Source organism: Spermophilus citellus, assembly GCF_964194105.1.
Source record: "Spermophilus citellus genome assembly, chromosome: 5".
In the NCBI taxonomy this organism is placed as follows: Eukaryota; Metazoa; Chordata; class Mammalia; order Rodentia; family Sciuridae; genus Spermophilus; species Spermophilus citellus.
In genome coordinates, this window is record NC_138186.1 from 48,772,981 (window position 1) to 48,845,069 (window position 72,089).

The 72,089-nt window shown below is 40.2% G+C and overlaps 1 protein-coding gene and 2 pseudogenes across 3 annotated transcripts; all 3 read left to right on the top strand.

The window, feature by feature from the left end:
- The first annotated feature begins 10,308 nt into the window (after positions 1-10,308).
- Positions 10,309-10,890, top strand: LOC308649385 (butyrophilin subfamily 3 member A3-like; annotated as a pseudogene). The gene has a single exon. The product of its transcript is annotated as a butyrophilin subfamily 3 member A3-like (transcript).
- Positions 10,891-20,231: 9,341 nt separating this feature from the next.
- LOC308649386 (butyrophilin subfamily 1 member A1-like) lies at positions 20,232-33,363 on the top strand (the record flags this gene model as incomplete). The annotated part of the gene is made up of 10 exons (XM_081294973.1): positions 20,232-20,377; positions 21,176-21,258; positions 22,788-23,135; positions 25,936-26,217; positions 26,322-26,522; positions 26,796-26,816; positions 26,905-26,931; positions 28,077-28,103; positions 32,314-32,340; positions 32,696-33,363. 10 exons carry the CDS (start codon positions 20,232-20,234, stop codon positions 33,361-33,363), a joined length of 1,830 nt encoding a protein of 609 aa, XP_081151099.1.
- Positions 33,364-49,747: 16,384 nt separating this feature from the next.
- LOC308649387 (butyrophilin-like protein 1) lies at positions 49,748-63,234 on the top strand (annotated as a pseudogene). Its single transcript has 6 exons — positions 49,748-49,888; positions 50,575-50,661; positions 52,187-52,538; positions 62,334-62,614; positions 62,720-62,919; positions 63,191-63,234. The product of its transcript is annotated as a butyrophilin-like protein 1 (transcript).
- Positions 63,235-72,089: the final 8,855 nt, after the last annotated feature.

Genomic DNA, 72,089 nt, shown 5'->3' on the forward strand with positions numbered 1-72,089 from the left:
CAGGTGCAGGGGGAGGGGTGGCTCTGCCCCTCAGCAGGCCACTGGGCCTCTTCTGCTGGTGGGTCCACACAGTATAATTTTTATCCTTAGCAGCAAAACTGAATAAAGACAGATAGAATATGAATTTTTATGAGTTTTGAGGCAGATGTTTTCCTGACAGGGAAAGCAGTGGGACAGTGGCAGAAGTTGGCCTGGAAAGCAACTGGCTTGATCTGTGGTCCAGAGGATTTCCCACAACACCTTGCTGACCCTACATACTGCAAGAGGCCATTTCCTTTCTGGTCTCTGTCCTCCTGTGGGTAGTCTCATCTTTAGAATGGGGCGGAGGCCAGGGCAGGTACATTCATGATTATTGGGCTTGTTTGACCTGTGGTCTCACCACCGTGTGTTCCCTTTTACCTGGAGGAAGGCCCCCCATGTGCAGGTAAGTGACTTTGATGTTTCCTTGGCCTTCCCTCCTCCAGGGTCCTCCTCTGCACTTTTGTATTAGTGGCCTCCACCCATGATGGGATGGGTTTTCCTGCTCTCTCTTCTCTAATTTGTTTCCAACCTTCCCAGTAAACACTTTTAATTTCTCTTGAGTCTTTTTTTTCATAATCATCACACATTAATCTGCCCCCTGCCCAAACTAACCAAAGCCAAGCACAACATGAAAGCAAAATTCTCCTAAAAGGAGAGAAAAATGATTGTCATTTGCATTGGAAGACCACAGGGAATTCTCCTTGGGATTGAACCACAGAATTTAACTCACATTACTGTATTTAAATCATTCTTCATTTTTTAAAACATTTTTTAAAGTTGTAGGTGGACACAATAGCTTTATTTTATTTTTATGTGGTGCTGAATATGGAACCCATGCCTCATGCATGCTAGGTGAACACTCTAAATCTGAGCCACAACCTCAGCCCTAAAACATTCAACTAATGTACCAAATGTCTTTTTTTAAATTCTGATTTTAGCTTTTCATTTTGTGTGTGTGAGGAGTGAACACTTTTTAGGTTTATCCTCTACTGCAGGTTAGGGTTATCTGTACCCCCTGAAAACATAATGTTCAATTGCTGTTAGTTGGCGGTGCAGTAACACTGGAGAGTTCAGTTGTGAGGACAGCCTAGATGGACCACGGTTGTAACTGTGGATAGGAATTGCTTGTCTCCATAAAATTTTAGAAATCATATTTGACAGTTTATGAGTTTCATCTTCCTAATGTGGGGCCTTGGTTTTATATTCCTTTTACCTCAGATTCCTACCCTTTGGGTCAAGGTTTGGTTTTGTTGTTTCTTCCTGGTCCTCTGGATATTGGTCTTCTCTCAGCCCCCTCATACTCTGACTTGCTTTCCTAGTGGGATTGCTTCTAAGCACCTTATAAGCAAATTGGTTGCTAAGAAATGAGTTTCTGGTGTTCTAAATTTGGGGTCCAGGATGCTAAGGGGGGTATGTGAACCACATGAAAGTATATGCAAACTATTCTCAGGAACAAAATGCAAGTTAATGTTCACAACAATTTTCTCTGCTTTTAAGAGAATTTTGTTTTGCCTGTTGAGCTTGGTCTTTGATTTTTTTAATGTATGAAGATAATAAAAGGAGGAACCTGGGAAGTTTAAAATTGTTTACCTGAGAAAGGGTATGGAACAAATCAATGAAGAAAGGATGAGGTGGGAGTAGAGAGGGCATCAGAAGGAAAGTAGAGTGCCCAAGATTCACATAGACATTTTGGGTGTGCTGAAGCAGTGAGAGCTGGAAGATTACATCCAAGGTAGTTTGAGTTGAGTGTGAAGAGGATTTGCAGGTTCTTTGTGTGCATGAAATGTAACCAACTCCTTGATACATCTTTGAGAGTTTTCAGTGAATATATTGTTTGTGTGTGTGTTCATGTGTGTGTGTGTGTGTGTGTGAATTCCATTAAGCCATTTCTAAGTAATCATCTCATTGAGTTTGCCTGTGATAATGAGACCACTTCCCGCTTCCAGTAGCAGTTATGAAAGGCATATGCTAAGGCAGTTTCCAATGCAAAGAAAGATTATCTAGAGGACTCTTGAACTCTGGGTGTGAGTTTAAGACCTTTGCCATCTGAATTTGTATAATATTCCCTTTTCTTGCTCTGGATATTTCTTTTTAACATCAGGGATATAGACTGTGAGAGTCTGAGGAGAGTGAGCCATTGTATCAAGGAGGCTTTGGATTCAGATGTATGAGGAACACTCTTTGAGAATCTTAATGATTTTCCTGGGGACATGTTTATTAAAAAAGAAGGATCAAATAGTCTTTTTTTTCATCTCCACATTATCTGCTGAATTAACATCTACATGTTTTCATATATAACTTGCATACTCTTTTATTTTATAAGAATAAACACCTATGTATACTAGAATCCACACTTTCATATTAACAGGTCCATAGTGTGAAGTGAACTAATGTCTGATCTCATTTTATTCATGAAATTATAACAATGAGTTATAAATTAAAATTATCTTGGGGAATTATGGGAAGGATGCATTAAGGTGCATAGCATGGTACTTGACACACCAGAAAGTCCCAAAAGTTTTTTTTTTCTTTCACTCTTTCTCCTTTTCTCCCTATCTGCTTCCTTCTCCCTTTGATTCTCCTTTGATGATCTAAGTCAGTTATTATATATAAAATTATAATTGGATTCCAACTAATGTCTTGGTGAAAAAATGAGTGAAATTTACTTTTCTCCAAGGGTTATCTGGGTCTGGTCAACCATTTTATATGATCTAGTTTCTATCAAGCAACTCAACAAAGATGGAAGTACAAATGTATGTGATTGAACCTGTATTAGTGCAAATGGGGGGCATAAATTTAGACACTAATATTTAAGGAAGAAAAAAATCTTGTTCACTTATTATTATTATTTTTAAATTAATATTATATTGCAATAGTAATTGTTTGACTAATTACAAGGACATTTTAAAAAGTGTATATATGATAGCAGAATGCATTACAATTCTTATTACACATATAGAGCACAATTTTTCATATCTGGTTGTATACAAAGTATATTCATTGCAATTCGTGTCTTCATTCCTGTATTCTGGATAATAATGATCATCACATTCCACCATCAATTATAACCCCATGTCCCCTCCCTTCCCCTCCAACCTCTCTGCCTTATCTAGAGTTTCTCTATTCCTCCCATGCTCTCTCTCCCTATTCCACTATCAATCAGCCTCCTTATATCAAAGAAATCATTCAGTATTTGTTTTTTTGGGGGGATTGGCTAACTTCACTTAGCATTATATTCTCTAACTTCATCCATTTACCTGCAAATGCCATGATTTTGTTATCTTTTATTGCTGGGTAATATTCCATTATGTATACATGCCACAATTTTTTTATCCATTCATCTATTGAAAGGCATCTAGTTTGGTTCCACAGTTTAGCTATTGTGAATTCTGCTGCTATAAACATTGATGTGGCTGTGTCCCTCTGGTATTCTGTTTTTACATCCTTTAGGTATAGACCAAGGAGAGGGATAGCTGGAATAAATAGTGGTTCCATTCCCAATTTTCCAAGAAGTCTCCATACTGCTTTCCAGATTTGCTGCACCAATTTTCAGTCCCACCAGCAGTGTATGTATCATTTTTCCCCATGTTCTCACCAACACTTATTGTTGTTTGTCTTCATAATAGCTGCTATTCTGACTGGAGTGAGATGAAATCTTAGAGTGGTTTGACTTTCATTTCTCTAATTGCTAATGATGATGAATATTTTTTCATGTATTTTTTCATAATTGATTGTACATCATCTTCTGAGAAGTGCTTGTTCATGTCCTTGGCCCATTTATTGATTGGGTTATTTGTTTTTTTTCATGCTTAGCTTTTTGAGTTCTTTATAAACCCTAGAGATTAGTGTTCTATCTTATGTCTGAGGGGTAAAGATTTGCTCCCAAGATGTAGTCTCTCTATTCACCTCACAGATTGTTTCTTGTGCTGAGAAGAAACTTTTTAGTTTGAGTTCATCCTACTTATTGATTCTTGATTTTAATTCTTGTGCCACAGGAGTCATATCAAGAAGTTGGATCTAACCCCACATTATGGAGATTAGGGCCTATTTTTTCTTCTATTAGACACAGGGTCTCTTGTTTCATTTCTAAGTCCTTGATCCATTTTGAGTTGAGTTTTGTGCATAGTGAGAGATAGGGGTTTAATTTCACTTCCAGTTTTCCCAGCACCATTTGTTGAAGAGGTTATCTTTTCTCCAATGCATGTTCTTGCACATTTGTCTAAGATAATTGTAGTTTAGTGGGTTAGTCTTTGTGTCCTCTATTATGTACCATTGGCCTACCAGTCTGTTTTGGTGCCAATGCCATGCTGTTTTTGTTACTATTGCTCTGTAGTATATATAGTTTAAGGTCTAGTATTGTGTGTGTTCTGGTTACTGGTGTGATCAATTGGTCTCTCTGCTACCTCAATCATGGGGAGTAGCAGAGGCAGAATCAACACACAGACACTGGGAGCTGGTGACAGCTGGCAGGTGACAACCATTGTCGAACTCCAGGCAATCTCATTTAATGTGGAAGTTATTACAATTGCTATAGAATGCATCTTCCATTCATACTTAAGCAATCAGTTTATACAACATGTAGAAACCAATCATCTTATGATTAATGTAGCCACACTATCAGGAAGTTGTAAATATTGCTATATGGTAAAAGGTAGACTGGAAGGATCATTGTCCCTAGGGGAGGGGACCTTATTAATCAGGGGTTTCATGCCCTGACGCACCTAACTCATGGTTTCCTGGCCTTGTAGCTTGGCAATGCTGACCTCAAGCACTGAGGATATGGTTTCAGTGACAGCTTGCTAGAGCAGAGCACCCCCTCCTGCAGGTGTTTCTGTACAAGCATAGGTCTTCCTAGCACTCTGAGCTGCCCGTAGCTGCTAGCTATAAACCAAAAGTTATTCTAAAATGGTATAGTGATGCCACCTGCTTCACTGTTCCTGCTAAGGATTGCTTTAGCTATTCTGGGTCTCTTATTTTTCCAGATGAATTACAAAATTGCTTTTTTTTATTTCTATGAGGAATGTAATTGGAATTTTGATCTGAATTGCACTAAATCTGTGTAGTGCTTTTGGTAGTATGGTCATTTTGATAATATTAATTCTGCCTATCCAAGAGCAAGACAGATTTCTCCATCTTCTAAGGTCTGCTTTGATTTCTTTAGGGTTCTTTAATTTTCATTATATAGATCTTTCACCTCTTTCTTTATATTGATTCCCAGGTAATTTATTTTTTGGAGGCTATATAAAATGGGGTAGTTTTCCTCGTTTCCCTGTCTGTGGATTTGTCACTGATATACAGAAATGCCTTTGATTTATGGGTGTTGATTTTATATCCTACTTTGGTGAATTCATTTACTAGTTCTAGAAGTTTTCTGGTGGAACTTTTAGGGTTTTTCAAGTATAGAATCATATCATCAGCAAATACTGCCAATTTGATTCTTTGGGTTTTTTTTGTGTGTGTGCGTGCCTGTGTGCACCCCTTTAATTTCTGTCATCTAATTGTTGTATCCAGTGTTTCAAGAACTATATTAAATAGAAGTGGTGAAAGAGGGCATCCCTGTCTTGTTCCCGTTTTTATTTTTTATTTGATTAAATTGATTTTATTATTTTTTTAAAGTACAGACAACAGTGGAATGCATTATAATCCTTATTATACATATAGAGCACCATTTTTTGTATCTCTGTATTTAAATATGTGCACAACAATTTATGCCATTATACATATACTTTTTTCTTTTTTTGTATTACAATTCTTAATACACATATATACCAAATTTTTTTATATCTCTGTTTGTATATAAGGTATGTTGCCACCCAATTCAAGTCTTCATACATGTACTCTGTATAATGATGACCATCACATTCCACCATCCTTGCTAATCTCCTTCCCCTTCCCTTTATATACCCTAGAGATTAGTGCTCTATATGATTTGTGAGGGGTAAAAATTTGCTCCCAGGATTTGGCCTCTCTGTTCATCTCACCGATTGTTTCTCTTGCTGAGAAAAAACTTTTTAGTTTGAATTAATCCCATTTATTGATTCTTGTTTTTAATTCTTGTGCTATAGGAATCTTATTAAGGAAGTTGAGGCCTAATCCCACATGATGAAGATTAGGGCCTAATTTTTCTTCTATTAGATGGAGAGTCTCTAGTTTTATTCCTAGGTCCTTGATCTATTTTGAGTTAAGTTTTGTGCATGGTGAAAGGTAGGGTTTTAATTTCATTTTGTTGTGTATGGATTTCCAGTTTTCCCAGCACCATTTGTTGAAGATGCTATCTTTTCTTCAGTGCATGTTTTTTTGGCACCTTTGTCTAATATAAGGTAATTGTAATGTTTGGATTAGTCTCTGTGTCCTCTATTCTGTACCATTGATCTATTGGCTTGTTCTTGGTGCCAATACCATGCTGTTTTTGTTACTATTGATCTGTAGTATAGTTTAAGGTCTGGTATAACAATACCACCTGCTTTTCTCTTCCTGCTTACAATTGATTTAGCTATTCTGGGTCTTTTATTTTTCCAGATGAATTTCATGACTGCTTTTTCTACTTCTATGGGAAATGCCATTGGGATTTTAATAGGAATTACATTAAGCCTGTATAGTGATTTGGTAGTATGGTCATTTTGATAATTTAATTCTACCTATACATGAACAAGGTAGTTCTTTCCATCTTATAAGATCTTCTTTGATTTCTCTCTTTAGGCTTCTGTAGTTTTCATTGTACAGATCTTTCACCTCTTTTGTTAAGTTGATTCCCAAGTATCTTATTGTTTTTGAGGATATTGTGAATGGGGTAGTTTTTCTCATTTCCTTCTCAGAGACTTTGTCACTAACATACAGAAATGTGTTTGATTTATGGGTGTTGATTTTATATCCTGCTATTCTGCTGAATTCATTTACTAGTTCTAGAAGTTTTCTGTTGGAGTTTTTTGGGTCCTCTAGGTATAGAATCATATCATCAGCAAATAGTGCTAGTTTAAGTTCTTCTTTTCCTATACTTATTCCTTTCATTTCTTTCATCTGTCTAATTGCTCTGGTCAGTGTTTCAAGAACTATGTTGAATAGAAGTGGGTGAGAGAGGGCATCTCTGTAATGTTCCAGATTTTAGAGGGAATGCCTTCAATTTTTCTGTTTAGAATAATGTTGGCCTGAGGCTTAACATAGATAGCCTTCAGCATATTGGGACATGTTCCTGTTATCCGCAGTTTTTCTAGTGTTTTGAACATAAAGCAGTGTTTGTATGTTGTCAAATGCTTTTTATGCATCTATCAAGATGATCATATGATTCTTATCTTTAAGTCTATTGATGTGATGAATTACATTTATTGATTTCCATATGTTGAAATAACCTTGCATCCCTGGGATGAATCCCACTTGATCATGATGCACAATCTTTTTGATATGTTTTTGTATTCAATTTACTAGATTTTTTTTGAGAATTTTTGTATCTATGTTCATTAGAGATATTATCTGAAGTTTTCTTTCTTTGATGTGTCTTTGTCTGGTTTGGGGATCAGGGGGATATCGCCTAATAGAATGAGGCTTTTTGTGGTTGGTAGACTTTTGATGGCATCTGCATTTTGTCACTTGAAATTGATTTGTTTAAATTGTGTATATCATCCTGATTTAATTTGGGCAAATTATATGAATCTAGAAATTTGTCAATGCCTTTGATAATTTCTATTTTATTGGAGTACAAGATTTCAAAATAATTTCTGTTTATCTTCTGTATTTATGTAGTGTCTGTTGTGATATTTCCTTTTTCATCATGTATGTTAGTGATGTGAATTTTCTCTCTTCTCCTCTTTGTTAGCATGGCTAAGGGTCTGTCAGTTTTATTTATTTTTTCAAAGAACCCACTTTTTGTTCTGTCAATTTTTTCAATTGTTCCTTTTGTTTCAATTTTATTGCTTTCAGCTCCGATTTTAATTATTTCCTGTCTTCTGCTGATTTTGGTGTTGATTTGTTTTTCTTTCTCTAGAGCTTTGAGAGGTAATGTTAAGTAATTTATTGTTGACCTTTTATTCTTTTAAGGAATGAACTACATGCACTGAATTTTCCTTTTAGAACTGCTTTCATAGTGTCCTAGAGATTTTGATATCTTGTATCTGTTCTCATTCACCTCTAAAAAAATTTTTAAATCTCTTCCATAATGTCTTCTGTAACCCATTGTTCATTCATTAGCATATTATTTATTCTCTAGGTGTTGGATTGGGTCTACCTTGCTCTTGGATAGGCAGAATTAATATCATCAAAATGACCAGATCTGTTGTAATTTTGTACATTTGATGTCTTGTAAGCCTCTTGTATTTGATTTTCCAATTCATTCTTCATGGTTGGAAAATTTTCTGATATTATCTCATTAAAGAGATTGTGCATTTCTTTGGTTTGAAACTCTGTGCCTTCCTCTATCCCAATAACTCTTAGATTTGGTCTTTTGATGCTGTTCCATGAATCTTGGATGTTCTGTTTATGGTTTCTAAGTTTCTTCACTGTGTGATCAACTTTATTTTCCATATTGTATACTTTGTCTTCATTATATGATGTTCTTTCTTCCAAGTGATCTGGTCTGTTGGTTATGCTTTCTATTGAGTTTTTTATTTGATTTATTGTATCCTTCATTTCAAGGATTTCTGTTTTTTTTTTTCATGGTACAGACCATGAGACAGATCTCTCTCTTGAAGTAATCTTTTGCTACCTGAATTTGCTCTCTTATCTCATTGTTGGAATGATCAATTTTTGCCTGTGTTTGCTCATTTAGGTCATTTTGTATTTCACAGATCATTTTAATTATGAACCTTCTGAACTCCTTCTCTGATATTTCGTGAACTTTGCTGTCCATGGGTTCTGTTATTATAGTATCCTGGATTGTTTGGGGCACCTTCCTCCCTTGTTTTTTCATGTTGTCTTATGTGTCTTCCTTTCTTGCAGTGTGGATCTGAGATATTATATTTTCTTCCCTATATTCTTGTAGTACCTGTGAAGATTGTCTTATCTTACCTTGATTTTGGGCTTCCAGACCCTGCTGGTGTTCCTCAATGAATTCAACTGCATCCTGGATCTGCGTCCTGCGTATGTTGGAGTGGGTGGATATAGGCACTGGACTTGACACCCCAAGGTTTTCTGCCAGTCAGAAGGGGCATTCCTGCGCCTAAGCCTAGGCTCTGCCAGTGCCTGCCCCACCTGTGGAGGGGTGGAATGGGCCTACTGAGAGCCTGGATCCCTTGTGGACTGGTGTGGGCAGTCTGGGCTGGCTCTTGGTTCCCATGGTAGTCCACTGGTTAGAAGGGGCAGTTCTGCACCAGAGGCTCCACTCTGGCAAGTGTCTGCCCCACCAGGAAAGGCATGGACCAGGCCTGCTATCCCCACCCCCATGCCCCACAGATGCTGGTGTGGGTGGATCTGGGCCTCTGGACTTTATCTCCCATGGTAGTTTACTGACAGTCAGTTTCTTATAAGTAATTGGAGGTCTTGGAAATATTGATAACCTCAATTAAATATCTTGATAACCCAGTTTTCAGGATGGTTGTGTGTCTGTGCCTTGAGAAAAGCATTATTTGGTAGTTAAATCTGAACAGTGACCTTTCGGATTTATATGCACTGTTTTGATCCTGGGATGTTAAGCTTTTGGGCTTAGTCTTCATGGGAAAGCTGCAGCAGAATGTGTGAGGGGTGTTTGTGTGTGTATGTGTGTGTGTGTGTGTGTAAAAATATGCAGCAGCAGAATGTTTTCACATAGCTTTTCCCTTCTCCCTTCCACATTGCTGTGTTTCAAAAGACTTGGTACTGACCCTGATGTCTAGAGACTCTGCAAATCCCTGATATGAGATCTGTGTTCTCTCGTAGATTGACGGAAGGAACAGTTCCCAGCCTATGAGTGACTGTGTGCTTCTAGATGTTTCTCCTGTTGTCCTCATGGCTTCTGGCTTCTCCTTAAGTTCTCTGTGGTGATTCAGATGCTGGCATCACCAATGGTGTTACCATGGCAGAAGTGATGGTCACAACACTAGTACTGGTTCTCAAGGGTCCTGTCACAAATCTACCCCCCCCCTCAAATCAGCCTCTGGCTCTTTCTCTTGTTTGAGGACGTGGGCTTGAGTTACAAGACTCATATTGCAGGAGGCTTATTACCTCCTCAGCTCAGGCAACTCTGTGGCTGTGAGGTGGTGGGTGGGTGAGTGCTTTTTATTGGGGCAGGAGGGGACTTTGCATGATTGATAACTCTCTCAACAGGTCCTATCACTCTGGATCCAGACTCTGCTCACCACAGGATTTCTGTCTCATGAAAAGATGCATGTGACCTGGAAGGACCCCTGTGTGTATTGTGATGTGAAATGCAGTGTGTTGGGTCTTGAGGGCATCACATCAGGAAGATGTTACTGGGAAGTGGTTATAGAGAAAGGATGGTTCAGCAGGTGGAATCTGGGAGTCTAAAGCAAAGATGTGAAAAGAATAGGTTGGCATGAGGAATTACCAGGTAGGGGGTTTTAGGTCATGGGGAAGTTTAAGGATACATATTGTGCCTGGACTGATCCTGTGACTTGGTTATCTCCTAGGCAGGATCCCTGCCAGGGTGGGGTTTTTTCTGGACTACAGTGAAGGGGATGTCTCCTTCTATAACTTGATGGATGGTTTTCATATTTTCTCTTTCCCTCCAGTTTCCTTCTGTGGAACTCTCTTTCCATACTTCATGTTTATGTATGGAGATGTGTCCATGAGAATTTGCTCCATGGAGAGTCTGAGGGGCTCCCTATACAGCTTGACAATTCATTTCCTTTGTAGGCGATCCTGAGCACCCCAATGGAGGAGTTCAACTCTGACTGTGGTGTTGATGGTGCTCCCCCAGAGGCTGAATCTTCATTACTTCCCTGAAACTTACAAGTTTTGTTCTCACAGGGTCCCTTGCTGTCCTTGATCCCCCACTGTGGCCTTTCTTTTGGCTACAGACTCCCTGTGGCAAAATCTCCTGAGATGATACTTGGAACGCTCAGCGGGCTTGTCCTCCTGCTCTGTGTTCAGACTTCATATGAGTGGTTATGAGAGTTCTGTTCATGTCTTATGTTCAGATAGCAGAAGAAAAAATTTGCCTGTTTTGGAACTGGTTTAGGGAATGTGGAATTTAACTATGAGGAGCCATTTTTTGGTTAAAATGTATTTAAGACAGGAGTGGCACCACATATCTGTGGTCCTAGCTACTGGGGAGGCTAAGGTAGGAGGATCACTTTAGCCCAAAATTTTGAGACCAGCCTGGGCAGCATAGTGTTACCCTATCTCAAGAAAAAAATCAAACAAATGGGACACCACATTACTGGACTTGAATGTTTGTAGAGGAAACTTGAGGTTGAGAATGGTCACTTGTTCTATTTCTGCAGATGATAGAAAGTTTATCATCCAGAAATTTCCAGAGAAATGAATAATGTGTTAGTCACCTTTTTATTCTCTGTGAGAAAATCAACCTGAAGGAGAAGAGATTTATTATCCTCACAGTCTTAGAGGTTTCAGTTCATAGTTACCTGGCTCCATTGTTTCTGAGGCAGAATGTCATGTGATGACAGAGAACAGGTGATGGAGCAAGTGTCTCACCTCATGGCAAATAGAAGGCAAGGGTGGGGGGAGGCAAGAGCAAGAGAAACAGGGTGCCCAGGACAAGACAGTCTTCAAGGACACAGCCAAGTTACCTACTTCCTTCCTGTTTCCTAGTCCCCACCTCCTCAAGTTTCTACGACCTCCTAAACGGGCCACCAGCTGGGGACCAAGCTTTTAACACATGATCCTTTGGAGAATATTTCGGTTCCAAACTCCAATGAATGATGGAGTTTTAAGAGAAGAGTCCAACATTCTATATTATCTGCTTCCTATTTCGGATGAATAAAACATACCTCTTATTCCATAACAAGGTAAATTTCTGGTATCATTAAGAATGTTGTGATATGTTAATCCAGGGAATTAAATAAAAGGCAATAGACCCCCCCCTTAAAAAAAGCTATTAGTACATATTTATCATACAAAATATTGGGTTTTATTTTGATATATTCCATGCATGCATATAATGTACTTTGATTGTATCCACCCTTCCTGCTACCCTCTTTAACTTTTCTCTCCATTTCCCTTTTGTGTCAATACTACAACTGAGAAAAGAGAAGTATTACTTGAGTGAACATAAATAAAAAAGAGAATTTTCAGATGCAAGATGAATTACAGCAAGCTTTGACCATAAGCTTGGAACTTGTGATACTCCTGCCTCAGGGATTACAGGCATGGGCCACCATAGTGGGCTGTTTTTCTACTTATGGTGACAGGAATTTCAGAAACAGGTGAGTAAATTGGGGAGTCATCTTGCAATTGTCAGTAAGTCATGTGGGCATACTTTTAAGACCAAGGGGTGCACTTAATCTGTGGGGTCTCTGCTCATTCCTTAATTGAATTATAGGACACCCAGACATGTGCAGAGAGTTGTAGAATAACTTGGCGTGGAAAACTCTAAACATTTGGTTTCAGAAGTGTTCTGGAGTATATTATGAAAGAGGACACCTGGTTAGTTGGAGCATTACAGATACCTTTCAACCTTCCAGTGGATCATAGTCCCATCTTCCCCATTGAGTTCTGCACCTCAGTCTCACTCGGGACCCTATCATACATTGTTTCCTTCCTTTGCTACTCTGCCTCATCCCAAGAGGTAGTATCTGCTTTCTATATGCCATTTCTGCATTCTTTGGAGCCTTCTTTTACTTCTTTTAGTAGAAAACCTCCTTTAAATGTTAATTCTTTTTACTTTTTCAGTGCTAGGGATTAAACCCAGGGCCTCAGGAATGAATAAGTTTGTATTAAGTTTTCCTTATTCAAATGATTTATGTGGTTTCTGGACTTTGATGGAATCATCTAAACCACAATAACTTAGTACCTGTTAAAGGAGGGTGCTGAATTGCTCACAGAATGTGAGAAAGAGTAACTGAGGCATTAATCAATTTAGTAAAATGGTTAACTCCAACAATAAGGAAAGGAGAAGGAGGAGGATGGAAGCAACAGTGTTCATCTCTTCACTCCAAAATTTTTGTGCCCGCATCTCCCTCTCAGTCTACTTCAGAATTATATCATCTGATTTAGAATGTGATGACATTAATGCTAGATCATGTTGCTCAGAATTTCTTGACCATACCATTTTCAGCATGTTTTGCTTGTTTCACTTAACTGCTTCATCTTTCTTCTCAACTTACCTGTTGGTACTTGAATATAGATTGGCTCATTATGGTGCCAAGTGGCAACATAGGGGTTACAAAATTGAGGTCAACCGAAGTCACATATGAAAGAAGCCATGACCAATCTTTGTTTCCACTTGCTTCATTTCCTCATGTATTTTTATAATATGATTTTAGCTGTGATCAATGACTGATGCCAGAGAAACTGTGGTTGGAGTTAATATACACTACAGTGTCATATGATCAACCCAAACTGAGTCATAGAACATATGCAATTTATACAGATCAATTTCAAGCAAGGAATTAGATGAAAGCATCAAAAGCCTATCAAAAAAAAAATCCTGAGACCAGGCAGATTCACAGCTGAGTTGTACAGGACCTACAAGGAAGAATTAATACCAAATACTCCTCAAATTATTCCATGAAATAGAATAGGAAGTAGTCCTTCTGAACTCACTCTACAAAGTCAGTATCATCCTGATACCAAAACCAGGCTGAGACACATCAAGGAAAGAAAATTTCAGACCAATATCCCTGATGAATATTGAGGCAATAATTCCCAATGACATTCTGGCAAACTGCATACAAGAGCATATTAAACAAGTAGTACACCATGATCAAGTGGGGTTCTTTCCAGGGATGCAAAGTTGGTTCAACATATGGAAATCAAAAAATATAATTGATCACATCAATAGACTTAAAGATAAGAATCATATGATTTTATCAATTGATACAGAGAAAGCATTTGACAAAATACAGCACCCGTCCATGTTCAAAACACTAGAAAAACTTGAAACAGTACAAACATACCTTAACATTGTAAAAGCTATCTATGCTAAACCCTAGGCCAACATCATTCTAAATGGCGAAAATTTGGAACCATTGTTTCTAAAAACTGGAACAAGACAGGGATGCCCCCTTTTACCACTTCTATTCAATATAGTCCTTGTAAAACTCTGGCCAGAGCAATTAGACACATGAAGGAAATTAAAAGGATACAAATAGAAAAATAACTCAAATTATTATTTGTTGGTGACATGATTCTATACTTAGAGGGTCTAAAAATCTTCCCCCGGAAAACTTGTGGAATTAATGAATGAAATCAGCAAAGTAGAAGGATATAAAATCAATACCCATATATCAAATGCATTACTGTACATCAATGATGTACTCTGACAGAGAAATTAGGAAACCTATCCCATTTGCAATGGCCTCAAAAAATATATAAAATCCTTGGGAATGAACTTATCCAAATAGATGAAAAACCTCTACAATGAAAACTACAGAACACTAAAAAATGAAATTGAAGGAGATCTTAGAAGATGAAAAAAATCTCCCATGCTCTTGGATAGGCAAAATTAATATTGTCAAAATGTCCACACTACCCAAAACACTATACAGATTCAATACGATTCCAATTAAAATTCCAATGTCATCCCTTATAGAAATAGAAAAAGCAATTATGAAATTTATTTGGTAAAATAAGAGACTCAGAATAGCCAAAGCAATCCTTATGAAGAAGAATGAAGCAGGAGGCATCACAATACTAGACCTTAAACTATACTGCAAAGCTATAGTATCAAAAACAGCATGGTATTAGCATCTATATAGACATGTAGACCAATGGTACAGAATAGAGGGCACAGAGACAAACCCAAATAAATGCAGTTATCTTATACTAGACAATGGTACCAGAAAGATAGCCTCTTCAACAAATGGTGCTGAGAGAACTGGAAATCCATTTGCAGCAAAATGAAAATAAACCCCCAACTCTCTCCATGCACAAAACTCAAATGGATCAAGAACCTAGAAATTAGTCCAGAGACCCTGTGCCTAATAAAGAAAAAAGTAGGCACAAATTTTAATCAGGTCAGATTAGGCCCTGACTTCCTTTAAAAAGAGTCCTAAAGCACAAGAAATAAAATCAAGAATTAATAAATGGGATGGACTCAAACTAAAAAGCTTCTTCTCAGTAAAAGAAACAATCAATGAGGTGAAGAGAGCCTATGTTTTCGGATCAAATTTTTTGCCATGCACACGTCAGATAGAGCACTAACCTCCAGGATTTATAAAGAACAAAAAATTAAATTACAAAAATTAAATTACAAAAAATTAAAACAAACCAGACAATCCAATCAACAAATGGGCTAAGGAGCTGAATGGATACTTTTCAGAAGAAGATATACATTCAATCAACAAATATATAAAAAAAAGTTCAACATTTCTAGTAATTAGAGAAACGGGAATCAAAACTACTCTAAGATTTCATCTCACACCAGTCAGAATGGCAGTTATCAAGAAACAGACAATAATAAATATTGGTGAGGATGTGGGGGGGAAAGGCATACTCATACATTGCTGGTGGGACTGCAAATTGGTACCACCACTCCACAATAGCTAAACTGTGGAGCTAACCTAGATGCCCTTCATTGGATGAATGGATAAAAATTAAATGAAATTTTACTCAGCAATAAAAGAGAATAAATCATGGCATTTGCAGGTAAATGGATGGTGTTGGAGAAGATATTGTTAAGTGAAGTTAGCCAATCCCCCCAAAAAACTAATGCCAAATGTTTTCCCTGATATAAAGAGGATGACTCATAGTGGGGTAGGAAGGGGGAGCATGGAAGGATCAGATGAATTCTAGATAGGGGAGAGGTGTGGGAGAGAAAGAGAGGAGGCAGGGGATTAGCAAGGATGGTGGAATGTGATGGACATCATTACCCAAAGTACATGTATGAAGACATGAATTGGGTATTAATCTACTTTATAAACAAACAGAGATATTTAAAAATGTGGTATATATGTGTAATAAGAATTGCAATGCAAAATAAAGTACATATGTAAAGACATGTATTGGCATGAACATACTTTATATACAACGATTTGAAAAATTGTGATCTATATGTGTAATAAGAATTGTAATGCATTCCACTGTTGTGTATTTAAAAAAATAAAATCAATTAAATAAAAAATTGGTGCAATCAATATGGAAAGCAGTATGGAGATTACTTAGAAAACTTGGAATGAAACCACCATTTGAACCAATCCTTTGTCTATATCCAAAGGATGTAGTAACACAGCCACATCATGTTCATAGCAGCTCAATTCACAATAGCTCAATTGTGGAAGCAACCTAGATGTCCTTCAGTAGATGAATGGATGAATAAACTGTGGAATATACACACAATGGACTATTACTCAGCATTAGAAGAGAATAAAATCATGGCATTTGCAGGTAAATGGATGGAGTTGAACAATATCATGCTAAGCGAAATAAGCCAATTCCAAAAATTCAAACGCCGAATGTTCTCTCTGATAAGTGGATGCTGGTCCAAAATGGGGAGGGAGAGGCATGGGGAAAATGGAGGAAATTTGATTGGGTAAAGGGGAGGGAGGGTGGAGAAAGGCCATGTGGGCAGGAAAGATGGTGGAATGAGATGGAAATCATTACCCTAGATATATGTAAGACTGCACATAGGGTGTGAGGCTACATGGTGTACAGCAGAGAAATGAAAATTTGTCCTACAATGTGTATAATGAATCAAAATGAATTTTGCTGTCATATGTACCTAATTTGAAAAAAGATACATTACAGTGAAAAATTGTGGAGATAGTGACTACTTACATCATCCTGAGAACAATGACCATAGCAGTATATAATTTTGTATTTGAACAAGATAGTATTTTTACCATATAAAGTGTTTAAAAAAAAACAGAAGAATATTACTTGTCATATCCTTCCTTCCATTTAGCCTGTACATTTATGAACTGTATTATTTTTGAAGGAGCTACAGGCACACTTTTTTTGAAACAGAAAAGATGGTATGCAGATAACATGATTTTATCCATACAAAATAGAAATAAATCTTTTCAAAAGTGGACCAGCTCATATAAAACCAAGTACTTATAGTACAGCTAAAGTTCATACACACAAAAAAGTTACTGGAATGCTCAGACTAAGATTTTTTTTTTTTTTGCTGTTGTTGTTTTTGCTTTTTTTACAATTTTTTTTCTCCTTTGAGATTATAATGAACATGGTCACATCACAAGTAAATTCAGAATTAGGACAGTCTAAATCTGAAAGAGTTGGGGGCACCAGCACTTGGAATGCTCCAGGGACCTGGGGGGGGGCAAAAGGGAAGGAAAAGAGTACATCAGAACTTGTATCATAAAAATTTTATCCTTATATCTATTTGTTCTTATACGCTGAATAATATGTGTACATATTTGTTAGCTGCATTTTCAAAATACATAACTTTTAAGGAGGGTGTGAGGTTGTAGTTGTGGTTCAGTGGTAGAGCGCTTGCCTAGCATGTGTGAGGCATCTAGTCCAACTGTCAGCCCCACATATAAATATATAAAATAAAAGTTCATTGACAAATAAAAACATATTTTCTTAAAAAAGGAGGGCATGTCCAGAACCGTTTGGAAACTCCCTCCCAGAGAGGAAGGAATGACAAGATCCAGCAAGAGGGTGCACCATGGATGCCAGAGTGCTCTTGGGCCAATGGATAGGCCACCCAGGCAGTATCACCCTATTTCCTCGGCTTCTGCTTCCCCCTTGTGGCTAGAATGTGGCAGAGAGAAAGGCAATTTCCAGAAGGAAGACAGAGAAGGTATGAAGGTGCAGACAAGAAATCTTAAAACTGTGGGGCTAGAGTTGTGACTCAGGGGTAGTGAGCTTACCTAGCATGTGTGAGGCATTTATACACAATGGAGTATTACTCTGCATTAAAAAATGACAAAATCATAGAAATGAGGTAAATGGATGGCATTAGATCAGATTATGCTAAGTGAAGCTAGCCAATCACTAAAAAACAAATGCCAAATGTCTTCTTTGATATAAGGAGAGTAACTAAGAACAGAGTAGGGAAGAAGAGCATGAGAAGAAGACTAACATTAAACAGGGATGAGAGGTGGGAGGGAAAGGGAGAGAGAAGGGAAATTGCATGGAAATGGAAGGAGACCCTCAGGGTTATACAAAATTACATACAAGAGGAAGTGAGGGGAAAGGGAAAAATAATACAAGTGGGAGAAATGAATTACAGTAGAGGGGGTAGAGAGAGAAGAGGGGAGGGGAGGGGGGATAGTAGAGGATAGGAAAGGCAGCAGAATACAACAGACATGAGTATGTCAATAAGTAAATCAATATAAGTGTAACTGATGTGATTCTGCAATCTGTATATGGGGTAAAAATGGGAGTTCATAACCCACTTGAATCAAAGTGTGAAATATGATATATCAAGAACTATGTAATGTTTTGAACAACCAATAAAAAAAGAAAAAAATAAATAAATAAAATAAAATAAAAGTAAGCCTAGAACAGAAAAAAAGACATAAATAAAATGGCAGATGCTGTAGGATTCCAAATATGTGAAGTTAAAGAATAGACAGATAGAAGCTGTGGTGACGGTGACGGAGTCATATGAGGAGCTCTCTGGCAGGCTGAGGAGGTAGTTAAGACAAGAAGAGGTAGCAGGGTGCCTCCTGGGGTAAGGGAAGGCTTCATATCTTAATTTGGGAAAAGATAAGAGGTATTTATTACATGTTGGTCATAAAAGAAAGTTAATATTAACCTCATTAGTATTAGGATCATTTAAGTTTATACAAGAAAATTATTTGTGGTTTACTGAATAGTGTTTCTTGTCAAAGCAGGTGAATGGTGATCCTGATGATCTGGGAGAGGACAGTGCTGATGTTCGGTGTCCCCTGCCAGTGCTGGTCAGGTATTCTGCCAGTGTTCTTTAAGGAGACCTGACCTGCACTTTGTCACCACTTCCAGCCCCTCCTCCCCAAATGGAAGGCAAAGTGCACCTTGGGAGGGAGAATGCTCAGGTCAGAGTGAGATAAGCTTCTGGCCATGTAATTGAGGCAATTGAGAATCCAAGGTCCCTTTCAGGATCTTGCTCACTTGAGTTACCTGGGGCAGGGGGCTGGGCTGGGCTAGAGATGTGGTGGTGGGAGGCAGTCTCCTGGCACATCTAGCCTCTCCCTCCTCTAGGAAGTTACTAGATTGATGTTATCAGATGGCAGGGCTCATGGCTTTATCTCTGCAATTGTAATAATGAGAACCATAAGTAAAATTTATGTAGCACAGCTCTTGATAATTAGTAGGGATTCAATATAATTTTGTTTTCTTCTTTTTGTATCATGTCCCTAACATTTCCAAGTTAGAGTTTGCCCTTAGGGCAGGGATTGGTGGTGGCATTGTGGGGTGGTTGTGGCATTTCACCTCTAAGTGGGTTGTTCTGCAGTGTTCCAGGAAAATTGTGGGTACCCTCTTTTTGCTGCTCTGCTGTGCTGCTTTCTTCCTGGTAAAGGGAGCAATGTCCAGAGGGAGGGCACACTCTGCCCAGGCTCCCTTTGCAAGCTTTCACTTTAGATGGTGGAAGGAACCAGAGAGGGGTTGCTCCTCTAACTGGGAGGGCTTAGTGGGGTCCCCGTGTCAGAGACTCTGCAGAGATCACTGCAACTTATGTCTGGCTCTGCTTTTTCCCCCTATTACTGGGGACCAACTGCCTTTTGGAAATGAGGAATTTGGGACCCCAGCATTGGACTCAAAAGCAGAGGGTAGGGCTCTAAGTGCAGTTTGGGGCAGCTGCAAATTCTGAGGGCAGCTTTGGGGCCTACTGGGGTCCTTGTGACTCTGACCTATCTCCAGCTGCTGTGTTTAGAGACGCTCCAGGATGTCACAGCCTTTCATAGGTGGGAGAACACAGAAGCAGGTAAGTTGGCTTTGAAGATACCTCTGACCTAAGAGGAGGAAACCAGGGAGAAGCTGGTGGCAGAAAGAAGCTGCAGATGAGTTGGTGCAAGAGGCAGTGGGAGTAGGTAGGTGAGACAGTCTTGTTCTAGGAAGAACCAGGAGAAGCTTAGTGAGGGTTTTTCCTATATTCATTTGTTTTTATGATATTTCTGTAACATTTTCTGTGCCCAGGCCCTGTTCTAATTACATGTAGTGGCTATAAATTCACCTCATTTTCATTACAAACTTGGGGGGTAGATATTGTAAGTATGCCCATCATACAGATAAAGAAACAGAGGCCAAGAAGTTCATTTGGAGAGTGGCTGAGTCTGGAGGGCAGCCTAGAAGTTGGCTCCAAGAATTTGTTCTTCCCAATACCACAGACTGCCTTCTCCCAGCCACTTCCAAACAGTAGGTGATTTGGGGTCTTTTCTCTGACCAGGGCTCATTAGCTCTATGCTCTGTCTCCAGGAAGGGTCCCTTACCTCTCAGGATGAAAACTTTCTTGAAGAAACAGAAGGAAAGGAGAAACCTGTTGGTGGGGATATGTGTGGCCAATGAAACACCATGTCCTGAGCCCACAGTGGAAGGGACTGGGCTGAGATTCAGGTTTAGGTGACTCCCCATCTAAAAAGGCAGGGCAGGGTTCTGGGCTCCTGTGATAGGCACCATAGCCTCCTTGAGGATGTGTGTGTCTCTGACACTGTCCAGGCCAAACCTGGGCATAACTAGGGGGCAGAACAAGAGAGGAGCAGGACCTGGATGTCCTTCCTGATGAGAGCCCTGAATCTGGGTCCTCCTTTCTGGGGGGTCATGAGTGGTGTGTGAATAACAGAGAGATAGAGGAATGGCTTCCACCACAGAACTCCAGGTATGGGAATGGAAGAGCCTGGTGTTCTGGGATGAGTAGAGCTGCCCTGAGTTGGCCTGGGAAAGAAAGGAACATTTTCTTACCAGGAAACTCTAATGGTTTCATGATACCACAATCTTCTCAGAAGAGCTGGAAGGATCCTGGGCTCAGCTGTGTGTCAGTGTCAGGGTTGTGGGGGGCCAAGCACCCTCTTAGTATGCTGTGCCAATAGGAAATGCTTTGCTCCAGCAGGGGACTGCTGTCCAGCCCTGAGTCCTGCTCTCTATGCTGAGGTGCTAGAGCTCTGGGCTGGACCTGTCTTTGCCTGCAGGTCTTGGCCCTCATCCTCATCTCTCTCCTCAGCTCTAAAGATATGGAAGGGCACTGCAGTCGCTCCTTGCTCTGCTGTCTCACTTCCCTGCTTCTCCTTGTCCAGCTGTCCACGGGTGAGTGTCCCCATTGGTCTTACTTTGTGGTTTTAAACAGCAGGATATAAAACATCTGAAAGTATATTTACCCTCAATTTTTGTTTTCTTGCCTTTGTGTGTGTGTGCTGCAAGTGTTAATTCTTTCATTTAATTCCTGAAATATTAATGAAATGTTGATTGTTAGGTGGAATCCTATGAAAGAATCAGACAGAAATTCTGTCATAAAGTTTGCCTTCTAGTTGGAGAGAGTAAGTAATAGTAGGTAGAGCGGCCTAAGTGTATTGAAGGAGATGACCATGATGGAAAATGCAGCAGGGCAGGGTGTGGGCAGTCAGGGACATGGGAGGCAGGTGTGGGCAGGCAGCAGGGTTCAGTGAGGTGGTGTGTAGATGGGAACATAACCCTGGAGAAGGAGGAGTGAGCTGTAGGACTATTTAGAAGGAGGGTTCCTGAAGGGGGAGGAGCCTGTGCAGAGCTGGCAGTGTGCTGAGTGTGAGGAAGCTCAGAGGCCAGTGTTGCTGGACTAGAGCCCATGGGGGGAGAAGTAGCAGGTGAGTTCATAGGGGTCTTGGGAAGGAGGGTCCACCTTGTCAGGCCTGGCGAGAAGTGGGGAGCCATGTGGAGGCTTTGAGCAGAGCAGCAACATGGATTAGCTCATGTGTTAAAAGGATCAATGAGGTCAGGAATCCTAGTCATCCTCGAGTTGAGATGTAATGGTGACTGAGACCAGAGTGGAGTGGCACAGGGTTTGAGAGTTGCTCTTTGGAAGCCCATTGCAGCGTGTCCTGCAGAGGAGTCATGTGGTAGCCTCAGAAGCCCAAGAGCACCAAGGGTGGAGAGTGATGTGAACTTGCTTCTTGAATATGCAGTGATGGGGGTTTCTGTGAATGATGAGAGCAGGATCTTCACAGCAGTAAGTAGCATTTGGCTCTGTGTTTTAAAGAAATACATATATTTATATGTATCTCTCTCCTCCCTCAGTGGAGGAGAAAAATATAGACTGAAGTAAAAAAATTAGAATTGGAAAAAGGGAATTTTCAGGGTGTGGCTGAATGTTCAAATAGTGCTGACCTTTAGTCAGGTGTGCTCTTTGTCAGTTTTGAGGTTTGTCCTGAGACAGGACAAGTTTGACGTGGGATTCACAATGTGTGCTCCCCAGACCACCCTTGGAACTTCTTGTACATGTACCTTCATTGCCCCCCGCCCAGATCTAGTGAATGAGATGCTCTGCAGTGGGGTCCAGTGTTGTGTGCTCTATAAGGCATCCTGGTGGTTCAGGAGCTTGAAAGCTTGAGAACCACTGAATTAGAGATTACTTCATGGAAGGGCCTGGGACCAGGAGCAGAAGACAATGAGGGATTGTCGTTGACATCATTTCTGGCCACATCATTATGATCAGAAGACCTCTTCCAAATCTATCAGACTGGAGGGCTCATCTCATGTGGCCCCTGTCCCAGCTTTCCTAGCCTTCCCACCTGGTGGTGTGTTTTCTCTGTTTTTTGGTCTGTGTTTCTCTAGCTTCCTTCCCCCTATGTCTGTGTTCACAGAGCAGTTCCGCGTTGTTGGCCCTCAACACCCCATTGTGGCAGTGCTGGGCGAGGATGCCATACTGCCCTGCGCCCTATTCCCAGCCATGAATGCAGAGAACATGGAACTGGGGTGGTTCCGCACCACACTCTCACAGGCAGTGTTCATCTACTGGAACCAACAAGAACAGTCTGAGGAGCAGATGGCTGAGTATAGAGGGCGGACCTCACTGTTGAAGGACTTCCTTTCTGAAGGGCAGGCTGCTGTGCACATCCACAAGGTCCAGGTTTCTGACAGTGGAATGTACACCTGCTTCTTCAGACATGGAGACTTCTATGAAGAGGCTAATTTGGAAGTGAACGTGGCAGGTTAGTTTCTTGATGTCTATTCTAGAGACCTTGGGAGTACTGGGTTTGGTAGGAATATCAAGAATCATCCAAATTAAGCCTCACTTTTATAGGTGAAATGAAAGAAAAAAGTGGCTTTCTTTTATTCATTGATTCAATACAAGCACTGTTTAGGGGCATCTAAAATATGTGAGGACTTATCCTGTGCCCAGAGATATGTCAGTGTAACAGAGATCCCAGCCATGAGGAGTTTACTTTCAAGAGACAAAGAAAAAAATATAATAAATTACTCAATAGAAGATGTGATAAGATGATAATTACTTAAGACAAAAGACCAAATAGAATTAAGAAAGGGACACAGGATGTGGGCTGAGAAGTTAGGACAAGCTTTAGTGTTACATAGGGGCTTGGGCAGAGCCTTAATGACAGTCTGAGCAAGGCTCAAAGGAAGTAGGTACTTAGCCAGGTGGATATGTGGGGGGCCAGAGTTTAATGCAGATGGAGCACCTGGTATGAAACCTTTGAAGTAGGCGTATGGTTGATTATTTTGGGTATAATGAAGCCATCATGGTTGGTAGGAGGAGTGAGGGAAAGGATGGTAAGAAGTGGCAATACTGGCATAAAGAGATGGTGCTGTATTAACACCACTCTCAGGTGACAGGATGAGGTCATTAGGACTGGACACCTGGACTGGCACAAGAGCCCTGGATGTTGATGGGCTGGAAGGTGAAAAGGCAGACAACATGATGATGGTGGCTACTTGCATTTGAGCAGATAGTTCTTGGGTTTGAGTATGTGGGCCCTGAGGGTCTCAGGTTGTGGAGTTTGGGGAGAAGTGTTGGAGAGGAAGGCAGTTACCAGGTCAGTAAAGGCTTTGTGTGCTGTGTTATGGAGTTTGGATGCAGAGTAGGGGGAATCTTAAACAGAGCCATGCTGGGAATGCTCATGTTGGCAGCTGTGAATGGATGGATGGGAGGTGAGCAAGAAGGAGACATGGAGTGCAGTTATGATGTGGAGAGAATGAGTGCCTGACCTGAGGCATGGCAGTGGGGTGGGAGAGGAGGGGTCAGACAGGTTTAGAAACTAGAGTCAACTGTGTAGATTTGTGGGCCCAAACTTTGTAAGGCCAGGAGAAGACTTCAGAGACTTCCAGGATTTTATTTGAACCATTTGTTGTTTCATGGCAGGACTATTGATAATTATGTGTCAGTTCTACTGCTGTGATAATGCTGTGTAACAAACAGCCACAATCTCAGGTGCATTTGGCAATAAAAATGTATTTAATTCAGGCAATAAGTGAGTTCAACTCATTGTGGCTGAACTTGGCTTATCTCACCTGGGTTTACTCACACCTTTGGTCATATTTCAGAAACATAATTACAACCAGAATATCCCTTCCATGCTAGGAGAAAACACTTCTCTTACTGAATAAGCATCAAACCAGAGTGTGATACATAGTATGGTGATCTGTGAATGGATTACACAACCAGAATAATAATTTCATCATTCTCTTTAGAGCCAATCATATATAATCTCCTGTATATTTGTTTTCAAGATGAACAATGAGTAATCCTCAACTAAGACGGCTCAAAGCACTGTTGTTCCATATAACTCATCCTAAATTTACCTGGTAGTTTGGGAGACCATCTGTGTCATCTAATAGGCTTTATCTGGAAGCAAAATTAACTCCTTCAGCTTTATGACAGGAAGCAGTTTTATAACTTGGAGCAAGATGCCCACATAAGTTAGGCTCCTATCTTTCCACAAAAAGGGGGCAAAGTGTTGCTATCTTGCCTGATGTTTACATTTCAAAGAAATGGCTCCCAGGTCCTTGAGAAAGGAATTCCTGAGCCACAAAGCTGGCAGAAAACCTAACCAGTTTTCAAAATCATGTATAAACATTTCAAAAGAGGAGAAAGTACCTATTTGTAATTGACATTTCCTAAAGCAAATGGTATAAGAAAAAAGAACAAAATCTTTTATTCAACAGGGAGAATTAAGCTTTTTACTTGTAATTTTTATTTGTTCTTAAGTCAGCTGAAAATTTCACCAGGTGCATCTTGGTTGGGTATGCTGATATTTCAGGTGGTCATTTGGCTGAACTAGGGCAGCTGTAGCAGGTTGACCAGGCAATGTCACAGGAGTCCATCCTCCACTGGGTAGCCCAGGATTGTCCTCCTGTGGACATGGCAGAGGGTAAAACCAAGGTGCAAGTGCTTCTCAAACCTCTGCACTAGTCCCATTAGCTAATTTCTCATTGGGTAAATCAAATCCCGTGCCTGGGTCCAGAGGCAGAAGATAAAGGCTGTAAAAAGTGTGTGTAAGTAGGAGAACTAGGTATAAAGAAGGGTGAGGAATTAGGGAGATTTTAATTTTTGTTTTATCACAAGTGGTACAAATTTATGAATTCAGTTTGGAGTTTGGAGTTTGAGGTGTATGTGAGGAAACTGGGTAAAGATAACTCATGGGAACATGGGTGTAGGAGAAGAGAATGCAGGAGACAAGGTGGTCACTCAATATAATTTTGGACATGATATACAGAGAGGCAGATGTCTCAGGAGAGTGTGTGAGGTGAGAAGAGTGAGATTCAAGGAGGGAGTCCTGGGACCAAATTCTTCCTGTTTGCCTTGGCCTCACAGTTGGGGAGAAGAGCCCACTGCCCTGTGGGGGTCCCTGTGCTCCTTCCTTTCCTTCCCTCTTCCCATAGAATTCCCAGAATTCAACATGAATCCTTCCCTCTGAAGTTTTGTGATATCTAGGCAACTCTGGGGTCTCAGGGACCAAGGTGGCCTCCTGGGGCTCCATAGCTTCCTTCCCACAGGGATGGGCTCTGCCCCCCAAGTGCACATAGAAGGTCCAGAAGAGGATGGAGTGCGTGTGGTGTGCAGAGCCTCAGGATGGTTCCCAAAGCCCCAGGTGCAGTGGAGAGACCTCAGCGGAAAGAAGTTCCCAGCACTTTCTGAGGCCCACACCCAAGACACTGAGGAGCTGTTTAGTGTGGAGGCCACTCTGGTGGTGAGAGACAGTTCTGTGGGGAATGTGACCTGCTCTGTCCTCAACCCTGTCCTGGGCCAGGAGAAGGCCGTGGCTATTTACATCCCAGGTCAGTGCTGTTCCCACTCCCAGCAGAGCTGTGGGGAGGGCTGGCCTCTCTGGTGTGCTGGCTCTCCTGGGTGTGCCCCTGACCTCTGTCTGCCTGGGCCACAGAGCCCTTCTTCCCTCAGGCTTCTCCCTGGAAGCCAGCATTTGCTGTGGTCCTGACCATGCTGGGGCTCCTACTCTTGGGGGATTGCTATTTTATCAGAAAAGCACATTCTGGAAGGATGCAGGTGAGGCAGGAAAAGGAGCATCTGCGGCGGCTTAAGGAGGAGGAACAGCAGGCAAAGGAAGAGGTGCTGAAGGCCATTGGTAAGACCCCACAGGGCAAGTGCAGACCTGGTGGTGAGTGGGACAGCTGATAACGGCCAGAGTCTGGGGTCCAGCTCTCTAGGGAGACCCAGGGTCCTGGGCCCAGAGGAGGTGACTGAGGAGATCAGAGTGGAGAGCTAGAGACTGGTAGGGTTGGGTAGTTTGTTGTTAGAAATTCTGGTGAATAGAAACATTATTCCTAGGTTTTTCCAGGCACAGTCTTTCCTTTTCTTGGGGATGGGTGTTCATACTTTTTTTTCATTTTTTTTTTAGATGAACTCAAGGCAGACCTCCGTAAGTTCTTCTTTCCTTTCTGAAATTTCTGTTTCCTTGGTAGCACATGTTCTAGTTCCAAGCTCCCTTCTTTCTTGTTGTTTTTCAGATCAGAGGAAAGAAGCTTATCTGTCTGGTAAGTGACTCTGCAGGTAATCCTTGTTTCCTTATCTTACCTGTGTCCTGGTGACCCTGTACTTGTTTCTGTCTAGGCACAGACATATGGGGCTCCATCCCTGGGAAGCTAGTGGAAGCCAGAACACTGGTCCCTGGACTTTCTTTGACCTTGGCTGCTATTTCCTACCTAGTGCTTGGAAACCTGGGTGTGATGGTGACCCATGGTGTGTCATGTATTCTGCATCTTATTTCAACCCTGGATTGCCCATTATTTTGTTTTATTTCCTTCAATGCATCTAGCTGTTGGACTCCACCTAAAAGATTAAAGGCACATAGTATGATTTTATTAAATGATCTATATAAACAAATGGTGTCATTAAGTTTACGAGTGTGACCTTCTGTTTGTGTCCCTACAAATTGCCAGTGAGGGATTATGTTTTCTCCAGTTCCTGAAGGTGCTAATTCAAGGGGGCTGCTCATCAAAGGTGGAAATGTGGTGGAGTGAACCAAGTACTTCCTAAAACTGGTCTTATTGTCTAGAAATATTTACAAAAGTGAAAAATTGGGCAGTTTTACCACAGAACTCATTGCTGTCTCTAAATCATTCTTCATATTTGGTAATCTCCCAAGTGTCTTTTCAAATTTAAATTTTATTTTTTTCATTTTGTGGTGCTGAGGCATGCACCTGGAGACTCATGCATGCTTGACAAGCCCTCTACCAAAGTGTACATCCCCACCCCTTTTCAAATATATCTTTGCCAGAAAAAGCCTGGATATAATAATAATACCCCTGACAATTGCAGAGTGAATTATATTTTATTCTCTCAAATATTTTCACACATTTTTATCCTTAGTGGCAAAACTGAATAAAGACAAATAGAATATGGACTTTTATGAGTTTTGAGGCAGATGGTTTTCTGACAGATAGAAATCAGTGGGGCAGTGGCAGCAATTGGCCTGTAAAGCCGCTGTCTTCATCTGTGGTCCAGGGGATTTCCCACAACACCCTGCAGACCCTGCATACTGCATGAGGCCATCTCCTTTCTGACTCTCTCCTCCTGTGGGTAGTCTCATCTTTAGAATGGAGAGGAGACCATGGCAGGTACATTCATGCTGAGCAGGCTTGTTTTAGCTGTGGTCTCACCACCGTGTGTTCCCTTTCAGCCTGGAGGAAGGCCCCCCTGTATGCAGGTAAGTGACTCTGGTGTTTCATTGACCTTCCCTCCTCCTGGCTCCACCTCTGACCTTCCTTATCAGTGTCCTCCACCCAGGATGGGATGGGTTTTCCTGCTCTCTCTTCTCTAATTTGTTTCCCACCCCTCCCAGTTAACACTTTTAACTTCTCTTGTTTTTTTTTTTCTTTCATAATCATCACACATTAATCTGTCCCCTGCCCAAACTAACCAAAGCCAAGCACAATAGGAAAGCAAAATTCTCCTAAATGGAGAGAAAAATGATTGTAACTTGCATTGGAAGACCACAGAGACTCCTTCTGTTTGGATCAAAGAAGTCACCTCATATTCCTATCTTTTAAACACTCTTCAGTTTTTTAAACATTTGTTTAGTTGTAGATGGACACAATACCTTTATTTTATTTTTATGTGGTGCTGAGGAACAAACCCAGTGCCTCATGCTTGGGGTAGGCGAGCGCTCTACTTCTGAGCCACAACCCCAGCCCCAAATCATTCTTCATTTTTGGTAATTTCCCAAATGTCTTTTTTAATTTTGATTTTAGTTTTTCAATCGCATTTAACTGTTGGTACAGTGACACTGGAGAATTCAGTTGTGAGCAGAGCCTGGATGGAACAGGGTTGGAACTGGGGATAGGAATTGCTGGTCTCCAAAAACTTCAGAAATCATATTTGACAGTTTAGGAATTTCACCTTCCTAATGTGGGGCCTTGGTTCTCTATTCCCTTTACCCCAAATTCCCACTGTTTGGGTCCAGGTTTGGTTTTCTTGTTTTTTTTTTTTTTTTCTGGTCCTCTGGATATTGGTCTTCTCTCAGCCACCTCCTACTCTGACTCGCTGTCCTAGCTGGGTTTCTTCCAAGCACCTTGGTTTCTGAGAAATGAGTTTCTGGTGTTCTGAATTTTGGGTCTAGGATGTTTAGGGGGTCTGTGAACCATGTGAAATTACATACAAAGTCTTTGTTTGTATATAAGGAACACAATGCAATTTATGATGTTCACTATAATTTTCTTTGCTTTTAAGAATTTTTTCATTTGTGTGTTGGTCTTTGAATTTTTTTAAATGTGTGAAGATCATAAAAAGAGAAACCTGGAGAGTTTAATATTGTTTCCCTGAGAAAGGTTTGGAACAAATCAGAAAAGAAAGGATGAGGTGGGAGGAGAGAGGAGGTGAGAAAGAAAGTAGAGTGCCCAAGATTCACATGGACATTTTGGGTGTGCTGATGCAGTGAGAGATGGAAAATCCCATCCAAGGTGGTTAGAGTTGAGTGTGAAGAGGATTTGTGGGTTTTTTGTGTGCCTGAAATGTAAACAACTCCTTGATACATCTTTGAGAGTTTTCAGTGAATACATTGTGTGTGTGTGTGTGTGTGTATATGAATTCCATTAAGCCATTTCTAAGTAATAATCTCATTGAATTTGTGATAATGAGACCACCTCCACCTTCCAGTAGCAGTCAGGACAGGCATATGCTAAGGTAGTTTCCTATGCAATGAAAGATAATCCAGAGGAATCGTTAACTCTGGGGGTGAGTTTAGGACCTGTGCCATCTGAATTTGTATAATATGCCCTTTTCCTGCTCTGGAAGTTTCTTTTTGGCATCAGGGATATAGACTGTGAGAGACAGAGAAGGATGAGTCATGGCATCAAGGAGGCTTTGGATTGAAATATCTGAGGAATACTCTTTGAGAATCTTAATGATTTTCCTGGGGACATGTTTATTAAAAAAGAAGGATCACATAATCTTTTTTTAACCATCTCCCCATTTTCTGCTGAATTAATGTCTATAAGTTTTCATGCATAACTTGCACACTCTTTTATTTTGTAAGGATAAACACCATTGCTATACTAGAATCAACACTGTCATATTGACAGGTGCATAGTGTGAGGTGGACAAATCTCTATTTCATCTTGTTCATGAAATTGTAACAATGAGTTATAAATTAAAATTTTCTGTGGGAATTATGTGAAGGCTGCATTAAGGTGCATAGCATGGTACTTGATACACTGGAGAATCTGAAAAGGTTTTCTCTTTCAGTCCTTCTCCTTTTCTCCCTCGTCTGCTTCCTTTTCCTCTCTTTTCTTCTTCTTTGATAATCTCAGTCAGTTATTATATAGAAAATTATAATTGAATTTCAACTAATGTCTTAGTAAAAAATGAGCAAAGTTTACTTTTCTCCAAGGGTTACCTGGGTCTGCTCAGCCATTTTATATGATCTAGTTTCTATCAAGCAACTCAACAAAGATGGAAATACCCATGTAGGTGATTGAACATATATTAGTGGAAATGGGGAGAACAAATTTAAACAAAAATCTTTAAGAAATAAAAATGTTGTTTAGTTCTTATGCTAATCATTCTAATCTTGTTCCTGAGGCTTGCCCTGATGGAGGCAAAAGCTTTCCAGTTGAAGACATTTTGGAGTGTATGACATACATAGACTTTGCTTAGGTCAACTACCTTCCTGACCTCTTCCCAAAAGGGAGTGTGGTGGTTTTAGGAGACTTATGTAGCCTTGGGACGCTGGGGGAAGAGGGACAATGTGTTTTCTCTTAGTTATTTCAGGTCCTCTCCATCAGGAGGCTAGTCTGAACTGGTTCATTAGACTCTTGGGTTGGTGTCTCCTGAGAAAAGGCAGGTCTCATCTCATTGCTTGGTCCTCCTTCCCTTGACCCTGAGGTAAAGTCCAAGGTCTGTGTCACTGATTCTTGGTTGCCACTGGACTTTTTCCTCTGATCTTTAGACCTTTTCTGGTTCACTGGCTCACTGGGCCCCTGTCTTTTCACCATCTATCAGAGAATGTGAGATTTTCCTTTTACTCAGCTTCCTAAGTGCAGGAGACAGGGAGGTTCATGGTTTCTGTAAGCACATTTCTCTGCCAGTGCTTTGTTCCACATGGGGTGTGTCACCTATGTGGGCATATAAGTTTTCTATTTGCTGCCAAGTTACTGCAAAATTAGTGGCTTGAGTCTGGGGTTGTGGCTCAGTGGTAGAGTGCTCGCCTAGCACGTGCGGGGCTCTGGGTTCGATTCTCAGCGCCTCATAAAAAATAAAGGTATTGACAACTACAACTAAAAAAATAAATATTAAAAACAATTAGTAGCTTCAACCAACACAAATGTATTATCTTACATGTTTGTAGGTCAGAAGTCCAAGAAGGTGTGGACAAGGCTGTGTTCCTTTCTGGAGGCTGTTGTCTTGTGCAGTTTCTAGAGGCCATCTGTATTCCCTTATTTGGGGGCCTGTTCTTCCTTCTTTAAATCCAGCAGCACAGCATGTTTTTGACCTTGTGTCTATGATTCTATCTGCTTCTCTGATATAGCCAATAAAGGTCTCTCTCTATTCACAAGGGTTCATGAGATTAGTTTGGACTGGCCCAGAGAATCCAGAATAATCTCCCTGTTCAAGAACCTGAATCTTAGTCACATTTGTAAAGTGGCCTAGTCATGGATTTCACACATTCACACACTCTGGAGTTTAGGACTATGGGTTCTATCATAGCTGGAAGTTTTGAAACTCTTTAGCAATTCTTTTGGCAGGCAAATGAGTAGGTCCAATACTTTTGGGTTCTCCCATATCTTATTGGTCTTTGCGAAGTGGAAGAAAAGTCACTAGTATTGACCTCTCACTGGATATGTTTGTTTCCTGCTTTGAACTTCTTTCTCTCCCATCTTAAAACCCTCTCCATTGCAACCTAACTGGGTAAGATTTCTCTGAGTTCCCTGCATTCATGATTTATTGTCATCATGCAAGTTCAGCTAAGCTAGATGTAATTCTCTACTCGTGGCTTAGAGTTAACCTTACGAGTTCAGCACAGTCAGTTCTTTATAAGTAAATGGAGGTCTTTGAAATTTTATAACCTTAATTGTATCTCAAGATAACCCAGTTTTCAGGATTGTTGTGTCTTTGTCTTGAGAAAGCATTATTGGGTAGCTAAATCTGAACAGTGACTTTTCATATTGATATCCTGCATTTTGATCCTGAGGTGTTAAGCTTTAGGCTTAGTCTTCAGGGGAAGTGTGGGTGGTGTGTGTGTGTGTGTGTGTGTGTGTGTGTGTGTGTGTGTGTGTAAGAAACAAATATAGCAGCTGAATGTTTTCAAACAGATTTTTCCCTTCTTCCTCCCACATTGCTGTGTTTCAGAAGACTGGGTGCTGACACTGGTATGTAAGGACTCTGCAAATCGCTGATATGAGATGTGTGTTCTCTTGTAGATTGGCGGAAGGAACAGTTCCAAGCCCGTGAGTGACTGTGTGCTTCTAGATGTTCCTCCTGTTGCCCTCATGGCTTCTGCCTTCTCCTTAAGTTCTCTGTGGTGATTCAGATGCCGGCATCACCAATGGTGTTGCTGTGGCAGAAGTGATGGTCACAACACTGGTACTGGTTTTCAAGGGACCTATCACAATTCTACCCTCGAAATCAGCTTCTGGCTCCTTCTCCTGGTTTAGGATGTGGGCTTGAGTTACAAGACTCATATCTCAGGAGGCTTATCCCCTCCTCAGCTCAGGCAGCTATATGGCTGTGAGGTGGTGGGTGGCTGTGTGCTTTGTTTTGGGGTGGGAGAGGACCTTGCATGACTGAAAATTCTCTCAACAGGTTCTGTCACACTGGATCCAGACTCTGCTCACCACAGGCTTTCTGTTTGTCATGAAAAGACACATCTGACCTGGAAGGACCCCTGTGTGTACCCTGATGAAAAATGCAGTGTGTTGGGTCTTGAGGGCATCACATCAGGAAGATGGTACTGGGAAGTGGAGATAGAGAATGAATTATCCAGCAAGTGGACTCTGGGAGTCTGCAGGAAAGATCTGAGGAGAATAGGCAACTACCTCGAAGCATCACAAAGGGGGTTTTGGGTCATGGGGAAAATTAACAAGAGTTATTTTGCCCTAACTCATCCTGAGACTTGGTTATCTTCCATGCAGAATCTTTTCAGGGTGGGGGTTTTCCTGGACTACAGTGAAGGGGAGGTCTCCTTCTATAACATGATTGATGGGTCCCACATTTTCTCTTTCCCTCCGGCCTCCCTTTCTGGAGCTCTGTTTCCCTACTTCATGATTATGTTTGGAGATGTGTCCATGACCATCGGCTCCATGGAAAGTGGGTCTGAGGGGCTCCCTGTACCCCTTAACAATTTTCCTCCTTTGGAGGAAACCCTGAGCAACCCAAAGGAGGGGTTCAGCTCAGGTTGTGGTGTTGATGGAGCTCCCCCAGAGGCTGAATCTCTGTTACTTCCCTTACACTCTCGGGTTTTGTCCACATAGGGTCCCTTGCTGTCTGTGATCCCTCACTGTGGCTCTTCTGGGGCTATAGACTCCCTGTGTCAAAAGCCCATGATATGAGACTTGGACTGTTCAGTGGGCTTGTCCTTCTCCTCTGTGTTAAGACTTCCAATGTGTGGTTATGAGAGTTCAGTTCCTATCTTATATTCAGATAGCAGAAGATAAAATTTGGCTCTATTTTAACTGGTTCAGAGAATGTTCAATTTAACTGAGGAACCCTATTTTTTGGTATTAATAAGTATTTCAAGCAGCTGTGGCAGCACATACCTATAGTCCCATCTACTGGGAAGGCTAAGGCACGTGGATCAATTTATCCCACATGTTTGACCAGCCTGGCCAACATAATGATACTCTGTTTCCAAAAACAAAACAAAACAAAATAAAAATACAAACAAAGGAGAGATTACATTACTGCACCTGCATGTGTGTAGAGGAACCTTGAGGTTGAGCGTGGTCCTCAGTTTTATTTTTTTTTAAATTTTTATTGTTGGTGCATATTTGGACTATCAGATGACAGTTTAGTATCCAAAAATTTCCAGTGAAATGGAGAGGTGCGTTATTCATTTTTTTGTCTCTGTGACAAAATACTGAGAAAATCAACCTAAAGGAGGAGAGATTTATTTTCCTCACAGTTTTAGAGGTTTCAGCCCATAGTAACCTGGCTGCATTGTTTCTGAGGTAGAATGTATGGGAGCAGGTGGTGGAGTGAGTGGCTCACCTTATGCAGACAGAAGGCAGGAGAGGGAGAGAGAGAGGAAGTGAGGGGGAGAGAGGGGGGAGGGAAGGAGAAGGAGAGGAGAAAGAATGAGAGAGAGAGGAGAGAGAGAGAGAGAGAGAGAGAGAGAGAGAGAGAGAGAGAAATATATAGATAAGGGGTCAAGACATAGTCTTCAAGGACACACTCACAGTTACCTACTTCCTTCCTCTTTCCTAGTCCAAACCCATTGAACTTTCTACCACCTACCAAAGGGCCACCATCTGGGGACCAAACTTTTAACACATGAGCCTTTGGGGGATATTTCAGTTCCAAACTTCAATGAATGATGGAGTTTTAAGAGAAGAGTCCAACATTTTATGTTATCTGCTGTTCATTTGTCAGGTGGTTTTTCATGTAGATTTGTTGTCTTATTGAAGTTCAAATGGTTGTAAAATGGTTGAAACATGTATGCACATGTAAAGTATAAAATCAAAGATGTGGACAGAGTCCAGTATCATTTCATTGCATTTCTGTTCCAAATCCACTCCATGTTGGTTTTTCTTTGTGTTATTGGAACTGTACCTTGTAAACACTTCTTTGCCATCTGAGACAATGTGAGATTGTTGGTACAATGCACTGGAAGGGCCACTGCAAGGCAAGTTAATTCTTTCTTTCTTTCTTTCTTTCTTTCTTTCTTTCTTTCTTTCTTCCTTTCTTTTTTCTTTTCTTTCCTTTCCTTTCCTTCCCTTCCCTTCCCTTCCCTTCCCTTCCCTTCCCTTCTCTTTCTGTTCCTTTCCCTTTTTTTCTTTTTTGTTACCAGGGATTGAATCCAGGGATACTTAATCACTTAGCAACAATCCCATAATATATTGTTTAAAAATAGTTTTCTTTAGTAGTGGATGAACACAATACCTTTATTTAGTTTATTTTTTAATGTGGTGCTGAGGATTAAAGCCCGTTCTACACACTTGCATCAACAGTGAGCTACAATCCCAGCACCCAACCCCTGCCTTTAAAAATTTGAGACAATCTTATCCTACATTTCCTATGTTGCTGAGGGCATGGATAAGTTGCTGAGGCTGGCTTTGAACTTGTGATACTCCTGCCTCAGCCTCGAAAATGCTGGGATTACAGGCATGGGCCACCATACTGGGCTGTTTTCCTTTTTGTTGCAACTTCCGGTGGTGTAGAGAAGGCCCACCTTTTGGTGACATAGTAAGAAATGTCTATATTGATGTATTTATCTGTACTTTTAGTCTCTTCCCTAAGTTCCTAAAAAGTGATTTCTCTCCCTGATTCCTGAAAACATCTCTTAAAACCTTGGAATTTTCTGTTTAGATGAAGGGAGAGTCTATTGTTTTTAATAACAAGCCCCTTTCAGCCATCTGAGTTTATATTAATAAAACAATTTTTAGAAAGCTCCTGGGTTACCTCAGGATGGGGGCAGGTTACCAAAGGAACAAATTTTATGAATAAAAAATGAAAGAGGGGACAAAATAGAGCTGAAGGTTGAATTAATTAATTGCAAGCAGTCAATGATTTGATCAATCAAAATGACACAGTGAAATATCCATAAAATATTGAGGGAGCTTCTGAGTTGATGAACAACAATGTATTCATGTTTCTGGGGGTGCTACCTCTCAAACTCTACCACAGGCAGGTATTCCTGTGCTCGAGGCTTTTCTGGGCCTCACCCTATGTGCGTTTCATCTGGCTATTCACTGTATCCTTTACAAGATGTTTTATAATAAATTGGTGAGTAAACAAAGTTGTTTCTGTTGATTTTCTGAGCCCGTCTAGAAAATGGATGTAGAAAATCACCCAATCTAAGAATGGATCTTGGGAATGGAAGATGGTTATTTGGAATAAGATAGAAATATAGGATACTACAAAAAAGCTCTAAAGGAGAAATGTGCCTGTTGTGATGTGGAACAATAACTTGTGAACTGCTCCTGACCTGGACAAAGATATTAAGCGACAGAAAGAGACCAAAGGTAAAAATGTACCAAACAATCTCAAAAATTACTTTGTAAGTTTTCAGTTCTGTATAAATTTTCTGGATGCAGCAAAGCAGGAAGAAGATTTCAAAAGAAAGACACTACTAACCTCATAAAGCTAGGGGCTAACATTTGATTGGATCAAATACCTGATCAAATATCTGATGAAAACAACATAGCAGACTAGATTTCCTAATGGGAAACCATGTTACTCAATATTTCCCAGTCTCCAGGGAAGTCATGTCCCTTTGGATCATATATTCTACCTTTGTACCCTATAAAATAACCTGTCCTTAATCCCTGGTGGTGTGGTTCTTCTTGCTCTTTAGATTGCCCACATTATTCTCTGAGGGATTCTATATTCACTTTTCACTTTCTAATGATGCTCTTCCTCTCTTTACTAAAGCCAGACACATCCTTACATTCTTTTCTGTGGTATGGGCAAGGGTCTGAAAGTCCTGAGTAGAAGTTTTCTTTGCCACTGGACCTCCTTACAGTGACAGGAACTTCAGAAACAGATGGGTAACATGAGGAGCCATCTTGTGATTGTCATCTGAAGTCATGGGGACATACTTTTAAGACTGTGGGGTCCACTTAACCTGTAGGACTCTCTGGTAATTCCTTAATTGAATTATAGGACACCCTGATATCTGCAGAGAATTGGTGTGGAAACATCCAAACATTTGGTGTCACAAATGTTGGAGCAGGGGTATTATGAAAGAGGGCACCTGGTGAGTTGGAGCATTACAGATCCATTTCAACCTTCCAGTGGGCCATGGTTCCATCTTCCTCAAAGAATTCTGCACCTCAGTCTCATTGGGGACCCTGTCATAGATTTTTTTTTTCCTTCATTGGCTATTCTGCCTCAATTTAGAGGTACTACTATCTTTTCCCTATATATGCCATTTCTGCATTCTTTTGAGGCTTCTTTTACTTTTTTAGTAGTTAACTCCTTTTTTTATTCGATTCTTTTTCTTTTCTCTCTGTGCTTGGGATTAAATTCAGGTCCTCAGACATGAATAGGTCTATGTTAAGTTTTCCTTATTCAAATGATTTATGTGGTTTCTAGACTTTGAGAGAAGCATCTAAACTACAATAACTTAGTACTTGTTAAAGGAGGTATGTCACAGCATGTCAGAAAGAGTAATTGAGAAATTAATCAACTTAGTAAATGCTTAACTCTAACAATAATGTTATATAAATATGTTGATTTTTTGGTGGTTTTTAAGTATTTTCTACATGTAAATATATTACATGCCAGTTTGCTTCAGAATTATATTATCTGACTTAGAATGTGATGACATTAATGCTAGATCATGTTGCTCAGAATTGCTTGGCCACACCATTGTCACTGTATTTTTCCTATTTCATTTAACTGCTTCATCTTCCTTTTCAACTAACCTGTTACAACTTGGAATACAGATTGGTTCATTATGGTGCCAAATGGCAATATGGGGGTGTTTGATTCAACAGAAATACAAAATTGAGGGCAACTGAAGTTGTTCATGAAAGAAGCCTTAATCAAGCTTGGCTTTCTGTTGGGAGCTACCATTTAGGAATTGAGTGCTCCTTGACCTTGAATGATGAGAATGTGGAGATGTGGCAAGCCAGCCATGGGCTGTGTGTGTGTGAACTATGAGCACTGAGCACACAAAGTGGACTGAACCAACATTGCCCAGCTGTTTGGGCTGGCCTTGCTCTGGTCTTTTTGCTTGCTCTGCCATGATCCCTATACAGCTCACGAGATGGGCATGACCTGCCCAGATGTCAATCAACCTGCTGACAGCAGACATCATGTAGGTAGACTCAATCCCTGAAATCTGACCCCTTGCCTCATTTCAATGGCTTTTTCCCATTAAAAGTGTTCAGCATGTCCTCTCTCTCTCTCTCTCTCTCTCTCTCTCTCTCTCTCTCTCTCTCTCCATGGACCCCCTAAGGTTGGGGGAACTGTCACAAGACCTAAGGTATTTCTCTGTCTCTGTGTGATTATTTCATGCAGCCCAGTTCACCTGGAGTGAGCCTAAATGTTTATTCATGAAATGCAACAGTTTCCATTTGTTTTGTTTCTTTATGTATCTTTAAAATATGATTTTTAGCTTTGATAAATGTCTGAAGGCAGAGAAACTGTGGTTGGAGTTAAGATACACTACACTGGCATATGATCAACCCAAACTGAGTCAAGAGGACATACACCATTTATACAGATCAATTTCAAGCAGGGAAATAGAAGATACCATCAAAAGCCTACTAACCAAAAAAATCCCAGGACCAGACTGATTCACAGCTGAGTTCTACAAGACCTACAAGGAATAATTAACACCAACACTCCTCACATAATTCCATGAAATAGAAAAGGAAGGAACTATTTCAAACTCATTCTACAAAGGTGGTATCATCCTGTTACCAAAACCAGGCAGAGGCACATCAAGGAAAGAAAGCTTCAGATCAATATCCTTGATAAACATTGGTGCAAAAATTCTCAAAAATGGGACTGGGGTTGTGATTCAGTGGTAGAGTACTTGCCTAGCATGTTTGATGTACTGGGTTTGACCCCTGGCACCACATAAAAAGAGACAAATAAAAAATAAAGGTATTGTGTCCATCAACAATAAAAAGTATTTAAAAAATTTCAATAAAATTTTGGCAAATTGCATACAAAAACGTATTTAAAAAATAGTGCACCATGATCAAGTGGGGTTTATTCCAGGATTGCAAAGTTGTTTCAACATATGGAAATCAATAAATATAATTCATCACATCAATACATTTATCGATAAGAATCATATGATTATATCAATTGACGCTGAGAAAACATTTACCAAAATACAGCACACTTTCATGTTCAAAACACTAGAAAAACGAGGAATAGTAGGAACATACTTCAACACTGTAAAAGCTATCTATGCTAAACTGAAGACCAACATCATTCTAAATGGCAAAATGTTGGAACAAAAAACTGGAACAAGACAGGAATGCCCTCTTTCACCACTTCTATTCAATATAGTCCTTGGAAAACTCTGCCCAGAGCAATTAGACAGATGAAAGGAATTAAAAGTATACAAATAGAAAATGAAGAACTCAATTATTATTTATTGGTGACATGATTTTATACTTAGAGGATCCAAAAACTCCACCAGAAAACTTGTAGAATTAATTAGTTGATTGAGCAAAGTAGCAGGATATAAAATAAATACCATATATCAAATGCATTTCTATATATCAGTGATGAATCCTGACAGAGCAATTAGGAAAACTACCCCATTCACAATAGCCTAAAAAATATATGCTTGGGATTTAACTTAATAAAAGGTGAAAGACCTCTACAAAGAAAACTACAGAACACTAAAGAAAGAAATTGAAGAAGACCTTAGAGGATGGAAAGATCTTCTATGCTCTTGGATAGGCAAAATTAATATTGTCAAAATGGCCATACTTCCCAAAGAGCTATACAGATACAATGCAATTCCAATTAAAATCCCAACATCATTTCTTATAGACATAGAAAAAGCAATCATGAAATTCATTTGGAAAAAATAAGAGACCCAGAATTGCCAAAGCAACCCTTATCAAGAAGAGTGAAGCAGGAGCCATCACAATAACAGACCTTAAACTATACTACAAAGCTATAGTAACAAAAATGGGATGGCATTGGCACCAAAATACACATGTAGACCAATGGCAAAGAATAGAAGACACAGAGACAAACCCATAAAAATACAGTTATTTTATACTAGACAAAAGTATCATGAAAAACATTCGATAAAAGATACCCTGTTCAACAAAAGGTACTGGAGAACTGGAATTTCATATGCAGCAGAATGAAAATAAACTCCTGTCTCTCACCATGCACAAAACTCAAAGTGGATCAAGGACCTAGGAATTAGTACAGTAACCCTGCGCCTAATGGAGAAAAAAGTAGGCCCAAATCTTAATCAGGTTGGATTAGGCTCTGACTTCCTTAAAAATAGTCCTAAAGTGCAAAAAATAAAATCAAGAATTAATAAATGAGATGAACTCAAATGAAAAACCTTCTTCTCAGAAAAAGAAATAATCAATGAGGTGAACAAAGAGCTTTGAATTTGGAACCAAATTATTGCCACACACATGTCAGATAGAACACTAATCTCCAGGATACATAAAGAACTCAAAAAACTTAATACGAAAAACAAAACAAAACAAAACAAAAAACAAACAACCAAAGAACCAAATCAACAAATTGGCTGGAGCTTAACAGACACTTCTCAGAAGAAGATATACCTTCAATGAGCAAATATGTAAAAAAAATGTTCAACATCTGTAGTAATTAGAGAAATGAAAATCAAAATTACTCTAAGATTTCATTTCACACCAGTCAGAGTGGCAGTTGTCAAGTATAGAGACAACAATAAATGTTGATGAGGATGTGGGGGGAAAGGCACACTCATACATTGCTGGTGGGACTGCAAATTGGTGCAACCACTATGGAAAGCAGTGTGTAGATTCCTTAGAAAACATGGAATGGAACCATCATTTGACCCAGCTATGCTACTTCTCAGTCTATACCCCAAAGACTTAAAATCAGCACACAACAGTGACGCAGCCATATCAATGTTCATTAGCAGCTCAATTTATAACTAAACTACGGAAGAAACCTAGATTCCCTTCAATATATGAATGGATGAATAAACTGTGGTATATACACACAATGGAATATCACTCAGGATTAAAAGGGAATAAAATCATACATTTGAAGTAAATGGATGGAGTTGGAGAATATCGTGCTAAGTAAGCCAGTCCCTAAAAACCAAAGGCCAAATGTTCTCTCTGATAAGTGGATGGTAATCCAAAACGAGGAGGGGGGAGGCATGGGGAGAATGGCGAAATTTGATTGGGCAAAGGGAAGGGAGGGTGGGGAGGGGTTATGGAGGCAGGAAAGATGGTGGAATGAGATGGACATCATTAACTTAGGTACATGTAAGACTGAACTTAGGGTGTGATGCTACATTGTGTACAACCAGAGAAATGAAAAGTTGTGCTGCAATGTGTACAATGAATCAATATGCATTTTGCTGTCATACACCTAATCAAAATTTAAAAAATGATACACTACAGTGAACAATTGAGGAGTCAGTGACTACCTACATCATCCTGAGAACCATGACCATAGCAGTATATAATTTAGTATTTGAACAAGATAGTATTTTTACCATATAAAGTATTTAAAAAACAACAGAAAAAAATATTACTTGTCATATCCCCCTTCCATTTAGCCTCTATCTTTATGAACTACATTATTTTTGAATGAGCTACAGACACACTTCCTTTGAAACAGAAAGGATGGTATGCAGATAACATGATTTTATCCATACAAAATAGAAGTAATCTTTCTAACAAGTGGACCAGCTGCCCAATCCCAGAGAGAATGTTTAACATGCTCACTATTGGTAAAGCTTTGTTAATATTTCTCTGATTTATAAGTTACCTAGGTAGACATCTTGCAATGAATTTCTCTTGGAAAGTTATACTGATCAAGGTTGCAAAGTGTTTTTCTGAGATTTTTAGTTTTGTTTTAGGGACATGTTTGATTTTACAGAGGAAGACTTTTTTTCTGGCTACATTTATTACATCCAAATCCATGGTGTAGATCCTTGAAACCCTGTTCTCTTTGTTTTAAAGCAGAGATCACTTCTCCAGAAGATTCTTGGTGCTTCTGTACAGGCCCAGGTTCTTCAAAGTCCCCCAGACTTCAGAAGGGAATGTGAACTTAAGCCCACAAGCTAGCTCCACTTCACTGTCCACATAGATTGGCTGCTCTAGGTCCTTGTTTCAGCAGTTCTACTCAGTCTCTGGTTGTTTTTGTCATGGTTTATTCCTATCTTACTACTATCTCAGTATTATTGAAGGTATCCATTCTTTATGTTGTCAAGGAAAATTATTTAAAACATAATAAGTTTAATAAGTTGGGTTTTATGTCCTTTCAGTGTAATACTGGAGCATTAATAGGCTCTATGTATTACCTGTATGTATGTGTACATATGTGTTTATGTTGTGTGTTTGTTCATATATTTTCTTAATCTATACATCCATCCATGGACACCTAGGTTGATTTGCCGCAGTCTGGCTGGGCACAAATAACCGAGCTGCCACAAATCCTTGTAGATTCAAACAGCAACTCTTTATTCCCCAACTCTCACCGGCACTCCTCACACCACAGGGGACCACACTCCCTCCACCAGGCTCTGTCCAATCTCTCTGAACCCCGGTGAGAACTCCATGGGAACTCCAAAATAGCGGGCGCTGGAGGCAGTAAAGGTCAAATATACAATACAATCAATCCAGCATCACAGAAATAATATATAGCTTAACTTAAATCATCATCTCAATGGTTCGCTGGCATCACCTTTCAACCATTCCCTCTGGCAAATGCCAGGCATCATTCTGACTGGGCTGTGGCTCTCAACATTGATTCCATATCTTAGCAATTGTGAATAGTATCACAATGAATAGAAGTTCAGATATCTCTTTGCCACACTGATTTCCCTTCCTTTGGATATATTACTAGGCATAGGATTGCTGGATCATAGCATCTTTAATTTAAATTGTATTTCTTGTTGCACAATAAAAATTTGTTCCTTAAAATACTCTCTGATTCACCTAGAGTAATACTGATTCTAATACTGACTAATTAATTAAATAATTTCTTTGATTTCTATACTTATCCCAGAGTCTTATTTATTTAATATTTTAGTATTAGAAAAGATTTATTAAAAATTTCTTGCCCCTAACTATATAGTATGTGATACTGAATGACCATTCATTAAAACTGGAGAGAAAAAGAAAGAAAAATATCTAAATGAGTAAATGTGGTTTGATTGAGGAATAAAATATATATATAAATAATTTTCTTTTTTCCCATTTTTATTGGTGCATTATAATTATACATAATAGTGGGATTCATTGTTACATATTCACAAATACATGTGATATAATTTGGTCAGTATTGTTCCTCAGTAAGAAAGATGTTTATGACTATGAGAACTATACAGTATTTTATTCCTTTCAATAGATTGATTTTATAAACTTTTATACTAGTGGTAAGTAGAATATTTTTACATTAGGGGTTTTATGATAAACACTTTACAAAATATCTTTTTATTAATTTGTAAATATCAAACATTGAAATTTAAGTTGCAATATACCCAACATTTTTTTCTGCTGCAGAATTGAGAGAGGAAGAGACTTTTCTGGATCATCCCCACAGGACTGGAACTCAGATCCTCTATTCTAACTTGAAAGCTGCTCATCTCATAATTGTGGACCCCCTTCTCATTCCCTTACCTTGGTCTTCCCCACAGCTGAGTCCTTCCAGTTTCCACTTCATCACAAAGTCCTTGCTAGTGTTTTCTTTGGCTCATTCTCTGTATGAACCTTTGCTTGTTGTCCGTCACCTTTGCCACTCACCTTTCTGACTCTCTCTCTGCCTCAGTGATGGGGACATGTGATGGAAAGCAGAGTGCTTTAGCCAGAGGAAGGGGGAATCTCAGAATGGCCAAGGGATGTTTGGGAGAGTTAGTTACTCTTCTGAAGAGTCATACTCCCTAAATGGCCTTTTTTCCCCTTCTTTGACGCCTCCTATGTGTCCTCCCACCACACAAAGCTCTGGAGAAACATCAGAGTCTCTTGGGTGAAGCCCAGACCAGAATATTTCAAAACTGGTTCTGAGGGAGTTCAATAATCTTTAACTTCCACTGTGTCCTTTATTTTTTTTCTTTCCTCTACTGTTCTTTTTTAAGTTGATTTAATTTTTGAATACATGACAGTGGAATGCATTACAATTCTTATTACACATATGGAGCAAAATTTTTCATATCTTTGTATATAAAGTGTGTTCATGCCAATTCATGTGTTTGTATATGTACTTTGTTTTTTAATTATAATTCCTATTACACATATATACCAAATTTTTTATATCTTTGTTTATATATAAAGTATGTTGACACCCAATTTGAGTCTTCATACATGTACTTTGTATAATGATGTCCATCACATTCCACCATCTTTTTAATCCCCTGCCCCCTCCTTTTCCCCTCCCACTCCTATTTCCTATATAGAATTCATCTATTCCTTCAAGCTCTCCCTCCCTAACCCACTATGAATCAACCTCCTTTTATCAGAGAAAGCATTCAGCATTTGCTTTTTTGGGATTGGCTAACTTCACTTATTATCTTCCCCATTGCCATCCATTTACCTGCAAATTCCATGATTTTATTCTCTTTTATTGCTGAGTAAAATTCCATTGTATATATATGCCACATTTTTTTATCCATTTCTCCACTGAAGGGTATCTAGGTTGGCTCCACAGTTTAGCTACTGTGAATTTTGCTGCTATAAACATTGATGTGGCTGCGTCCCTGTAGTATGCTGTTTTTATGTCCTTTGGGTATAGACCAAAGAGAGGCATAGCTGGGTCAAATGGTGGTTCCATCCCAGATTTCCAAGGAATCTCCATACTGCTTTCCATATTGGCTGCACCAATTTGCAGTCCCACCAGCAATGTCTGAGTGTACCTTTCCCCCCACATCCTCCCCAACACTTATTATTGTTTCCTTTACTGTTCTACATTGACTAGCCACATGGCTTTTCCAGTGGGGTCGGAGGGATGCTCTAATAATCCTATTATGATCCAGATTATTTTCTCCAGTACCACAGGATATTTTAACAAAGTTTCTCTGAGCCGAGCACCATGAGGAATGGCACACAGCCCACCTGTTCCTTTATCAACTTACCTATGAAGGAGCAAGGGCAGCAGAAAGTTAGGCCCCTGCTGCACTTATTCTCATTCCCCCTGGAGATTGCTCCTTTGACCTTGACTTTGGCATTTTGCCCTGGTCCACACCAGGAAGTGTTACAAGGATGATCTGACTGGACTCAGTGTTGAGTGTATTGTGGGGATTTTGCTTGCTCTATTAAGTGCTGTGTCTTTTTTAGTGAGGGATGACAGGGGTGGAATCTCTCTGTTCTTACTACCAGGAAACAATGGAGTAGTACCATGCTACTATGGTTTGGGTCTTAAATGTCTGCACATTTAAATGTTTGGCTCCCAGCTTGGTGCCAATGGGAGGTGGTGGAGCCTTTAGGAGGTGGGGACTAGCAAGAGGTTTAAGTCATTGGGGGTGTGCCCTTGAAGGAGATTTTAGGACACTTTTCTCTTAGTCTTTCTCTCTTCTTAGCCATGAGATGAGAGGTTTTGCTCCTGCATATGCTCCCACCATGATGAGCTGAGTCACCCCAAAGCATCAGGGCAATCCATGTGATCAGTTATAGTCACTGAACAAATATTTATTAAGTAGCCATGATATGACAGGCTCATATCATATAATCCCAGGCTTTGGGAACACATGCACACCACCATGAAATTTATATTCTAGAGGAAACTTGGGCTTCAATAAAATAATGAAGACTAACTGTAAAATGAAAAAGCTTATGTATGCTTGATGTGTGTTATAAGGGTTATTTTGACCATACTTAAGTTTTACCTGCCTAAAAACATAGTGTAAGGTGAATAGTTTTTTTTTCTCTTCCCCTCTCCCATAATCTCTTTCCATATGTATGTATGTGTGTGTGTGTGTGTGTGTGTGTGTGTGTGTGTGTGTATTTCTAGTAGGGATGGGACCCAGAGGTGCTTACTCCCTGAGGCACATTCCCAGCCATTTTTATTTTGAGAAAGAGTCTTGCTCAGTTGCTTAGATCCTCACTAAATTGCTGAGTCTTGCCTCCAATTTGTAATCCTCTTGTCTCAGCCTCCTGAGCTGCTGGGTTTATATGTGTGTTCCACTGTGCTCAGCCTTTTCTTATTTTTTTTTTAATGTTGAAAGTGAATGAATGCACTGACCTTTAGTTTCCAATTATACAGTTTACTTGTTTGTATACCTGAGGAAGAATCCCAAATTAAGATATGAAGCCTTCTCTCACCCCAGGAGGCACCCTGCTGTCTTTTCTTGTCTTAACTACATCCTCAGCCTGCCCTGGAGCTCCTCATATGACTTCTGTCACCACAGCATTCGTCCGTCTATTCTTTAACTTCATATATTTGCAATCCTACAGCATCTGACATTTTATGTCTGGTTTCCTTTGATGTCTTCCACATTTTTAAGATTCCTTTTTTTAAAAAAAGTAACTTGATTTAAACTTGATTTCATTCACCTTTTTTATGTGGTGCTAAGGATCGAACCCAGTGCCTTGCACATGCTAGATAAGCTGTCTACTGCTGAGCAACAACCCCAGCTCCCCTCAGTTTTAAGATTTCTTGTCTGCACCTCCATACCCTTTCTCTGTCTTCCTTATGGAACTGCCTTTTCTCTCTGCCACATTGTAGCCACAAGGGGGCAGCAGCAGAGGCCGAGGAAACCTGGTAAGACTGCCTGGGTGGCCTTTCCATTGGCCCAAGAGTGCTCTGGCATCCATGGAGCACCCTCTTGTTGGGTGTTTGTGTTTCCTTCCTCTCTGGGAGGGAGTTTCCAAATGGTTCTGGACATGCCCTCCTTTTATTTAAAAAAAAAATATATTTTTTAGTTGTCAATGAACTTTTATTTTATTTATTTATATGTGGTGCTGAGAATTGAACCAGGTGCCTCACACATGCTAGGCAAGCGCTCTACCACTGAGCCACAACCCCAGACCTGCATGCCCTCCTTTAAAGTTATGTATTTGAAAATGCAGCTAACAGATATGTACACATATTATTCAGCTTATAAAAACAAATAGATATAAGGATAAAATTTTTATGATAGAAGTTCTGATGTACTCTTTTCCTTCCCTTTTGCCCTCCAGGTCCCTGAAGCACCCAAAGCGCTGGTGCCCCCAACTCTTTTAGATTTAGATTTTGCCTTGGGGCAGACCTCCCCCTGTCAGTGTTTGTCCTCATGACCCTATGACCTTGGATAGCTTCCATATATTGTAGAGGCTCCATCCCTCAACTCTAGAATGAGGACAGTGAGAACCACCTCATGGTATTGTACTAAATCATCGCGGGAATGAGGTATAAAATGTCCAAGGTAAAATGACCCTCAGTGAATGGTGTGCCTAAGTATTTCTTGGTGGTTATTAGAGAGCAGAGGCCCTTGCTGTGCCTGGGGAGAGGAGTCTCTGTGACAGGAGAGGAATAGGGTGTGTAGCATCTAAAGGACTATTAGAATGTGCTTCTTGGGGCTGGACAGGGCCTCTCCTGCTCTATGCACTCCTCTATTTCTCTGAGGGGCAGAGGTCCAACTTTGAGACCTCTAGACCTTTTTCCATGACCTAGTTTTGAAATCCCTCCACTGGGACTCACCTGTTTCACCCTTGACCGTACATGGGCTTGAACTACCTGGGATTGGGAGGGTCAGTAATTCTTTCCTGGGTCACTGATTGGTCACACTTATGGTCAGTGCCTGTGCTGGCTCTCTGCAACTGATCTGACATTGCTGTAACTGGGGAACATGTTTCAGATACTCTGGGCCAATGTGTCCATTCTTGTATCTTATCTCCTAATAGGCAGACCAAATGTCAGGACCTTCTAGCCTCTTTTTTCTTAAAAAAATATTTTTAGTTGTAAATGGACACAATACCTTTATTTTATTTACTTTTATGTGGTGCAAAGTATCAAACCCAGTGCCTCACATGTGCTGGGCAAGGGCTCTACCACTGAGCCACACCCCCAGCCCTGCCCCTTCCTTTTTATGGCAGCTTTCTCTCAGTCTGCTGTCTTTCCTTTTAAATTTTTAGTTATTGTTTGCTTTTCATTAGTCCTAATACACTTCACTTAACTTTCTATAGGCATGTATATTTTTCCCTCTGGCCTCACTCCCTTACTCTGTTCTATCTCAGGGCTTGAGTGGGAGGGATACTTTACCTCCCCTGGAATCTCATATGAGGAAGGGGGTTGATGCTCCTGCAGAGGGTGCTAGGGCAGGTGCCCCAGTCAGGAGGGCTCCGCAGCTAAATTCAGGGTGGGGCTGGGCCAGGCCCTGGCTCCACTAAGAGTGTCTCTCAGACACTTCAATCCACAGTATGAACAGACTTGGGGGTTTGGGAGAGTTAAATACTTTATATCAACCATCACTTTTAAAAAATATTAATGCATTTAATACATTTAATATTAATCATTGTTTTGTGGTTTAGGCATCTGAAGCTATTTAGAAAACACTTAATATAGGAAAAAGAAGAGGTATTTATTGCAGGTTGGTCATAAAAGAAAGTTAATATTAACTTCATTAGTATTAGAATCATTTAAGTTTATACAAGAAAAATAATTTGTGGTTTAGTGAATAATGTTTCTTGTCAAAGCAGCTGAATGGTGATCCTGATGAGCTGGGAGAGGACAGTGATGATGTTAGGTGTCCTCTGCCAGTGCTGGTCAGGTGTTCTGCCAGTGTTCTTTAAGGAGACCTGACCTGCAATTTGTCACTGCTTCTATCCCCTCCTCCCCAAATGGAGGGCAAAGGGCAACCTTGGGAGGGAGAATGCTCAGGTCAGGGTGAGATAAGCTTTGTGGCCATGTAATTGAGGCAACTGAGAGTCCAAGGTTCCTTTCAGGATCTTGTTCACTTGAGTTACCTGGGGCAGGGGGCTGGGCTGGGATGCAGATGTGGTGGTGGGAGGCAGTCTCCTGGCACATCTAGCCTCTCCCTCCTCTAGGGAGTTACTAGATTGATGTTCCCAGATGGCAGGGCTCAAGGCTTTATCTCTGCAACTGTGATAATGATATGGCATAAGTAAAATTTATGGAGCATAGTTCTTGATACTCAGTAGGTATTCAATATAATTTTGTTTTCTTCTTTTTGTAAGATTTCCCTTATAATTCTAGGCCTTGGGGAATCAGCCCTTAGGGCAGTGATTCGTGGTGGCATTGTGGTGTGGTGGTGGCATTTCACCTAAAAGTGTGGTTGTTCTGCAGTGTTCCAGGAAAATTTTGGGTACCCTTTCTTGCTGCTGTGCTCTGCTGCCTTCTTCACAGTAAAGGGAGCGATGTCCAGAGGGCAGGGCACACTCTACCCAGGATCATTTTGCAAGCTTTCACTTTAGATATTGGAAGGAGCCAGACAGGGGTTACTCCTCTGACTGGGAGGGCTTAGTGGGGCCCCCAGTGTCAGAGACTCTGCAGAGATCACTGCAACTTCTGTTCAGCTCTGGTTTTTCCCCATTTCCTGGGAACCAACTTCCTCTAGGAAGTAAGGAATTTGGGCCCCCAGCATTGGACTAAGAAGCAGAGGATTGCGCTCTGAGAGCAGCTTGGGGCAGGTGCAAATTCTGAGGGCAGCTTTGGGGCCTTCTGGGGTCCTTGTGACTCTGATCTATCTCCAGCTGCTGTGTTTCAAACACTTCAGGAAGTCACAGCCTTTCATAGGGGGGAGAACAGAGAAGCAGGTAAGTTGGCTTTGAATACACCTCTGACCTAAGAGGAGGAAACCAGGGAGAAGCTAGTGGCAGGAAGAAGCTGAGGATGAGGTAGTGGTAGAGTCAGTGGGGGTGGGCATGTGGGACAGTCTTGTTCTAGGAAGACCCAGGAGAAGCTTAATGAGGGTTGTTCCTTTATTCATTTGTTTTAATGATATTTCTGTAATATTTTCTGGGCCTAGGCCCTGTTCTAATTACATGTAGTGATTATAAATTCTTATCGTTTTCATTACAAACTTGGGATGTAGATGTTGTAACTATGCCCATCATACAGATAAGGAAACGGAGGCCAAGAAGTTCATTTTGAGAGTGGCTGAGCCTGGAGGGCAGCCTAGAAGACGATACCAGAATTTATTTTTCCTTATACCACAGACTGCCTTCTCCCTGCTCCTTCCAAACAGTAGAGGATTTGGGGTCTTTTCTCTGACTAGGGCTCTTTAACCTCTAAAAGATAAAAAAATGTGGAAGGGAATGGGCTGAGGTTCAGGTTTAGGTGAACTCCACATCTAAAATAAAAGCAGGACAGGGTTCTGGGCTCCGGTGAGGAGCACTGCATCCTCCTTGAGGATGTGTGTGTCTCTGACACTGCCCAGGCCAAACCTGTGCATAATTAGAGGGAAGAACAAGAGAGAAGCAGGAGGTGAATGTCCTTCCTGATAGGGACCCTGAATCTGGGCCCTCCTTTCTGGGGGAGTCATGAGTGGTAAATAACAGAGAGAGAGAGAGAGAGAGAGGAATGTCTTTCACCACAGAGCTCCAGGTATGGGGAAAGGAAAGGCCAAGTAGAGCTGCCCTGTGGTTGAGGTGGGAAAGAAAGGAACAGTTTATTACCAGGTAATTCTATTGTTTCCTGATACCACAGTCTTCCCAGAAGAACTGAAAGGAGCCTGGGCTCAGCTGTTTGTCAGTGTCAGCATTGTGGGGGGCCCAGCACCCTGTTAGTATGATGAACCAATAGCAAATGCTTTGCTACAGCAGGGTCCTGCTATCCAGCCCTGAGCCCTGCTCTCTATGCTGAGGTGCTGGAGCTCTGGGCTGGACCTGCCTCCTGCCTGCAGGTCTTGGCCCTCATCCCCATCTCTCTCCCCAGCTCTAAAGATATGGAAGGGCACTGCAGTCGCTCCTTGCTCTGCTGTCTCACTTCCCTGCTTCTCCTTGTCCAGCTGTCCACAGGTGAGTGTCCTCATCTGTCTCCCTTTGTGGTTTTAAAAAGCAAGATAGAAAAACATTTGAAAATATATTTTCCCTCATTTTTTGTTTTCTTGCCTTTTCTTGTGTGTGTGATGCATGCATTCCATTCATTCATTCATTTTATTCCTGAAATATTAATGAAATGTTGATTGCTAGGTGCTATTCTATGAAAGAATCAGACAGAAATCTTGTCATAAAGTTTACCTTCTGGCAGGATAAAGTGATAATAATTGCAAGTAGGCAGAGAGGCCTAAATGTGTTGGAAGAGGTGGCCACAATGGGAAATGCAGCAGGGCACAGTGTGGGCAGGCAGGGACATGGAAGGCAGGTGTGGGCAGGCAGCAGGGTTCAGAGAGGTGGTGTGTAGTTGGGAGCATCACCCTGGAGAAGGAGGAGTGAGCTGTAGGACCATTTGGAAGGAGGGTTTCTGTAGGGGGAGGAGCCTGTGCAGAGCTGGCAGTGTGCTGAGGTGTGAGGAAGCACAGAGGCCAGGGTTGGCTGGACTAGAGCCCATGGGGAGAGAAGCAGCAGGTGAGTTCAGAGAGGGCTTGGGAAATGTGTCCACCTTCTCAGGCCTGGGGAGAAGTGGGAAGCCATGTGGAGGCTTTGAGCAGAGAAGCAACATGGATTAGCTCACCTGTTAAAAGGATCACTGAGGTCAGGAATCCTAGTCATCCTCCAGTTGAGATGTAATGGTGGATGAGACTAGAGTGGAGAGGCACAGGGTTTGAGAGTAGCTCTTTGGAGGTGTTGAAGCATATCCTGCAGAGGAGTCATGTGTTAGCCTCAGAAGTCCAAGAGCACCAAGGGGGTGGAGAGTGATGTGAACTTGCTTCTTGAACATGCAGTGATGGGGGTTTCCATGAGTGACAGAGAACAGGATTTTCACAGCATTAAGTAGCATTTGACTCTGTGTTTTAAAGTGCATATGTATTTCTCTCCTCCCTCAGTGGAGGATAAAAATATAGACTGAAGTAAAAATTTAGAATTGGAAGAGGGGAATTTCATGGGTGTGGCTTAATGACCAGAGTCTGATCTCACCATAGGTGTGCTCTTTGTCTGTTTTCAGATTTGACCTGAGACAGGGCAATTTAGGCCTGGTGTTCCCAAGGTGTGCTCCCCTGAGCACCCTTGGAACTCCTTGTAAATGCACATTCGTTAGCCCACCCCAGATCTAGTGAATGAGATGGTCTGGATTGGGCCCAGTGATGTGTGCTCTATAAGGCATCCTAGTGGTTCAGGTGCACGAAAGCTTGAGAACCACTGAATTAGAGATTACTTCATGGAAGGGACTGGGACCAGGAGCAGATGCCAGTGAGGGAGTGTCTTTGGCATCCTTTTTGGGCCATATCATATAGTCAGAAGATCTCTTCCAAATCTATCAAACCTCAGGGGTCATCTCATCTGGCCCCTGTCTTAGCTTTCCTGGCATTCCCATCTGATGGTATATGTTCTCTGTTTTTCGGTCTGTGTCTCTCTAGGTTTTTCTCCCATGTTGTGTCCACAGAGCAGTTCCAGGTTATTAGCCCTTATTGCCCCATTGTGGCAGTGCTGGGCAAGGATGCCATACTACCCTGTGCCCTAGTCCCTGGCATCAATGCAGAGAACATGGAACTGAGGTGGTTCTGCACCACATTCTCACAAGCAGTGTTCATCTACTGGAACCAACGGGAACAGACTGAGGAGCAGATGGCTGATTATAGAGGGTGGACCTCACTGGTGAGCAAGTTCCTCACCCAGGGGTAGGCTGCTGTGCACATCCACAAGGTCCAGGTTTCTGACAATGGAACATACACCTGCTTCTTCAGACATGGAGGCTTCTCTGAAAAGGCTGATTTGGAACTAAAGGTGGCAGGTTAGTTAATCGATATCTATTCTGGAGACCTTGGGAGTACTGTGTATGGTGCGAATATCAGGGACCATCTAATTTAGCCTCACATTTAATAGGTGAAATAGAGGGAAAATGTTTCATTTAGTTTTTCATTGATCAATACAAACACTGTATATTGGGCATCTCAAATATGGGGGACTTGTTCTGTGCACCAGAGATATATCAGTATAGCATAGACCCCAGCAGTGAGTTTACATTCTAGAGACAAAGGAAAAATAATTATAATAAATAATTCTGTACAACATGTGATAAGGTGATAAGTACTTAAGACAAAAGACCAAGTAGAATTAAAAAAGAGGAACAGGATGTGGGCTGGTAAGTTAGGACAAGCTGTAGTGTTATATAGAGGCCAAGGCAGAGCCTTACTGATAATCTGAGCAAGGTTCAAAGGAAGTAGGTATTTAGCCAGGGGGCTATCTGGGTGGGCCAGAATTTAACACTGAGTGAGCGCCTGGTATGAAACCTTTGAGTTAGAAATATTGTTGATTATTCAGGGTATAATGAAACCATCATGGTTGGTAGGAGGAGTGAGGGGGAGGATGGTAAGAAGTAGCAATGCTGGAATAAATAGATGGTCCTGTACTAACACCACTGACAGGTGTCAGGATGAAGTCATTAGGAGTGGACACCTGGGCTGGCACAAAAGCCCTGGATGTTGATGGGTTGGAAGTTAAAAAGGCAGAAGGCATACAATATGGTGATTTTGGCTACTTGCACTTAACCAGATAGTTCTTAGGGTTGAGTGTATGGGCCCTGAGGGTCTCAAGTGGGGGAGTTTGGGGAGAAGTGTTGGAGAGGAAGGCATTTACCAGGTCAGTAAAGGCTTTTTTTTTTTTTTTTTTTTTTTTTGTGTGCTGTGTTATGGAGTTTGGATGCAGAGTAGGGGAAATCCTAAACAGAGCCATGCTGGGAATGCTCATGTTGGCAGTTGTGAATGGATGGATGGGAGGTGAGCAAGAAGGAGGCATGGAGTGCAGTTATGATGTGTAGAGAATGAGTGCTTGACCTGAGGCATGGCAGTGGGGTGGGGGAGGAAGGGTCAGACAGGTTTAGAAACCAGATTCAACTGAATAGACTTGTGTGTACAAAATTTGGAGGGGGAAGAAAATACTTGAGAGACTTCCAGAATTTTATTTAAAACATTTGTTGTTTCATGGCAGGACTATTGATAATTTTGTGTCACTTCTACTGGTGTAATATTGCTGTGTAACAAGCAGCCACTATTTCAGGTATGTTTGGCAATAAAAATGTATTTAATTTAGGCACTAACCAAATTCAACTAATTGGGGCTGATCTTGGCTAATAATCACCTGGGTTTAGTTTTGCATACTGGGTTATGTATCAGAAATATAATTAAAAACAAAATCTCCCATACTAGGAGAAAATACTTTATTTTTATTATTTTTTTTACAATGGTTAAAATTTTTTAAAAATCTACTTTATTGTTCCAGTGATAATTAAATTTTTATTGTTATTGTCAAATGAAAAAAATTAAAGCTCAATAATTTTAAAGTACCAGTATACAATTAAAATAATAAAATCTTCTAATTAAACATGAATAAATCTGACAATTCAGACTAAGTATATTTCTATATACATACTTGAAAATACTGTATTTTTCTTTTTTTTATTGGTTGTTCACAACATTACAAAGCTCTTGATATATCATATTTCATACATTAGAATCAAGTGGGTTATGAACTACCATTTTTACCCCAAATACAGATTGCAGAATCACATCGGTTACACATCACATTTTTACATACTGCCATATTAGTGACTGTTGTATTCTGCTACCTTTCCTATCCTCTACTATCCCCCTCCCCTCCCCTCCCATCTTCTCTCTCTACCCCATCTACTGTAATTCATTTCCCTCCATGTTTGTTATCCCATTCCCCTCACATCCTCTTATATGTAATTTTGTATAACAATGAGGGTCTCCCTCCATTTCCATGTGATTTGCCTTTTTTTCTCCCTTTCCCTCCCACCTCATGTCTCTGTTTAATGTTAATCTTTTCTTCCTGCTCTTCCTCCCTGTTCTGTTCTTAGTTGCTCTCATTATATCAAAGAAGACATTTGGTATTTGTTTTTTAGGGATTGGCTAGCTTCACTAAGCATAATCTGCTCTAGTGCCATCCATTTTGCTGCAAATTCCGTGATTTTGTCATTTTTTAGTACTGCGTAATACTCCATGGTGTTTAAATGCCACATTTTTTTATCCATTCATCTATTGAAGGGCATCTGGGTTGGTTCCACAGTCTAGCAATTGTGAATTGTGCTGCTATGAACATCGATGTGGCAGTATCCCTGTAGTGTGCTCTTTTAAGGTCTTCAGAAAATAGTCCGAGAAGGGCAATAGCTGGGTCAAATGGTGGTTCCATTCCCATCTTTCCCAGGAATCTCCATACTGCTTTCCAAATTGGCCGCACCCATTTGCAGTCCCACCAGCAGTGTACAAGAGTACCCTTTTCCCCACATCCTCGCCAACACTCATTGTTGTTTGACTTCATCATGGCTGCCAATCTTACTGGGGTGAGGTGGTATCTTAGGGTGGTTTTGATTTGCATTTCTCTGACTGCTAGAGATGGTGAGCATTTTTTCATGTACTTGTTGATTGATTGTATATCCTCCTCTGAGAAGTGTCTGTTCATGTCCTTGGCCCATTTGTTGATTGGGTTATTTGTTTTCTTATTGTCTAATTTTTTGAGTTCTTTGTATACACTGGATATTAGGGCTCTATCTGAAGTGTGAGGAGTAAAAATTTGTTCCCAGGATGTAGGCTCCCTATTTACCTCTCTTATTGTTTCTCTTGCTGAGAAAAAAACTTTTCAGTTTAAGAAAGTCCCATTTGTTGATTCTTGTTATTAACTCTTGTGCTATGGGTGTCCTATTAAGGAATTTGGAGCCCGACCCCACAATATGTAGATCGGAGCCAACTTTTTCTTCTATCAGATGGAGAGTCTCTGATTTGGTATCTAGCTCCTTGATCCACTTTGAGTTGACTTTTGTGCATGGCGAGAGGAGGGGATTCAGTTTCATTTTGCTGCATATGGATTTCCAGTTTTCCCAACACCATTTGTTGAAGATGCTATCCTTTCAACATTGCATGTTTTTAGCTCCTTTATCAAATATAAGATAGTTGTAGCTTTGTGGATTAGTCTCTGTGTCCTCTATTCTGTACCATTGGTCCACCCGCCTGTTCTGGTACCAGTACCATGCTGTTTTTATTACTATTGCTCCATAATATAGTTTGAAATCTGGTATCGCTATACCACCTGATTCACACTTCCTGCTTAGAATTGTTTTTGCTATTCTGGGTCTTTTATTTTTCCATATGAATTTCATGATTGCTTTATCTATTTCTACAAGAAATGCCATTGGGATTTTGATTGGCATTGCATTAAACCTATAGAGAACTTTTGGTAATATCGCCATTTTGATGATGTTAGTTCTGCCTATCCATGAACAAGGTATATTTTTTCATCTTCTAAGATCCTCTTCTATTTCTCTCTTTAGGGTTCTGTAGTTTTCATTGTATAGGTCTTTCACCTCTTTTGTTAGGTTGATTCGCAAGTATTTTATTTTTTTTGAGGATATTGTGAATGGAGTGTTTTTCCTCATTTCCGTTTCCGATGTTTTGTCGCTGATATAACAGAAATGCCATTGATTTATGCATGTTGATTTTATATCCTGCCACTTTGCTGAATTCATTTATTAGTTCTAGTAGTTTCTTTGTAGACCCTTTTGGGTCTTGTAGGTATAGAATCATGTCATCTGCAAATAGTGATAATTTAAATTCTTCTTTTCCTATTTTCATGCCTTTAATTTCTTTCATCTGACTAATTGCTCTGGCCAGTGTTTCGAGAACTATATTGAATAGAAGTGGTGATAGGGGGCATCCCTGTCTTGTTCCAGATTTTAGAGGGAATGCCTTCAATTTTTCTCCATTCAGAATGATGCTAGCCTGAGGCTTAGCATAGATAGCTTTTACAATGTTGAGGTAAGTTCCTGTTATCCCTAGTTTTTCTAATGTTTTGAACATAAAGGGATGCTGTACTTTGTCAAATGCTTTTTCTGCATCTATCGAGATGATCATATGGTTCTTATCTTTAAGTCTATTGATGTGGTGAATAACATTTATTGATTTCCGTATATTGAATCATCCTTGCATCACAGGGATGAGTCCTACTTTATAATGGTGCACAATTTTTTTGATGTGCCTTTATATCCGATTCGCCTGAATTTTATTGAGGATTTTTGCATCTAGGTTCATCAGAGATATTGGTCTGTAGTTTTCTTTCTTTGAGGTGTCTTTGTCTGGTTTCGGAATCAGAGTGATATTGGCCTTATAGAATTAATTTGGCAGAGCTCCCTCTTTTTCTATTTCCTGAAATATCTTGAAAAGTATTGGTATTAATTCTTCTCTAAAGGTTTTGTAAAACTCCGCTGAATACCCATCCGGTCCTGGGCTTTTCTTGGTTGGAAGTCTTTTGATTGCTTCTTCTATTTCATGTATTGATATTGGTCTGTTTAAGTTGTGAGTATCCTCCTGACTCAGTCTGGGCAAATCATATGACTTAAGGAATTTATCGATGTCTTCACTATCTTCTATTTTATTGGAATATAGGTTTTCAAAATAATTTCTAATTGTCTTCTGTATTTCTGTAGCATCTGTTGTAATATTGCCTTTTTCATCCCGTATGTTAGTAATTTGAGTTCTCTGTCTTCTTCTCTTCGTTAGTGTGGCTAGTGGTCTGTCGATCTTATTTATTTTTTCAAAGAACCAACTTTTTGTTTTGTTAATTTTTTCAATAGTTTCTTTTGTTTCAATTTCATTGATTTCTGCTCTGTTTTTAATTAATTCTTGCCTTCTGCTACATTTGCTGTTGTTTTGCTCTTCCTTTTCTAGTGCTTTGAGATGAAGTGTGAGCTCATTTATTTGTTGGTTTTTCCTTTTTTTGAGGAATGACCTCCAGGCTATGAATTTCCCTCTTAAAACTGCTTTCATTGTGTCCCATAGATTCTGATATGTTGTGTCTGTATTTTCATTTATCTCTAAGAATTTTTTGATTTCCTCCTTTATGTCTTCTGTAACCCATTGATCATTCAGTAACATATTGTTTATTTTCCATGTGATGTAGGATTTTTCCTTCCTTCTTTTATCATTGATTTCCAGTTTCATTCCATTATGATCTGATAAAGTGCATGGTATTATCTCTACCCCTTTATATTTACTGAGGGTTGCCCTATGGCATAATATATGATCTATTTTTGAGAAGGTTCCATGTGCTGCTGAGAAAAAAGTATATCCACTTGATGATGGTTGATATATTCTATATATGTCAGTAAAGTCTAGGTTATTGATTGTGATATTGAGGTCAATAGTTTCTTTATTCAACTTTTGTTTGGAGGATCTGTCCAATGGTGAGAGAGGTGTGTTGACGTCACCCATGATTATTGTGTTGTGGTCTATTTGATTCTTGAACTTGAGGAGAGTTTGTTTTATGAATGTTGGTGAATGGTTCCTTTTAACAGTATATAATGTCCTTCTTTATCCCTTTTGATTAACTTAGTCTTGAAGTCGATTTTATTCGATATGAGGATGGCCACCCCTGCTTGCTTACGAGGACCGTGTGCGTGGTATATTTTTTCCCATCCTTTCACCTTCAGCCTGTGTATGTCTCTTCCAATCAGATGTGTCTCCTGGAGACAGCATATTGTTGGATTTGTTTTTTTAATCCATGATACCAGCCTATGTCGCTTTATTGGAGAGTTTAAGCCATTAACGTTTAGAGTTACTATTGATATATGGTTTGTACTTCCTGCCATGTTTGATTATTTATCTCTTTTTTTTCTAATTTAGTTTGTTTCTCCATGATTAGCTTTCCCCCCATCCTCTGTCTTTACCGAGGCACTTCCCGCTGATGGTTTTGGTTATTGTTTTTCATTTCTTCCTCGTGTAGAGTTTTGCTCAAGACTCTTTGCAATGCTGGTTTTCTGGCTACAAATTCTTTTGCTTTTGTTTATCATGAAAGATTTTTATTTCGTTGTCGTATCTGAAGCTTAATTTTGTTGGATACAGAATTCTTGGTTGGCATCCATTGTCTTTCAGTGTTTGAAATACGTTGTTCCAGGATCTTCTTGCTTTCAGTGTCTGTGATGAAAAATCCGTTGTTAACCTTATTGGTTTACCCCTAAATGTAATCTGCCTCTTTTCTCTTGTAGCTTTTAATATTTTATCTTTGTTCTGTATATTGGATATCTTCATAACAATGTGTCTTGGTGTTGGTCTACTGTGATTTTGTGTGCTCGGTGTCCTGTATGCATCTACAATTTGTATATCTGTTTCCTTTTTTATTTCTAGAAAGTTTTCTGTAATTATTTAATTAAGCAAGATACTCATTCCCTTGGCATGACTCTCTGTGCCTTCCTCTATCCCGATGACTCGTAAGTTTGGTTTTTTTTAAGTTATCCCAAATCTCTTCGATGTTTTTCTCGTGATTTTTTACCAGCCTATCTGAGTTGGCTAGACTCTTTTCAAGATGATATATTTTGTCTTCATTATCTGACGTTCTGGCTTCTACTTGCTCCACTCTGTTAGTGATACTCTCGATTGAGTTTTTAATTTGGTTTATCGTCTCCTTCATTTCTAGAATTATTGTTTGATTTTTTTATAATCTCTATCTCGTGATAAAGATGCTTAACTTCTTCTTTTATCTGTTTATGTAATTCATTTTCAATGTGATCTTTAAGGTTCCTTTCCATCTGTCTGAGGTGTTCCTTGAGTTCTTTATATAGCCATTTTTCTGATGACTCCAGGTCCTCCTGAATATTTAGGCTGTCCTTCATTGTTTGTACTCCTTTTCTTCCTTGCTTTTTTATGCCCATGATACTTCTTGTTCTGTTTGACTGCTGGGTTACTGTTTACTCTTATAAATTTATTTGATGCTTGGGAGGAGAGGTATTAGAAGGGAAGGGAAGAAGTCACTAAAGAAAGTGAGTGTAGGCAGGTAGAATTCAAGAAAGGGGGAATAAGAAAATTGAAAAGAAATGAAAAGACAAAAGAAAAAAGTGAAAAGAAAGAAAGAAAAAATGAAAAAATAAAAAGTTAAAACCAAAAAAAAATTATAATGATAATAAACAAATGGAAATTAAATGGAAATTAAAGTTTAAAAATAATAGTAATAGTAATAGAATAAAAAGAATTAAAAAAATTTGAAACCTTTAATAAGAAAGTTGAAGAGCAACAACATCAACAACAAAAAGTGAAAATAAAATTAAAAAAAATACCAACAATAATCATTAAAAATATAATAATAATAAATGCAGTCATAGAGCTCAATTAATTTCTCTTCCAGTAGGTGGGAACTGGGCCATGCTTCTCTTCTTGATGGGTGGGAACCAATCACTATTCCTCAGCTCTTCTTCCCAGACTGTGGGGGTCTCCAATCCTGAGTGCCTTGGGCCTTCTCTTGTGGTTCCTCAAGCCAGGTCCCGCTCACCTGTGAAGCTCGCCACAATACTGGCTACACGCCGGGTCTGCTGCTCCTGGGAGCCCTGTTTCCATGGATGCCTGGGCACACCCTTTTTGTTTGCCTCCCTCAGACCCTAAGTTTATAGAGCTTGGGGCTGAGGACCCCCAGCGAATTTGTTTGCCCTCAGGTAGCAACTCCCCTGGTAGCTGGTGCGAGGGACCTCTGTTGTCAGCAGAGGGATACCCTGGGTCTGACTATCGTGCTCAATTGGCTTTTACCTCTGTGAGTTCATGTGGGCCGACTAGTTATTTCAGCGGGATCATTAGTGCTGAGTCAAGAGAAGCAGGCGAACCAGAACTAGAATGCCGCCCAATCCGGGCTCGGTGTGTTCTGAGAGGGGCAGACTGTTCGCCCGGGATCCCCTTCAGCTCAACAGTGCCTAGTGGTCCTGAGCGAACAGTGTTTTGACAGTTTACTTCTCCCTATGCTCGCGCAGCTGAAGGGGTTAGAGACTTGATCTCTCCGCGTCCACCGCCATGTTGGATCACTTAGATTTTAAATTGTCACTCATCTTATCAGCTGTTCCATTTAAACTCCGCAGCTCACTCACGCGGTGAAGAGTCTGCTCTATGGTGCTCCGCGGGAAGCGGTGGCGGCGGTGGCAGTGCGGTGGCTTCGGGACCCCCGGGGAGGGGTGCGGGCTGGGGGAGGGGAGGCAGTGCCTCACGGCCGGGCCGGTACCGGATACGCAGGAGACCGGGCGGGGTGGGGGAAAGAAATTGAGATCTAGATTTAGGGACTGAGCGTGGGAGGAGAGATGGCTGGAGAGAAGCAAAGCCGAAAGGCGGAGAGGAGAAGGAGAAGGGGCCGAGGGAGACGGGCAGCTCGGGCTGCAGCCTTGAGAAAATACTTTAAATAATTAATAAGCATCAAACCAGAATGATACATATCATGCATGATCTCCTAAGGAATTACATGACCAGAAAGGAATTTCATCTTTCTTTCTATAGCCTGTATACTTGTTTTCAAGATGAACAATAAGTAATTCTCTACTAAGAGGTCTCAAAGCAATTTGCTCTGTATATGTCATTCTAAATTTACCTGATAGTTTGGGAGACCATCTGTATCATATAACAGGCTTTATCTGGAAGAAGAATAAACTCCTCCAGCTTTATGACATGAGGTGGTTTTACAACTTGGAACAAGATGCCCATATAAGTTTGACTCCTACCTTTACACAGAAAAGGGGCCAAGGGTTGGTATCTTCCCTGATATTTACATTTCAAATAAATAATACCCAGATCCTTGAGAAAGAAATTCCTGAGCTACAAAGATGGCAAAATCCTACCCAGTTTTCAAAATCATGTGTCAACATTTCAAAAGAGGAAAAAGTGCCATTGTGTTATTGCAGTTTCTCAAAGCAAATGCTAGAAGAAAAAGAGAACAATTTTCTTTTATTCAACAGGGACAATTGAGATTTTCACCTTTAATTTTCATTTGTTCTGAAGTCAGCAGAAACATTCACCAGGTGCACCTTGGTTAAGTGTGCTCATGTTTCAGGTGGTCATTTGACTGAACTAGGGCAGCTGAAGCAGGTGGACCAGGCAATGTCACATGAGTCCATCCTCCACTGGGTAGCCCAGGATTGTCCTCCTGTGGAAATGACAAGGTTCAAGTGCTTTTCAAACCTCTGCAGTCACATTATCTAATTTTTCATTGCCAATTTGAATCCCATGACTGGTCCCAGAGGCAAAAGGTAAAGGCAGTAAAAGTGGAAGTGGAAGAACTGGTTATAAATAAGGGTGAAGAATTGGGATATTTCAATAATCATTTTATCACAAGTGGTCCAAATTATGAAGCCAGTTTTGGAGTTTTGAGTTTGAAATGTTTGTGAGGAAACCTGGTAAAGATAACTCATGGGAGCATGGTTGTAGGGGAAGAGAATTAAGGAAACTAGGTAGTCATGCAATACAATTTTGGAAGTGATATACACAGAGAGGCAGATGTCCCAGGGGAGTGTGTGAGGTGAGAAGACTGAGATTCATGGAGGGAGACTTGGGACCAAATTCTTCCTGTTGCCTCTGGCCTCACAGTTCGGGAGAAGAGCCCACTGCCCTGTGTGGGTCATGCTCCTTGCTTTAATTCCCTCTGGTAGGTGACCCTTCTGATAGAACCCCCAGAATTCAACATGGAAAACCTTCCCCCTGAAGTTGTGTAACTCATAGGCAACTCTGGGGTCTCAGGGCCCAAGGAGGCCTCTTGGGGCTCCACAGCTTCCTTCCTTCCAGGGATGGTGTTGACCCTCAAGTGCACAAAGAAGGGCCAGAAGAGAATGGAGTGCGTGTGGTGTGCAAAGCCTCAGGATAGTTCCTAAAGCCCCAGGTGCACTGGAGAGACCTCAATGGAAACAAGTTCCCAGCGCTTTCTGAGGCCCACACCCAAGACAGTGAGGAGCTGTTCAGTGTGGAGGCCACTCTGGTGGTGAGAGACAGTTCTGTGGGGAATGTGACCTGCTCTGTCCTCAACCCTGTCCTGGACCAGGAGAAGGCCATGGCTATTTACATCCCAGGTGAGTGCTGTGCCCACTCCCAGCAGAGCTGTGGGGAGGGCTGGCCTCTCTGAGTGTGCTGGCTCTCCTGGGTGTGCCCCTGACCTCTGTCTGCCTGGGCCACAGAGCCCTTCTTCCTCAGGCTTCTCCCTGGAAGCCAGCATTTGCTGTGGTCCTGACCATGCTGGGGCTCCGACTCTTGGGACCTAGCTATTATATCAGAAAAGCACATTCCAGAAGGATGCAGGTGAGGCAGGAAAAGGAGCATCTGCGGCGGCTTAAGGAGGAGGAACAGCAGGCAAAGGAAGAGGTGCTGAAGGCCATTGGTAAGACCCCACAGGGCAAGTGCAGACCTGGTGGTGAGTGGGACAGCTGACAGGGGCCAGGGTCTGGGGTCCAGCTCTCTAGGGAGATCCAGGGTCCTGGGCCTAGAGAAGGTGACTGAGGAGATTAGAGAGGAGAGCTAGAGACTGGTGGGGTTGGGTGGTTTGTAGTTAGAAATTCAATAAACAGAAAAATTTTTCTGGGGTTTTTCAGGCACACAGTCTTTCCTTTTCTTGGGGATGGGCGTTCATGCTGTTTTTCATTTTCTTTCAGATGAACTCCAGGCAGATCTCAGCAAATTCTGCTTTCCTGCCTGAATTTTGTATGTTTCTTTGTTAGCAGACATTCTAGTTCCTAGCTCCCCTATTTCTTGTGTTGTTTTTCAGATCAGAGTAAAGCTGCTTATCTGTCTTGTACATGACTCTCCAGGTATCTCTTGTTTCCTTATCCTACCTGGTGTCCCTTCTCCTTTCTATCTAGGCACAGACATGTGGGTCCCCGTCCATGGGAAGCTAATTGGAAGCTAGTGGAAGCCAGAACCCTGCTCCCTGAGCTTTCCTAGATCTTGGCTGCTATTTCCTACCTAGAGCTTGGAAACTTGGGTATGATGGTGGCCCCTTGTTTGTCATGTATTCTGCATCTCATTTCAACCTTGGCTTTCCCATGTTATATTGTGCGGGATACCATTCATTAATTATTTGAGGGTCTTCTTTAGTTTTGGCAGCCAGGAAGGTTTTAGGATTAACCTTGGAAACTATCTGTGGCTCTCCCATGCAATAGATTTCCCAAGACATATAACCTTTATCCACAACCTACTAGATAACCTCATAGTAGCTGTGGAGGTGGGTGTAACCCATTGGGAACTGGACAGCCCACCTATGACTTTTTTTGTGAAGGACATTGTATGGAAGGCCTTTGATGTTCCCTGATATAAAAAAAAGGAAGCATGGGCTCCACGTTGCAGGTTTAGAATAGAAGCTCGATCTGTATCATGGACTACCCTGTCCCACCCCTGCTTTCTAAAAATATTTTCTGTGTCCTGTGGTTTTTTTCATCATTTTATTTTTCTTAGGTTTCATTTTGCAGCCAGCATATTCCACTGATGGGAACCACATTACCATCACCTGTGTGGGTCTCATGTGAGAGTATGAATTTTTAGCTTTCAGTGCATCTAGCTGTTGGTTTGCACTTAGAAGCTTAAAGGCAAATACTAAAAGTTTGTTAAATTATCTGTATAAGTAAACTGAGTCTTTAAGTTTAGGAGTATGACCTTCTGTTCTACTCCCAACAAATCACCATTGTGAAATTATGTTTTCTCCAGCTCCCAAAGGTGCTAATCCAAGTAGGCTGCTCACTACAAGTGAGCATGTGTTGGAGTGAACCAAGTACTTCTTGAAATATTGGTTCTTATTCTCTAGAAAAATTTCACCTGTCAAAAGTTGGGTTTTTAAAATTTATTTTTATTTTTTAGTTGTAATTGGACATAATACTTTTATTTTATTTATTTATTTTTATGTGGTACTGATGATTGAACCCAGGGCCCAGCATGTGTGAGGTGAATGCTGAACCACTGAGCCACAATCCCAGCCCCCAAAGTTGGGTATTTTTACGGAAGAACTGACCTTACATTCCTAACTTTAAATCATTCTTCATTTTTGGTAATTTCCCAAAAGTTTTCTCATTTTTATTTTTTTTATTTTTTGCTAATGAGCTGTGAATCTGGTGCCTCCTGCATGCTAGGCAAGCCCTCTACCACGGGCTACATTCTTACCCCTTTCCCAAATATATCTTTGCCAGAGAAAGTCTGGATATAATAATATCTCTGAAAATTGTTGAGTAAATTATATTTTAACCTCTCAGATATTTACACGCATAGTATAACTTTTATCCTTAGTAGCAAAACTGAATGAAGACAAACAGAATATGGACTTTTATGAGTTTTCAGGCAGATGGTTTTCTGACAGAGAGAAATCAGTGGGACCGTGGTAGAAGTTGGCCTGTAAAGCAGCCGTCTTGATCTGTGGTCCAGGGGATTTCCCACAACATTCTAGGGTCCCTGCATACTGCAAGAGGCCATCTCCTTTCTGGCTGTCTCCTCCTGTGGGTAGTCTCATCTTTAGAATTGAGCAGAGGCCAGGGCAGGTACATTCATGCTGAGCAGGCTTGTTTTAGCTGTGGTCTCACCTCCGTGTGTTCCCTTTCAGCCTGGAGGAAGGCCCCCTGTATGCAGGTAAGTGACTCTGATGTTTCCTTGGCCTTCATTCCTCCTGGCTCCACCTCTTTCCTTCTGTGTCAGTGGCCTCCACCCAGGATGGGATCAGTTTTCCTGCTCTCTCTTCTCTAATTTGTTTCCCACCCCTCCCAGTAAACACCTTTAACTTCTCTTGTTTTTTTTCTGTCATAATCATCACACATCAATCTGCCCCGTCTCCAAACTAAATTCTCCTAAAAGGAGAGAAAAATGATTATAACTTGTACTGGAAGATCACAGGGACTTCTCCTTGGGTTTGGACCACAGAACTCACCTCACATCTCTGTATTTTAATCATGCTTCATTTATTTATTTTCTTTTTTTACTTTTAGGTGGATACAATATCTTAATTTTATTTTTATGTGGTGCTGAGGTTCAAACCCAGTGCCTCTCATATGCTAGGTGAACACTCTACCTCTGAACCACAACCTCAGTCATAAGTAATTCTTCATTTTTGGTAATTTCCAAAATGTCTTTTTTAATTTTGATTTTAGTTTTTCATGTTCTGGAGCTGAGGAATGAACATATTCTAGGCCCACCATCTACTGCAGGCTAGTATTAGTTGCAGATCTTGAAAACATGAAGTTCAACTGGTATTTGTTGTTGGTGAATTGACACTGGAGAGTTCAGTTGTGAGGAGAGCCTGGATGGAGCAGGGTTGGAACTGTGGATAGGAATTGCTGGTCTCCATAAAATTTCAGAAATCATATTTGACAGCTTAGGACTTACATCTTTCTAATGTGGGGACTTGGTTCTTATTCTCTTTACCCCAGATTCATACTGTTTAGGTCCAGGTTTGGTTTTATTGTTTCTTCCTGATCCTTTGGATATTGGTCTCCTCTCAGCCACCTCATGCTCTGACTTGCTGTCCTAGCTGGGTTTCTTCTAAGCACCTTAATTGTTGAGAAATTAGTTTTTGGTGTTCTGAGTTTGGTGTCCAGGATGCTTAGGGGGTCTGGAACCACTTGAAAGTATATGCAGTGTTCTGTGTTTGTGTTTCTGTTATAGGAACAAAATGAAATTAATAATGTTCACAAAAATTTCTCTGCTTTTAATAGAATTTTGCTTTGCTTGTTGGGCTTGTTCTTGGGGAGATATATATATATATATATATATATATATATATATATATATATATACCTTTATTTTATTATATATTTGTTATATATTATATACAATATAATATATAATATATGATATATAAATATATACTGTATTTATATTTATTATACTATATATATAGATAGATAGATAGATAGATAGATTTATGAAAATCATAAAAGGAAGAATCTGGAGATGTTAAAATTGTTTACCTGAGAAAGGATATGGAACAAATGAGAGAAGAAAAGATGATGTGGGAAGAGTGAGGAGGTGAGAAGGAAAGTAGAGTGCTCAAGATTCATGCAGAAATTTTAGGTGTGCTGAAGCAGTGAGAGATGGAAAATCACATCCTAGGTGGTTTGAATTGAGTGTGAAGAGGATTTGCAGGTTAATTGTGTGCATGAAATATAACCAACTCCTTGACATATCTTTGAGAGATTTCAGTGAATACATTGTGTGTGTTTGTGTGTGTGTGTGTGTGTGTGTGTGTGAGCATGTGTGTGTATGTGAATTCCATTAAGCCATTTCCAAGTGATTATCTCATTGAGTTTTCCTGCAATAATGAGACGACTTCAACCTTCCAGAGCAGTTATGACAGTCATATGCTAAGGCAGTTTCCAATGCAATGAAAGATTGTTCAGAAGACTCTTCAGCTCTGGAGGTGAGTTTGGGACCTGTGCCGTCTGAATTTGTCTAATATGTCCTTTCTTCTCTGGTTGTATCTTTTTTACATCAGGGATATAGACTCTGAGAGACAGAGAAGGGTGAGCCATGTCATCAAGGAGGCTTTGGGACCAGATATATGAGTAACACTCTGAGAATCTTAATGATTTTTCTGGGGACATGTTTATTTAAAAAGAAGAATCAAATAATCTTTTTTTAAAACCATCTCCCCATTACCTGCTGAATTAGTGTCTATATGTTTTCATGTATAACTTGCATACTCTTTTATTTTATAAGGATAAACACCATTACTGTACTAGAATCCACACTTTCATATTGACAGGTCCATAGTGTGAGGTGGACAAATGTCTGATCTCATCTTGTTCATGAAATTGTAACAGTGAGTTACAAATTAAAATTTTCTGTGGGAATTATGTGAAGAGTGCATTATAAGGCACACAGCATAGTACTTGATACACTGGGAAGTCTCAAAGTTTTTTTTCTTTCACTCCTTCTCTTTTTCTCCCCTGTCTGCTTCCTTGACTTCCCTTTGCTTCTCCTTTGATAATCTCAGTTATTATATATAAAATTATAATTGGATTCCTACTAATGTGTTGGTGAAAAATGAGCAAAACTTACTCTTCTCCAAAAATCATTTGGGTCTGCTCAGCCATTTAGTATTATCTGAAAAACAATAACCAAAACCATCAGTGGGAAGTGCCTCAGTAAAGACAGAGGGCGAGGGGAAAGATAATCATGGAGAAATAAACTAATTTTTTTTAAAAAAGGATAAACAATCAAACATGGATGGAAGTTCAAACCGTATATCAATAGTAACTCTGAATGTTAATGGCTTAAACTCTCCAATAAAGCGACATAGGCTGGTATCATGGATTAAAAAAACAAATCCAACAATATGCTGCCTCAAGGAGACACATCTGATTGGAAAAGACATACACAGGCTGAAGGTGAAAGGATGGGAAAACATATACCACGCACACGGTCGTCGTAAGCAAGCAGGGGTGGCCATCCTCATATCGAATAAAATCGACTTCAAGACTAAGTTAATCAAAAGGGATAAAGAAGGTCATTATATACTGTTAATAGGAACCATTCACCAACAATTCATAACAATTATCAATATTTACACACCAAATAATGGTGCTGCGACATTCATAAAACAAATTCTCCTCAAGTTCAAGAATCAAATAGACCACAACACAATAATTATGGGTGACTTCAACACACCTCTCTCACCATTGGACAAATCCTCCAAACAAAAGTTGAATAAAGAAACTATAGAACTCAATATCACAATCAATAAACTAGACTTAACTGACATATATAGAATATATCAACAATCGTCAAATGCATATACTTTTTTCTCAGCAGCACATGGATCCTTCTCAAAAATAGAACATATATTATGCCATAGGGCAACCCTCAGTAAATATAAATGGGTGGAGATAATACCATGCATTTTATGTTATCATAATGGAATGCAACTGGAAATCAATGATAAAAGAAGGAAGGAAAAATCCTACATCACATGGAAAATGAACAATATGTTACTGAATGATCAATGGGTTACAGAAGACATAAAGGAGGAAATCAAAAAATTCTTAGAGATAAATGAAAATACAGACACAACATATCGGAATCTATGGGACTGAATGAAAGCAGTTTTAAGAGGAAAATTCATCGCCTGCTGGTCATTCCTCAAAAAAAGAAAAAAACAACAAATAAATGAGCTCACACTCCAACTCAAAGCCCTAGAAAAGGAAGAGCAAAACAACAGCAAATGTAGCAGAAGGCAAGAAATAATTAAAATCAGAGCGGAAATCAATGAAATTGAAACAAAAGAAACAATTGAAAAAATTAACAAAACTAAAAGTTGGTTCTTTGAAAAAATAAATAAGATCGACAGACCTTTAGCCAGGCTAACAAAGAGAAGAAGAGAGAGAACTCAAATTACTAGCATATGGGATGAAAAAGGCAATATCACAACAGACACTTCAGAAATACAGAAGATAATCAGAAATTATTTTGAATCCTTATACTCCAATAAAATAGAAGATAGTGAAGACATCGATAAATTTCTGAAGTCATATGATTTGCCCAGACTGAGTCAGGAGGATACACACAATTTGAACAGACCAATATCAATGGATGAAATTGAAGAAGCCATCAAAAGACTACCAACCAAGAAAAGCCCAGGACCGGATGGGTATACAGCGGAGTTTTACAAAACCTTTAAAGAAGAATTAATACCAATACTTTTCAAGTTATTTCAGGAAATAGAAAAAGAGGGAGCTCTTCCAAATTCATTCTATGAGGCCAACATCACCCTGATTCCGAAACCAGACAAAGACACCTCAAAGAAAGAAAACTACAGACCAATATCTCTAATGAACCTGGATGCAAAAAACTCAATAAAATTCTGGCGAATCGAATACAAAAACACATCAAAAAAATAGTGCACCATGATCAAGTAGGATTAATCCCTGGGATGCAAGGATGGTTCAACATACGGAAATCAATAAATGTTATTCACCACATCAATAGACTTCAAGATAAGAACCATATGATCATCTCGATAGATGCAGAGAAAGCATTTGACAAAGTACAGCATCCCTTTATGTTCAAAACATTAGAAAAACTAGGGATAACAGGAACTTACCTTGACATTGTAAAAGCTATATATGCTAAGCCTCAGGCTAGCATCATTCTGAATGGACAAAAGTTGAAGGCATTCCCTCTAAAATCCGGAACAAGACAGGGATTCCCTCTATCTCCACTTCTATTCAATATAGTTCTCGAAACACAGGCCAGAGCAATTAGACAGACGAAAGAAATTAAAGGCATAAAAATTGGAAAAGAAGAACTTAAATTATCACTATTTGCAGATGACATGATTCAATACCTAGAAGACCCAAAAGGGTCTACAAAGAAACTACTAGAACTAATAAATGAATTCAGCAAAGTGGCAGGATATAAAATCAACACACATAAATCAAAGGCATTTGTGTATATCAGAGACAAAACTTCTGAAACGGAAATGAGGAAAAACACTCCACTCACAATATCCTCAAAAAAAAATAAAATACTTGGGAATCAACCTAACAAAAGAGGTGAAAGATTTATACAATGAAAACTACAGAACCCTAAAGAGAGAAGTAGAAGAAGATCTTAGAAGATGGAAAAATATACCCTGTTCATGGATAGGCAGAACTAACATCATCAAAATGGCGATATTACCAAAAGTTCTCTATAGATTTAATGCAATGCCAATCAAAATCCCAATGGCATTTCTTGTAGAAATAGATAAAGCAATCATGAAATTCATATGGAAAAATAAAAGACCCAGAATAGCAAAAGCAATTCTAAGCAGGGAGTGTGAATCAGGGGGTATAGCGATACCAGATTTCAAACTATATTACAGAGCAATAGTGACAAAAACATCATGGTACTGGTACCAAAACAGGCGGGTTGACCAATGGTATAGAATAGAGGACACAGAGACTAATCCACAAAGTTACAACTATCTTATATTTGATAAAGGGGCTAAAAGCATGCAATGGAGGAAGGATAGCATCTTCAACAAATGGTGCTGGGAAAACTGGAAATCCATATGCAACAAAATGAAACTGAATCCCTTTCTCTAGCCATGCACAAAAGTTAACTCAAAATGGATCAAGGAGCTTGATATCAAATCAGAAACTCTGTGTCTGATTGGCTCCAATCTACAGATTGTGGGGTCGGGCTCCAAATTCCTTAATAGGACACCCATAGCACAAGAGTTAATAACAAGAATCAACAAATGGGACTTAATTAAACTTAAAAGTTTTTTCTCACCAAGAGAAACAATAAGAGAGGTAAATAGGGAGCCTACATCCTGGGAACAAATTTTTACTCCTCACACTTCAGATAGAGCCCTAATATCCAGAGTATACAAAGAACTCAAAAAAGTAGACAATAAGATAACAAATAACCCAATCAACAAATGGGCCAAGGACCTGAACAGACACTTCTCAGAGGAGGATATACTATCAATCATCAAGTACATGAAAAAATGCTCTCCATCTCTAGCAGTCAGAGAAATGCAAATCAAAACCACCCTAAGATACCATCTCACTCCAGTAAGATTGGCAGCCACTATGAAGTCAAACAACAACAAGTGCTGGCGAGGATGTGGAGAAAAGGGTACACTTGTACATTGCTGGTGGGACTGCAAATTGTTGCGGCCAATTTGGAAAGCAGTTTGGAGATTCCTGGGAAAGCTGGGAATGGAACTACCATTTTACCCTGCAATTGCCCTTCTCAGACTATTCCCTGAAGACCTTAAAAGAGCATGCTACAGGGATACTGCCACATCGATGTTCATAGCAGCACAATTCACAATAGCTAGACTGTGGAACCAACCCAGATGCCCTTCAATAGATGAACGGATAAAAAAAATGTGGCATCTATACACAATGGAGTACTATGCAGCAATAAAAAATGACAAAATCATAGAATTTGCAGGGAAATGGATGGCACTAGAGCAGATTATGCTTAGTTAAGCTAGCCAATCCCTAAAAAACAAATACCAAATGTCTTCTTTGATATAATGAGAGCAACTATAAACAGAGCAGGGAGGAAGAGTAGGAAGAAAAGAGTAATATTAAACAGAGACATGAGATTGGAGGGAAAGGGAGAGAAAAGGGAAATTGCATGGAAATGAAGGGAGACCCTCATTGCTATACAAAATTACATATAAGAGGTTGTGAGGGGAATGGGAAAATAAACAAGGAGAGAAATGAATTACAGTATATGGGGTAGAGAGAGAAGATGGGAGGGGAGGGGAGGGGGGATAGTAGGGGATAGGAAAGGTAGCAGAATACAACAATTACTAATACGGCATTATGTAAAATTGTGGATGTGTAACGGACGTGATTCTGCAATCTGCATTTGGGGTAAAATTGGGGGTTCATAACCCACTTCAACCTAATGTATGAAATATGATATGTCAAGAGCTTTGTAACAACCAATAAAAAAAAGAATTCAAAAAAAATTAAAAAAAAATAAACCCACAAAGGGAGACAGATGAGGACACTCAGCTGTGGACAGCTGGACAAGGAGAATCAGGGAAGTGAGACAGCAGAGCAAGGAGTGACT